The 72,089-nt window shown below is 40.7% G+C and overlaps 1 protein-coding gene and 1 long non-coding RNA gene across 3 annotated transcripts in view; both read left to right on the top strand.

Annotated features, from left to right (window-relative positions):
- The window catches only part of NUBPL (NUBP iron-sulfur cluster assembly factor, mitochondrial), a 235,721-nt gene extending 229,731 nt beyond the window's left edge, over positions 1 to 5,990 (top strand). For both annotated transcript variants that reach the window (XR_008549746.1, XR_008549748.1), the window contains 2 exons: positions 2,703 to 2,834; positions 4,741 to 5,990. The gene's annotated coding sequence lies outside the window, so the exon portion shown is untranslated. The remainder of the gene's footprint in view (positions 1 to 2,702; positions 2,835 to 4,740) is intronic.
- A 5,655-nt stretch (positions 5,991 to 11,645) lies between these two features.
- Positions 11,646 to 36,919, top strand: LOC129144924 (uncharacterized). The gene is made up of 3 exons (XR_008549749.1): positions 11,646 to 12,559; positions 14,695 to 14,867; positions 36,830 to 36,919. It is a non-coding gene; the product is annotated as an uncharacterized LOC129144924 (long non-coding RNA).
- The last annotated feature ends 35,170 nt before the right edge of the window (positions 36,920 to 72,089 follow it).

Genomic DNA, 72,089 nt, shown 5'->3' on the forward strand with positions numbered 1-72,089 from the left:
GGAGCAGAGCAGGCAGAAGGACCGAAGTACACTGCTGAGGGGAGCAGGGGGCGGCGGGAGGGGTCTGCGCGCCATGTGGGACCCTCCTCCAGTGGCCGGGGAGCAGCCGGGGATCGAACCAGCGCTGCAGAGGCTGCGGGCAGCTTCGCAACCCAGCGCTCAACTGCTGTGCCACGGGGGGAGGCCCTGGATTGAAATTTTATCTCCAAAGATATGCTGATAGTACTGAAAGTAAGAATGAACCATCAGATGTAAACGATCAGATATTGGTACCATGCCCATGAATTTTAAAAATAAATCTTGTTCCTATTGTGAATAGGATAATTACATTGCCTCTGTGTGTATGCTTTAAATTTTATACATGTCACACACCTTAATTTATTACATGCAAATGTCTAAAATATGACACTATCTTTAACCCCTATTTCTTTGTGTTAACATACTGGGAGCCCCAGAGAGTGGAAGCATCCCAGGCATCCCTTTACTTTGAGTGGCCCCAGTGGCCACTCTCCCCTTGGTGCACTGTGGGAAAACACTGCTTCTTTTCTGTGTTGTCATTTTGACTTCAGAAAATCTAAGGTGCAACTTCCTGTTTCATTACAGTGATTGACATAATGAAAGAGGCTTTCTAGGTTTAGGCATGCACAGTTCATCCCTTCTCCCTTCAATCACAGTACTGTTTTCTCTCCAGTCTGGCTCCTCACTGCCAGAGCTGCAGCCCGTTTAGTTTAGGGGAAAATTACTGGCTCATGTTCCCGAGCCTTAGACAGTGGGGCTGAGCGGTAGCTGCAGATTGGAATCAACTAGGGAGTTTTCAAAAACCTGATGCCTGGGTCCCACCCCCCAGAGAATCCAATTTACTCAACTTGGGATATGAGCTCAGCCTTGGGAGTTTAAAAGCTTCCAGATGATTTTAATATGTAGCAATGTTTTAAACAGTGCCCCAAGACCAGGGTTTGAAAATATCAACATCAACAGAATGATATGAGGGCTCGTTAAAAAATCAGATTGCCGATTTCCCTCCGAGAGCTAGAGTTTCTGGACAGTCTCTGACAGTTTGCATTTCTAAGTTCCCAGGGGATGCAGTGCTGCTGGGTCTTCTTGGTGCACATTTTGAGAACTTGTCCTAAAAGAAATAAAGCCAGGGCTGGGGAGAGGAATGTGAGTGAAAGCACTAAGAACCCGCTATTTCTTATTCTCAAACGCTATAGTTGGCTTCAGACGCAAGACAGCCCTAAGTTATAGAGTGTGAGTCGCAATGTAGGCTGCTGCTGTCCAGAAAACCCAAATGGAGTTGCGTCGGTGGGGGCAGCTGGAACCCTGGGTGGTTGAGTAAGGCATGGGCTCCAAACAGCGAATCCGAGGGTCTAGATCAGCTCTGTCTGGTGAAAAATAATGCAAGCCTTAAACGTGAGTCACATGTGTAAATTTGTATTTTATTGCTGAATAAAGTCTAGAAGCAGATTAATTTTAATGGTGTATATTTTAATGGAATTATCCAAAAATCGTAATATTTTAATATCATTAACTTGAAAAATCGTTTATGACATTTACATTTCATAATGTGCATTTTACACTTAAGGCACATCTCAGTTCAGACTGACCACATTTCAGCGTCTGCATGTGTATAGTTCAAGTCCGGATGCACAGCTTCTCTGCCCCTGAAGAAGGGTGATGGATGCACAGAGGTTCCTGCTTCTTTCAGATACAGCCAACCCCTCCTCCCCAACCCTCCTAGAGCCCCTGGCATCTGTTCTCAGTGTCTGAGAATCTTCCTTGTGTTCTTCACCATCAGAGCACAAAAGGTCGAGCGGGCCGAGTCAGGTCTGTGGGGTTTGTTTCCTCATGTCTGTCTGAGGTTGGGATCTGAGTGGGTTTCACAGCCACCCCTCCCCACTTTCTGACTTAACCTTCTACTGACATGAGCAGAGCTCCTGAGTGCTGGTGGGAGAGAATGAGGCCTTTGTTGGGAAGGAAAGGGTCTCTGACTTAGATTGAGGAAGAGAATGAAGGGAAAGCTATGGTTGAACTGAACAGTAAAATGAGGATGGAGTTTTCTTTCAAATTCTTCAAGCAGGAAAGAACTGGTATTACTAGTGCTTATGCTGGCCAAGGGTGCTGAGGCGCTGTGGTTCTTGACAGCACCAGGTCAAGAGTCATTGTGCTGTCCTGATGGCAAGCTGCCCTCTCTCCAAGTAAGGTCTTCAAACATGCAAGTATTGAATGCCTACTGTGTGCAAAAGTATATTGGCAAGGCAGTCAATTTTAGTTATTGGGATCACATGCTTTGGAATCCCTAAGTCCAAATCCCTACTTCTGCGGTACGATCTTAGGTATGTCATTTACTTTCTAAGCCAGGGATTCTTCACTTGCAAAGTTGTGGTAACACCTATGTCAGAGAGAGCATGTGAGGATAAAGTGAAGTAATACATATTTATTTATCTCACTTGTAAGCTCAGTGCCTGGCATGCAGGCTCTGCAAATGGTAGTGGTGGGAACTCAGTGAAGTGAATGAGGTTCCCGTGATGTAGAATTTATGGAGGGGCTGGAGGGAGGGAGGAATACACAGGGTTGTGCAAGTGGCTCTTTGTGAAGCTGTCACCACCATCACCACAGATGCTATTATGTTCTTACACAGCAGTAAGTGCCGTGGGAATTACCAAGCTGTGTCAGGCCTCGTCCTTTCTCTCCTTTCTCTCCAGGAATAGAGTCTGTGTGAGGGGACATGTATACTCATTCAAGCCAAAGGCGAGATGTGCTGATTGTCTTGAGAGAAGAAGAAGAAATCACTTCCACCCAAGAATTCAGAGACCATGTCCTTGAAGAATAGACAGGTATCTGCAGGTAGAGATTGATGGGGAAGGGACACGTTAAAGAGAGAATGACTTGATCAAAGCCACAGAGGTGAAGATCTTTGTTTAGGAAATAGTGAGTGGTTGTTACCCTGACTTCTACATTGCAGCCCAATTGTACAGGCTTTAAATACCGGGCTAAGGAGTTTAAACTGTATTTGGTAAAAAATAGTCATAGACACTGTCTCAGGATGAGATGACAAGAGTGATGATGATTATCTTTTTCCTTTTGACATGGGTTTTAAGAACCAGAATTTATTGACCTTACCCTGTCAGAACTGATCACAAACCTTCATGCCTTGAGACACATTGAACATGTAAATCATGTCATCCATAATTGTCACTTCCCAATCCAGCTACCCCCAAAGTAATCCCTGCTACCAGCATAGTGTGTTTCCTTCCAGAGTTTCCTCTCTATGTAGGCAAAATACATAGATTAAAAGAACTAAAATTCAATCATGCCATATTTATTGTTCTGCCATTTATTTTTTATTGTAGAAAATATGCAAAACATAAAATTTACAATTTTAGCTATTTTTCAGTGGCATTAAGTACATTCACATTACCGTGTATCCATCACCACCATCTATCCCTAGAATCCTTTTCACCTTCCCAAACTGAAACACTGCACCCATTAAACACTAACTCCCTGTTCTTTCCTTGCTCTAGCCTCTGGACACCATCACTCTAGTTTTTTTTTTTTTTATTAATTTGATTACTCTAGGTGACTCATATCAGTGGTATTTGTCTTTTGTGACTAATTTATTTCATTTAACATAATACTTCAAGGTTCATCAGTGTTACAGGTTATATCTTCATTTCCTTCCTTTTTAAAATTATCCCATTATATGTATAAGACAAGTTTTGTTTACCCGTTTGTCCACTGGTAGATTCTTAGGTTGCTTCCACTCTCTGACTATTGTCTGCTGTGTACTTTTATAAATAATATACTGTGGACATTTTCCTATGTGAAGTCCTATAGAACTACCTTTTTAATGGCTGCCTAATTGTTGTATAGAATTGAGTAGTCTAATTCAACAACCAACTAGTAGGGCAGTGGAGATTTGAACCTAGTTCTTTCTGGCTCCAAAGGCTGAGCACTTTTCATCACTCCAAGGCACATGAAGGGTGTGTACATTTGGAGCCTTCTCATGACCAGCACGATGTTATGCAATTATAAAATAATGTGCAATTTAAATGGGTTCGGAGAAGATTCTCATAAAGAAATCATAAGCGTGGGTGAGGTTTGGTTCTCCCTGGTGGTACAAGGGGAGGTTAAGCACAGCAAGGGGTTAAACACAGCACTGTGAAGCTATCTGCAGCCTCTGTAGCATGAGTTTCATCCAGGGCTGACCAGGGAGCTGCCCACATGGCGCAGCAGACCTCTCTTGTCTCGCTCGCTGCTCCCCTCAGCGGTGTATTTCAGTCAGTCTGTTCTGTCTCTGGTGAATCCTTTCACCCCTCACACCTCTGGCCTGTACCCCATGACTTAGTTACCTCCAGCTCTCAGTTTATGCTGACCTGGCCCCTTCTCAGAGTGGCCGGTATAATAATGAACAATAGATCTTTAGGCCAGAAAGGACATTAGGGTTCATCTGGCCCAGCCCTGGTTTAGAAGATGAGCCCTGAGGCCACATGTGAGTTCCCCTGCCTCCACCCTGAGGGTGTGGCTGCTGAGCTAAGCAATGTGGTAAGACTCTGCACTGTTTCCCATTCCCATTTTATTGCCTCATAGTCACTCTGTTGATACTGGAAATCCGTTTTCCCAAGTGCATTGTTTTTATTGTTTATTTCTCCCATACACTTATAATCTTCCAACAGCCTGCTTGGCTTTATTAAAAGATATTTATGTTTTCTGATCACTTCTACTTCCTTCTCTTCCTTCCAGGAATGGAAAATCAATCTGAGTGCCGTTAAGAGGATATTCCCTGAAGAAGATAGCTGGTGACAGTGGATTTGTCACCCAACTAACTTCTTTTACTGAGCAATTGGAATTTCTTTTGCAGGGCATGTGGCCCAGTGTTATTTCACAGTCTGAATTCAGGTCTCTTACTGATTTGCCAAGTTTTCATTCCATTGTCTCACTGTCATTGGCTGATCTGATTTCTTCACTGATTAATTAGTTTCAAACTCCTTCATACTGATTTAATAAGATTGGATTATTTAATTGTGTTGGAAAATTCTGAGAATATATCATTTAGACTCTGATAAGGGGCATTTTAAAAAAATCTTGTGTCAGAGACGTCTATTGGGAAAAAGAGGTCATCTTCCCTTCAGTCTCTTGAATGACAAGGAACAAATGCAGAAAGGATGTGGCAGGACTCCCCTGCTGCAAGGCCTGGAATCTTTCACAACAAACAGTTCTATCTGTGAATGGGGCTGTTTTTTATGTCCTCTCACCAAAGGTACATTTAGCTACTGTCTTTCTGCCTCTAGAGGTTGTCTGAGCTGGTCCTAGGCATGAAACCCTAGTCTGTCTGGGTAAGGCCCACTTGTCACCTGTCTTCCAGGGTCAAGACAGAGCCATGGCCACTCATCAGCCCAGGTCTCTTCTGCTTGATTTAGAAATGCCTTCCCTTTTTCTGTATCCTGTAGTCTTTTCAGCAGAGGTTGGAGTAAAAGTCCCAAAATTGAATGTTTCCTGTTCTTGTCACAAAGAGAAATGGATGAGCAGATATATCCTTCTCCTTGATGGGGAGAAGGTAATTCAGTCAAGAGCCAAACCCCATCATGAACACAGGGTGGATTCAGGGCCCTCAGGAAGGTGTCTTCTGGCATATGTGGTTACTACTTGGCCAAAATTATAATTTTAATAGCTACTTTCCCAATGAGCCATCACTAGGATGCAGAGAGCTTATTTATTTAACACAGACCATTATATTCAGCTAATCTCTATTAATGTATATCCACTAAGGTAGCCTTAATAAAAATGTCTAAACATGCTCTTAGATCTCCTTAGAATTCCCTTAAAGTTCTCTGTAACTGCCTACCCCTGAGCTTAGGCTGTCCAGGCAGTAACTTGCAGTGCCCCGCGGTGGGAGGGTTCTTGAATATCTCTATAGCTGCAAGAAATGAGCTACACCCACAAAACAATCTCTCTGCAAGGCAGGGCTCTGGGAGCTGCTGTGCAAGCTACAGCGTTTGGCTGATTCATTTGTCTTCATTAATGTTGCTTATAGTTGAGGCCTTTGTCACATATATTATTATGTGAGATTCAATTCTCTTGAATGTGTAAACACAGAGCTCTAGTGCGAGGCCCAAGCAGGCAGCAGCCCAGAGAGAATCTTTTCTGCTATTGGGGGATTGGCATTTGCTTCCAGCCCTTGAAGATAGGGCCCCATGGGGTGGGGTTGGGGGGCAGCAACTGATTCTTGGAATGATAAGGGTTAGGAATGTTGTTGCCTCAATCTGGGTACTGCCTACCCATTTAGCTCATTGAGTACATCCCTATCGATTTCTCCTTCCCTTCAACCCCACATTCAACAAGTCTACCCAGTGTTACCATTTTACTGTCTTGTAACTCGATAACTTCCTCTCATCTCCAAGGCCCTGTCTTCATCTAAGGCCACCATCATCTCATGGCTAGATTCGTGCAACACCCTCTTAATTGTACTCCCTACCTCCAGTCCTGCACCCTCTAATCCACTCTGCATCCTGCTGCTAACTTGATCTTTCTGAAATGCATATCATTTTGGGTCTCTCTCCTCTGGGAAAATGTCAAGCTGCTTTGATGGTCTACAGCGCCCTTCAACACTGGGCATCTTATACTTCTTCCAGACTTTGGCACCATCAATATACTCATTCCCTTATTAAACTCCCTTCTTTCCCCTTTAAGGGTTATACTTTTCCACAGGACTTCAAAAGAATTCCACCTGGTGCCTAATATCTTAAAACTTTTAGACAAAGCAGGTTTTTTAGTTTTTAACTCATTCTGCTACTTTTCAGATTAAGAAGATGGGAACTGGATCAAGTAAAATGTTCAAGGCACTCCTTTCCCAAACATTCTCCAAAGACAGAAATTTCCTTTCTGAGATGTCATACTCAGATCACTCTAGGTGGAGAAAAGAGAGCAATCAAGACAGCAAAAGGGGAGAAGGGGAATTTTTTAAAAGCATTTGTATGTGGGAGCCCAGAGAACTCTGACTTCAGGAAGGGCAGTCACAAGGCAGCATCTTGGCCCAGCTCTTTGTGTTCCCCTTGCTTTCTCTTTGTCCAGCCTGCTCTGCTTACTCCTCTGGTCACACTGAAAATGGCAGTTACATGCTAAGTCTACCTGGCCTTCCAACTTAGCACCTGCTGTACGTTACACCTTCCTATTGTCTGAGAGAGAATGTGATGGCTCCACGTCATTTCTTTTTCTGGGTCCTGGGAAGCCTGTGAGGGGCTGATTGTCCTAGGCTCAGAATTCTTTTTTCTTTTGATAGTTAATTTTTCTTTGAACAAGTGGGGAAGGGTATAAGGAAGTTCAGCCTTCTCAGAACCACAGTTGGGAGTGGAGGCGGCTTATCAACAGGAAGCTGTATTAATTTATAATATTAACTGCATTGATCACAAGGTACCAATTAACAAAATAATAAAGGAGGCTTTATTAGTAGCAGAGAGCAACTGGGTAGCTTAAACAATTTATGGTATTACTGTTCTGGAGGTTAGAAGTCAGAAAATAGGGTGTTTATTAGGTCAGTTCCTTCTGAGGACTGTGAAGGAAGAATTTGTTCCATGCCTTTCTTCTAACTTCTGGTAAGGCCAAGCATTCCTTGGCTTGTAGATGACATTCTCCCTAGTCTTTACCTTGTCTTCCTTCTGTACATGTCTCTCTGTGTCTAAATTTCTCATTTTTATAAGGTCCCCATCATACTGGATTAGGGCCCCACCTTCAAGTTCTGAAGGTTAGGACTTCACCATCTTTTCTGGAGAAACATAATCCAGCCCATAACAGGGCAGGGCCAACAGATGTCTCTCCTCCCAGGGCTCCCAAGGATTTCCTGGTGACCCCACTTTGCTGGTCCTCCCAACATACTAGATACTAGAGAGAAATGTTAGCTTCAAATCGAGGTTCCCTCTGTAGTTAGAAAGATACTTGTGATCTCCATGTAAACATGTTCTATGGGTAAACAATGCCCCACTGGACACTAGCCAGGAATACAGCCTTTCTATTTTGTAAATCTTCCTGTTTGTTTTTTCCTACAGGAAAAAATTATTTATAACAAGGATAGGACCATAGCTCTCATAGCAACTGTAATACGGTGATAATAGTTACAACAGCAATAGTATATTAGAATTTTCAAAGCCTTTTCTCATGACAGTTGATCCTCACAATTATGTGAAGTAAGAAAAAGAGATTTTCTCAGTTCTTTGTGCCTCAGTTTCCTTGTCTGTGAAACTGTGGCAATAGCTACTTAAAGGATTGTTGCCTGGGTTAAATGTTACTAAACTTGAAAGCACTGGTACCCCCTAAGCGTGCTGTAATGAATGCTGCTTTCCATGTTGTCATTTATTTTGCAGAGGGCAAAAGGAGATGCAGAGGTTAAGAGGCAAGACTTCCAAAGCAACTACAGAGCTGAGACTGGTCCTTACAGATCAGGGGCAAGAGGATCAAATGGATACCTCTGGGAACCCAAAAGGAAATGCCTTTCCCTCCCCGCCCCCTCTTCCTATCTTCTAGCCTAGAGTTACTTTGCTAGAGGTTCATAGAATGCCCTTTCTTTAAACTGTTTTCATTTATTTTATTTCCTGTTAAAGCTATTTTGCTTTTAACAGAATTAGGAAAGTATAAAGAAAATGCATTTTAGGATAAAATAACATGCAAATCCTATAATATCCAAAGGGCATGCAGAAAGGGAAAAGGAAAAGGAAAATCTTTCTCTCTCTCTTTCTCTCTCTCTCTCTCTCTCTCTCTCTCTCTCTGTCACACACACACACACACACACACACACACACACACACATTAAAAGTCATGGAAATATTTTCTGGCAAACAGTACAAAATGCTTCCTTACAGTCTCTGTTAGTCTCCTTTCAGTGTATGTGTCAAGCCCTTCTCTCTTACTTTCCTCCCACGTCTCCTTGCCTTCCCACCTATTGGAGACTTGTTTTCTCTCTCTCCCCTCCTTGCTCCATTTTAAGATACCTTGGGTTGGGATCCCAAGGGCCTCCTTCTAAGATGAATCAGGTGACAACGACTGCCAGGAAAAATTGGTGGGGGAATAACAGTGGGGTCAGGGAGGGAGGTACTGGGAGGTAGCAAGCAGAGTGCTCTGGGAGACGTAGAGGCCATACTTCAGTGTTGTCCTCATCAGGAAGGCATGGACAGCAGCTGGAGTCGTTTTCGCCCCTGCAATCAACAATCATGTGTTGCTAAGGCCTCCTCCTACTTTCCTCCCTATGAAGAAAATTCCCAGTGGTTCCAGCTCTCTCTGTGCAGGACTGAGGGTGGGCCTTTACAAGAAAACAGGTGCTGGCTGTTAGGGATGAAGGCACAGCTGAAGCTGGTACGTGGGAAGGTGGTGGAGAGATCTGAGGGGAAAGAGGCCCACTCCATAGGGTATGTGATGAATTTCAGGGCTCTGGTTCTTGAAGAACTGCATGAAGCCCTCCCCAATGGGGCTAAGGGTGGGAGGCTTTATGTTCTTCTGAGAGGAGAGTCTATAAAACAAACACACGTATCTGTTGCTTACATGCATTGTCTTTTGACAAAGCTTTGATGTTTTATGCCACCCAGAGTTTTTTTAATTTGTTTTACTGAACTCAGGAAAGAGGGGGCAGACAGTTGATAAGAGTGAAGGTAAGAGAAAATTCCACCAATCCACAAACATATTTTGTTCCATATTAATTGATTTTTCTTTTTCTTTTTTAAGATTTATTTATTTGTTTATTTATGCATATAAGAACTGGGGTGCAGGCCAGAGGTGCAGGGGGTGAGAGGATTCACCAGAAACAGAGTGGGGAGCAGAACAGGCAGACTGACTGAAATACACTGCCGAGGGGAGCAGCAGGCCAGACAGGAGAGGTCTGCTGCTCCATGTGGGTAGCTCCCTGGACGGGAATCGAACTCGTGCTGCAGTGGCTGGCGATAGCTTGATAGCACTGAGACTTTAACCCCTGTGCCACCAGGGAGGCCTATTAGTTGATTTTTCAATGAAATTAGGGATTGCTGAGACTAAATTTTCATGCCGGTTAAACCAGGTCTGTGGCCCTATGGTCTCTGTTCTCCTAGAAAGAATTCTTGGTTCAATGTCATAAGCCCCCTCGCCCAACCTGCAATTCTCACACATCTTTCACTCTTGCCTTTCTCGTTCCTTCCTCTTCTGTCCAAAATTATCCTTAATTTCTGTATTCTTTCTCTGTTTTGCTTCTTTAAAAGTCATGGACTCAATAGCGAGGAGAGATAATGAGAGAGATGGTGAGATACTGTGATTTATAAGAAATAAATATTTGGTCTTCCTGCAGAACTCCAAGATCACATCTCCCAAAAGCCTTAGAATTTCCCAAGCATTGAGAGTGTTAAAGGTGTCTCTTGTTATGTTAATAAGGTAACTTTTGTAAAACACCTGTAAATGGCGGTTGGCTAGTTGCCAAGGGAACCAACAGTGTGATTAGAGGGTTGGCACTTCCAGTCTCACCCCCTGACCTTTGGGGAAGAGAGACAGGCTGCGGGATTGGGTTCAACTGCTAATGGCCAGTGATTTAATCAATCAGGCCTTTGTAATGAAGCTTCCATGGAAATTCAAAAGGAGAACTTTGGGGAACTTCCAGGTTGTGGAGATCCGGGGAGAATGGTATGCCTGGAGAAGGCACAGAAGCTTGAAAGCTCTTTTCCTTTATTCCTAACTTGCCCTATGTATCTATTCCATCTGACTCTAAATTATATCCTTCTAATAAATCAGTGATCTAGTGAGTAAACTGATTTCCTGAGTTCTGCACACAGTTCTCGCAAATTAATTGAGCCTGAGGAGGAGGTCCTGGGAAACTTTGATTCATAGCAGGCTAATCAGAAGCACAGGTAATAGCCTGGGTTTGTGGCTGGTGCCTAAAGTGGAGGCAGTCTTGTAAGACTGAACCCTTTACCTATGAAATGTGATGCTACACCTAGGTAAATGGTGTCAGAATTGAGCTGAATTGAGTTTAATTCTTGGAAATCCCACTGGTGAGTGAGAATTGCTTGGTGTGGGGGCAGTGTAGGGTAAAGAAAATATCAGGCTTTTCTGCCCTTCCGCCATCAGGATAGATGATGGATCCTTGTCCTGAATGCATGCCTGATGGCGGGCACCTGGAATAGGGTGTGGGCATAGGTAGGTGGGATTCAACTGAGTTAAGACTGTGCTTTTAAGGGCGGCGTCACGGGGACGTCAGCAGCAGCAGCAGTGGCTGAAGCCGAAGCCGAAAGAGAAGCCGAGAAGCAGCAGAACGAACGCCAGAGAGCCCAGATAGAGTAAAGACTTGCTGGGGGCTGGGAGGCCTGCCAGCCTCCCAGCCCCCCAGCCAGCACCCCTGCCTGCCATATGCCTGGTGAACCCCAATAAAAGACCTGCAAAAACCCACTAAGGACTCTGACTCCTCCTTTACCCAGTCAGCATGGGATCAGAAAACCTGCACTGTGGTCCAGTTCTGCCTTTACAGCAGTCTTTACTTCTACTAGAATTGGGTCTAGAAACACCTTATACAGAAGGATTGAACACCCATCTGGATCCTTTTGGGGAAGAGGGATTTGTGGTGAGGAGAGACTTGGTAAATTAACCTTCAGTGGTAGGATTGAAAAATCACATCAGAGGCAGCATGGATAAAAGGCAACAGGGACATATAAAAGGAGCATGCTGTCAGGGCTCTGTGTGTCAAAAGGTGATTTCAGGAAAGATATATTATCCCTAATGAGGGAAGATGCATTTCTGGCCTTCAGAAGACAGAACAATGGAAAGGAAATGCCTGGCCAGGAAGAGTCTCCTGGCACTTGGCACCTGTGTCAGAGAACTGGGCCACTTACCTTCAGTGCCTCTTGGCAGAAAGCAAGGTATTTCCTAATGGAGACTGATGATGCCGGAACTCAGAGAGATAATGAACTGAAACAGGATTCCTCTCTGAATTGAAAGTCAGGGCTGGTGATAATGAATGCAGTTGTCTCTATTGAGCCTGGAAGCTCCACTCTGCATGGAACGTTGTGAAATGAGCCCTTGCGTGTAGAACAACAGATTGTGAAGAGAGAAATCTATGTTTAAATCTATGTTTAAATTGCTGTTAAACTGAGCTAAGCAAAGTTGAGCCATACCCTTCCAGCTCAAAAGATTAATCCTACAAGTTAGGTGCTCAGCAATCTCTAAGAGGCTTGAAAACTTCTCTCAAGTCTTCCAGGCATCAGAAAGAAAACAGGCACAAAATTCCTGTGGAGGAGCTTAAGCATCTCAAGGGCAACTCACAACTCTTTCTCTGAATGGAGGGACATCAAGTCAGAAGCTTGTGATATTGTGAGGTGAACAAAAGACAGAACCCTCAGGTGCAAGTACTTCAAAAATCTAGAGAGATGTTTTCCGGGGCTGAAGAGTATTAGTAAAATATCCTAGACTTGGGGCATGTTACAGAAGGAATGTTTATCTTTTAATAAGATCAGATAACAAGTCTACGGATCCTGGACTCCCACTGTAACTCCCGACATCGCTAGCAATTCTTCTGTGCTGAATAGAAAAAGTTGGATCTGGACTGGAGAGATTTGCTCTTGAGGTAGGATATTTTATGGATCTTTAAATGGATGTTTATCTGCATAGTGTGATATTTGCATTTGCCATTTACTGTTTTTTAAACTCATGCCCCATATGACTGCCAATAGTGTATACATTCTGTGCTTCAGAATGGTTGAATTTTTATCAATCAATCAATTGTAGTTTTGATGATTTGAGGCAATCACACCATACATTAACAAATCACTTCTACAGTTTACAAAGCATTTTAGTATATATGCTATCAGTTTTCACAACATCTTTGTGAGAAAGTGTTCTCTCCATTTTCTAGATGAGGGAATTAGAGTCACAGGGATCAAGTACATACCCAACCTTCTGCAGCTTCCTGGCTTGTGCTGAGAAGTCAGTTCTCCTCCTGCAAATCTAATATTCTTTTCTTCATTCAATACTCATTAGTGAAATTAATTCCCTCGTAGAATAAAAGCTCACCCTACCAGGCTAGTTTTTCTCTTTTACAGGTACAATGTTAACAAATATTTAATTATGTATATCAAATTATGAATTTGGTGGAGTATATCTATAATGGGTCAGCATTAAATGAGTGTCAACTAGGACTGAAATAGGATTGTTATCCCCATCTAATGGGTAAGAAAATGAAAGACTGTATGTAGTGAATTTCCTAAAGTCTTGTTGAAATGCTATTATTAGCACTATTTCAAGCCTCCTGGTTAGCCTATCAAATACCTCTATATTTTCATTTCTTGCTTTGATGGACTGGTTATTTGCAATACCCACAAGAACACTTCCAACAGAGGTGTAATATGTGAGCTTACACAAGACCACAGGGAAGATATATATGTCTGTGCTTTGAAGGTTATGCAACTTGACAGAACAATTTTAAGAAAAAGAATACAAAATTAGTGAAGAACTCTTAAGATTAAGCTTCATTGAACTTCATGGTAAATCTTCCTCTGCCAATAGCTGGCAGGAGTGCTCCAGCAGGTCTCCCCATACTCCACATCCCAGAGTTACACTATTCCAGTGGGAAGGAATAAATTAATTTTTTCTCTCCCTTATGTACACCCTGGAGAGGTGGAGTGAAGCCTCAGTTGGAGACAAGTATATAGAGAGTAGCTGACCATTTGAAATCGAGTCTCTAAGACCAGATATAATACTTTCTAAGAAACCAAAATAATTTATTTTTTTTTTATTCTAGACAATAGACATATTTTATTTCTTACTGGGATGTAGTGTTTGTTTTTTTTTTTTAATTTAATATTATATTTAGCTTTTATTTTTTTTTAATATTAAATTTTATTTTTATATTCCCCCATACAATTGCAAACGCCCCATTCTGACCCCAATCCTTCCCCTCCCGCCCCCCACCCCCCAAAAAGTGTCTCTGGTTCATAGTTTTTTGTTGATTTTGATTTTCACTTTCTTATATTCATTTTCCTGGTCCCTTATTTAAGTTTTCTAGATTCCTGCTATGAGTGAGACCATCCGGTATTTTTCTTTTTCTTTTTGGCTTATTTCGCTGAGCATGATCTCTTCCAGTGCCATCCATGTTGCTGCAAATTGCATGTGTTTATCTTTTTTGAATGCTGAGTAATATTCCATGGTATATATGTACCACATCTTCTTGATCCAGTCATCTATTTTTGGGCATTTGGGTTGAGAAACCAAAATAATTTAAAGTTGTGATTGAGGAACAGTTTTTAAAAATCTTTTAACAAGTTTCCAAGGAAGGAATAGCCACAGTTCAGAGGAGAAAATTGTCACCCCCGCAAATTTCAGAGAAACTACAGACTCTGATAATCTTTACATGATTCATCAGCAAGTTTCTGGGATGGGTTATCTAAAAAGCAGTTGATTAAAATGTACAAAGGCGGGGGGGACGTGATTACCAGTTTCTAACATGGGTTCACAAAAAAGAAATCATAACAAATCAAGTTCATTTCCATTTTTAAATTGAAATACTAAACCCCAAGATCATATAAATATACTTGGGTTTTAGAAAGCTATTTGATAGGATCTTCCATGATTTCTTTTCAGACAAATTAGAGAACTTTGGATTGACCTATAGACTAGGTAAAAGAGATTGGTTTGGCTGACTGATGGACTGAGATGAATTGGTGCTGAAGTACAAAGTTAGAAGAATTGCCTGTTTCTCTTTAGCTTTTGTCTGGGACAATGGAGAGCAAAGATGAATAAGACAGACTCCTGCCTTCAGGTGTTGAGCAGAGGAAAAGAAGATCCATAAAGCACTAGCGATGATCATTATGGAGAGGGCTGTACCAGGGATAGTGCAGGAAAATGGTAAGGCTGGAGCAGAACCACTGGCCTGGAAGGTAGGAGGTCTTTTAGTGATATCTAAATTAGTGATATCTAATTAGTGATTAGTGATATTAGTGATTATTAGTAATATTAGTGATATCAGTAATTAGTGATTAGTGGCAATTAGTGATATCTAACTGTTCAGTAGATTGTCTTATAAAGTACTGAGGATTTCAACTGGAGATAAGATCATGCTCGGCAAAGAATGTTGAACCAAATGATTTTCAGATTCCCTTCCAATGCGAAGGTCCTGAGTTTGCTCATGGTTAAAAATAACAACAGTTGGTCTTAGCCAGATTAATCTGCCCAAAGTTCTAAGCATTTGTCTCCACAAACCTGACTGAAGAGCAGGGGTGGGGCGGGGGCCACTGGACAGAACTGCTGAGGTGGGTAACAGCCAACTTGGAAACCACAGATACACTGGGAGTAAACGAAGGGGTGGGGGTGGGAAAAGCGTGTTTGCTTATTTAGATTATTGGCATCCTTGTGAAAGGGAATGTATTTGGCTGCTTAAAACATTACAAGTTAAAGGGTCCAGGAATTAAAGAGACCTTGGGGTCTAGCAAATGAAAGCTGGCAGTATGGGTGGGAGACTCTCCACTCAGATTGTATTTATGTCTAAAGAATGCTAAATACCTCCATATTCTCCTTTCAAAGCTTTTCCAAGCCATTGAAAAGACTGATTTTGCTTTTCTACAGAACAATGTGGGTTATTTATTAATGTTTATAAGAAATATTTCAGTACTGCTACCTCAGGGTTTGAAACCAACGGGGCTAGATAAAGCACATCTGAAATCTGAAGAATCCTAATAATGTCAGCCTTGTATCCTGTGCAGAGCCTGGTTTAAAATGAAATATTAAGTTGTTGAGTCATTTAAGTACCTGGAAACAATTCACACCAGACTGGGAGGAATTTATTAGAAAAACACATCTCAGTCTCCCAACATGGGAACCCACAGAGCTCACTGTGCACAATTATCAACTGCAGAGTTCTATTACATTCTATAACTGGCAAGTTCCCCGGCCTAAATCTAAATTCTGACTGGGAATCTCCTCCTTACCATAAAGTCACAGTAACAAGATAGCCACAGAGCCTCAAAATTCTTTATACATGTATCTCCCTAGGGGCTCACCCTTTCTCAGATTGACACTGTCCTCTGAGGACAAAAACTGGGCATGTGGTGTGAGCAAGGCCCCTTTCACTAAGCCAGTTCCTAATTACGCAGTCTTCCTCCAGCGTGCTCAGCGGCAAAGCAGGGCAAGCACAATGAACTCATGTTGCACGGCTCCGGATAATGCTGGTCATTTAATGTGGTTGAATATCGCAGCCAGGGCCTTCCTGTTTCCAAACCAGCCAATTGAGTTGTGGGGCGAGTGTGTTTCATAGTCTTTTGCCATCCCATGTAACACAAAGAAGAGTTTGATGTCTGTGCCCTAAATACTTAGCATACTACACTGAGGACCAGCCGTTACTCTGCACAGCAGTGGAGGCCGTGCTACTTGGACAAATTAGGGTAGAACTCAGTTTGCTAGGCAGCACCATGCCTCTGACCTCATAGTTAGGGTGGACTCAGTGTGACTGGAAGAATCTTTAACAAGAAAATATTTTCTTTCTTTTCTCCATCTTAAACACACAGACATGTTAGTTCTTTTAGAAACCTAAAACCAGTTGAGTTTAACCATCCATTTTCACACAAGACATTTCTTTCCTTTATTTATTTATTTGTTTGTTTGTTTATTTATTTGTAAAATCACTTGTGATCTTTAAAATTTAATGAAACAGCATCTTAAGCACAATTCAAGAGCTGCATAATAAAACAGCTATACATCCAGGCAATGATTCTGTTCTAAGAAATGGATGATATGTAAATATTGCCTTCTTTCTATGCAAGGAAATGCTCTGATAATCTGAACATGTGAAAATCCAGCTGGGGTGGGCCTCAGCTCTTTGCCTTTCAGTAGTAAAAGGGAATCCAGATTTGTACACAAGCAGTCTGTTCATTTTACCCATAATAGCTTGGCAGTCAGATTATTCCCACGTTTCAGCTGAAAAAGAAATGCTGTGAATAGCAATAGAGCATGTGAACCAATGGACTGAAGTGTTCTTTAAGTTAGAGTCCAATCCATTCCTTTCTTCTTCCTTCTTCCCTGTCCTCCACTTATAAGCAACACTATCTTAAATATCCTAGGCAGCTAGGAATAAAAGATCTACAGAGATCATATAAAAAACACACTCTTATTTTTCCTTTCCTAGCCAGACCTTGTCTGGCAAGAACACCAGACTTGTGTGTACTTGGCTCATTCACCTCACTCTGTCTTGCTTTCACACTCTTACCTTTATTGTCCCATTTGATTCATCCGCCCTACTTAGGCAATGGGCATCTTCAAGTCACCTTATATCCCTTTTGGAAAAAAGTAGAGAACACATAGATGGATAGACTAGTAGATCAAATGATATAGGAAAATAATTACAATATCGTTCGATAACTATCTATGGCATGGCATTCCTTTAATAGAGAAAACCCAAGGTGCCATCCTAGAAATAAGCTGATTCCTTGGAATGTGTAAGTGTTGCCCCTGGGAACTAGTGGTCAGGGATCAGGATGACTGATGAAGAGGAAGGAGATGACTTTGGAGACCTGCACACTTGTGTAGGTTTCAGGCCAATCTTCTCTTCCCTTTGACTGTGCTCCTGCATGTCTTTTGCTCATGCTCCAAGTACAACACAGGAGAGATTTGTCTCATTGCCATGGTTCTATATTCCACCCAAGGGTTTAAAGGTAGTTGTCTTCTTGCTGCCTTAAAGAGTTTTGGGTCCCTCCAGGACAAAGCAGCCAGACTGTGGAGGGCAGAACTTCACTGGTGGCTGCTAGGAAAGAATTATTCTTAAAAATATGCCAGCCTTGACTGTTTTCCCTAAGGTTTCATGGTCTTGCCTCCACACTTTCCTCCAATGGCATTTTGGCATAGCCTTAATGTATTACTCTAATATCAGTGTATTACTTTAAAAGAAAAAGCACACCGGGGAGGAGTAGCCAGTTTTCTTGCACTCTCACTCCCAGTTAAGCGCCTGGTCTGGAAAACGTAGGGCCTCATTGCCATGATTTATCATTCTGGTGTCATTCCCGGACAGCCTGCCTGCTCCCCCAGCTCAGCTTTTCATCATCATTTCGGGACTGTTTGCTTAGCTTTCACATTGCTGTTGCAATTGTGTTTTGGACCTGACCTCCTGGCAAGCTGTAGGCTTGGCTGAGGAAGCTGGCAGAGGCTGAGCCCGGTGGAGGAAAGTGGCCCAAGCTCCTGAGGAAAGGAGGAGATTGGGAAGGGACTCTGAGATATGCTTTCTGAGTCCGGAAGAGGATTCATCAAACAACCAGCGTGATATTATTTTGTAGCATTCCCCAGTGACAGGGTCACCATTGTGGAATAGCCCCATTTTTTCTCTCCTTATTCCAACTCCCTTCTCAGACCTATATGTTGTTACTGCTCAACAAAATGATTGTAATTCTCTCCAAATTATGCATCATGAAATAGATCCAAAAGCAGCCCCAAGGGTAGGACACATCTGCCTCCATTTAGGAAGCAGGATCCTGGGAGCCAAAGGATCTCCTGGGTCTGCTAACAGCCACCCCATTACACTCCAGACTGAGCCTGCAGGTTAGTGAGACAGCAGAGATGGAGAAGAGGAAAGAGCTATGGCCTGGACATCTGGAAATCCAGGTGTCTAGAATCACCTCCAACACTAACTTCTGTTGTGTTGATTTCTGTCAACTTTATAACAAACTGCCAGCCTCCATCATTGCCTAGCAGGGATGGGTTTAGCATTATTGATCACATGATGTGGTAAGCTATTTACATAGCTTACCTCAGGACAACTCTTAAGGAGTAAATAGTTGTATCCCAAATTTATAGTTGCTCAGAAAGGGAAAGCAATGACCTAAAGCTGCACAGCTAGTAAGTGCTAGAAGATTGAGGTGTTCCTAACTTCTCTTCTGAGAAAGAAGAAGGCCAGCCAGCCCAAGCACATATTCTGATTCTTAGTCAAACATGCACATTAGAAGGATGTTATTGCCATCAAAACCAAAAAATTACTGAGTCCCTTCAGTGTAAGGGAAGAAAATATTTCTAGTTTCATATGGAGGAAATGCCATCAAAAACTCAGCTTGGGCACATAGTGCCTGCCCACTTTTCTTCAGGATTATTTGGATCACCTTATGATATGAACTTTTGGGTATGATGCTTTCTGCTGTCAGTCCAGATGAGCAGGGCTGTTCAGCGGGAAAAGCAGTTTTGAGCAAGAAAAGCCTCAAGGCTGATTCTGGCTGTCTCACTGCCAGAGAACTCATCATGTAGTTTGTCAGGGTTTCAGTTCCTCCACCTCAAAAGAGAAACTGAAACCCCAGGCTCACAGAGCTATACAATGAAGGTAAGTACAAACATTTTTTAGGGTTTACAAGGAAGCTACCACCAAACAAAAGGTTACACTTGAGGTAATGTTTGATTGTTTCCTGTCCCCACCCAGGAAGACAGGAGAGGAGAGAATTTTCCATTAACCTGCTTCCCTGCAGAGGGGTAGGGAGAGGTCCCCTTCTCTTTGGAAATAGTCTTTCCTTCCTTGTTACCTGCTATCCCCAACACAGGGACAGAAGCAATTTGTTTTATCAAATTGTGTAACATCAGTATTTTCCTCATGGACAGGGGATTTGGGGCTACCGGTAGCTGAGGAAAGTCTCCTGGTTAGTCGCACTTAATCTTAGAGCCTGGTGCCGAATGAATGTTATTTTGCTCCCCTAGTAACATGATTGCTCTGTAGACTTAGGCGTTGGGGTAACAGACTGCAGGTCACCTGACTTCTTAGCTTAGTTGCTTGGGTCTCTGGGGAAAGGACCTGGGTCTCAGTCCAACCCTAGGGCTCTTTCCTGATATAGCTGCATACACCCAACAACCTACATAAAAGGTCAGAGCTAGACTGCAGATCTCAGCTGTCCATCCGGGCTCCTCCTAGGTCCTCTCCTCATATTCCTTAAATGACCTCACAGTCTTTTATGGCCCTGTCCTTCCTACGCTCTAGCTAAGCCATGACTAATGGCTTATATTATGTCAATCAACACCACCATCCATTAATGACCACATGAAATACAGGGTTGCCAAGATTCTGAAGTTAAGCCTCAGTTTGATAGGGAAAAAATAGCCTAGACTAGATCAACAGTGTGTGCACAGACAGGGGAGGGAGAGGGTCAGCAAGCCTGTGGGTGTTTGACATCTCCACACCAGCATCAATAGCTTGTTTCCTGGCTTTGCATCAAGTGTCTTTTTTTTTTTTTTTAATCTTTATGCAGCTCACATATTTTCCCCTTGGATATGCAATACCAAAATTTTCCCCATATAAGGTAGCATGCTTAAAAAGTGTATATTTATGTTTTATCATAATTCCGCTCTCAATAGAATATTTTTTGGAAGAAGGGTACTCTTTTTGCCACTGAGTCCTGTAAAAAAAAATCTTACTACTATTGTTTCCTTTCTACTTGAAGACTTGGGGGGAAATGAGAAGATAGCATTTTTTGGAAATAGGCATTAGAAATCTATTCACTAAATAAATAAGACTTTATCGAGTGGGTATGATATGCCAGACACTTGTAGGCACTGGAGATACAAAAATGAAAATGACATGGACTGTCCTTGCAAGAAGCTCACATTCTAGCCAGCAAATACCAATTGTTAACAATTGACTGTTGATACAACTCAAAGCCTCACCATTTCCTCTAAGGGAAGCTGTCATGATGTTTATGGAACTCCAATGTCAAAGATCCCGTGGTGCCTTTAAAATTCTCCCAGGCAAAAACAGGATAATAAAAGCTGGGATAATAAATCTGACTGAAGTAGCAACAAGCTATTTGGCAAAAGTCCTTAAAACCATCCTGTTCATCCTATTCATCCTCCACAGATTCCTGTGTTCAGTCTTTGGCTACCTACCTGGTTCCTGAACCAACTCTCCTAGGCTTGGGATGTTCAAGCTATGCCTCCTCTTTCCACTGCAATCTGATACCCCTGGGCTTTGGATTTGGGGGTTTATCCTAAAACAGCATTTGGTGCTTTCTCTTGTGAATATCTACCACTAGCACCACTGCCTATTCTCAATGCTGCCCTTCAGACTGAGTCTGACCTCCATCACTGACCTGGCATGGCAATCCCATTTCTGCTAAGAGTCATTGCACCAGGATGGGTCACCTGTGTAGCTGCTAAATGGTGCAGAGCATAGGGAAATGCCTAAATGCCTTTGGCGATGTCCAGGTATTTCACATTTGCTTCCATTGTGATTCTGGGCTGAATTTCAGTGCTCATCAACATGTTTGGCAATACAGAGACACAGCCTTGGCGTGGAGAAGGCTGAAGCCATCTGTTCTTTAAGTGATAGAAAGGATGAGGCTGTATTAGCTAGAACCAGGATAAAACAAGAATGCTTCCTGAAGAGCATGACCCAGGTGGAAATTTTGCTTTGTGTATGTATATATATATCCTTAAAATGGTTGAATGCAATGGTCAGAAATCTATGGTCAGAGATAAAATAAATTAGTGGTTGCCAGGAGCTGGGGTGGGGGAGGGGGTGAAAGAGAGAGAGTGATGGCTGATGGGTACAGTGTTTTGGGGGGAGGTGATAAAAATGTTCTAAAATTAGATATGGTGAATTTCACAGCATTGTATATGAATTGTATACTTTAAAATAGTAAATTTCATGGTGTATGATGTGTATCTCAATAAAGTTGCTATTTAAAAAAAAAACTATAATCTATAGGGAAAAATCACCATCTTGTCTACATTTAACAAACACTTGTTTACTAACTAAACAAGTGTATCAGGCTGTGTATTGGGCTCTGACTGAAGCATGAGATGGATTCAGGAAAAGAAAAATAAGGAGTTTGTAGTTCTAAGTAATCCAAAGATTCAATGGAAACTCCTTCTTACCCACCTCTAGGGCTCACCTGGAATATTTGTCAGCCTAGAGGCAGGTGTAGACATCTGCCCAGCCACATTGCTCACCTTTGGACTTCCTAGCAGGAAAAGACTGCCTGTCTTGGCAACTGAATTCCTTTCATCTCCAGGGAGTGTTTCACTGATGAGCTGGCTTATCTCACTCATTAGTAATCACAGGAACAGAATAAGCTGCAATGAATCTTTCTCTTTCCCTATGCCTGTGGGAGTCATCCAGGCCTTTCTCTGAAGCGCCACATGGTAGAAATGTAGTCATGAGAGCTTGATACAAGGCGTCCTCCCCAGTGGTCAGCGCTCCTGTAGCTGGACTCACCTGTCATTTTTCTTAGCAGGTCATTGGACCCATCTTTTATCCTCACCTTGAGAGGCAAAGCCCGCTGGAATAGAATTTTCCTTGACACAAATGGGGCCTCTATCTACACTTTTTTTCTCTGGAAAACTGTACCTGATTTTGCAGGCGCAGTAATATTATGTATGCAAAATTGTCCTCCGCCATAGTACCCAACCTACTCCTCCATCTATGACCAAAATTAAAAGCTCTTAGAAGAAATCTGCCTATTACTCACAGGTTAATTTTCTAACTTCCAGAAGTGTTCAACATGTGGCCTTTAACCTTCCCTCCAAACCAGAGCAAGGCCAGGCCCTGACTAACTCTACTAAATAAAACCCACTTGTTCAACACCCACCTCTTCTATGGAACAAAACTAATCATAACCAGATGATAATTTCCATATGTGCCAAATGAACTCCCAGGCAGGAAAGATGTCATCCAGTGTTGGAAAGAGACAGGAGAGTTCACATCCTGGGAGCCCAATGGCTGTAAACTGAGCATAGATTTTTGCCCTGGGATCCACGTGTGCATCCCTCAGGAAAGGGAAGCTGTGCAGGCAAGCACAGCCCTGGTGGTGCATTTGGAAACTCCAGGAGCAGTGAGGAGGGGGCCTGTGGGAGAACAGAGGATTCAGGCATTGAGAAACCAGACACTTCCAATTGGAGGCTGTCTGGGGAGGGTCTTGTGATGCCTGTAAAGATGTGGGTTAAGTGGGGAAGCTTGCTTGGCAGAGGTAATAGAAACAAAACAGTTCATTTTTATTTCTGTGGAAGTGAAACCAGCTCAAAAAATTTTTTTCTGTTGTAACTGGAACCCATCTCACAGTTAAATACAAAAAAGCGCTGTTGGCTATTGCCATCTACTTCAGGAACTGTGCCTTCGAAATTACAGTAAGTGGCAATTTAAAGGTCATGAACGGGTCCTGTCCAGTTGTGTCGCAGGAGGGGGAAACAGGCAAGCAGAAGGGGAAGAGTTTAAAATAACAAGGGGCTCTTTAAATAGAGCTAAAAAGCTGGGTGGCAAACCTAGTCCAAGGGTTAAAAACAAGCTTTTCCTCCAAAGTTTCTATGGCAACTAGATAAAATCTACAGCAAGAGTGTAGTTAATGAAATATTTCTTCTAGACCAACATGTAGCAGTTAGTAATGAAGGCTAACTTTGTGCAAGAATCCAGCACAAGTTACATTTTTAGATACTTCTTTTTCTTCCTGGCAAGAACCGGGCATAGCATTTGGCGAAACTTCATTTACTATATGCCTGATTTCTCTTTCTCATGGTATAGAGTCTAGAAAGTTGGGCAGAAATGATGGTGTTGATCCAAAACACTTGGAATGGGTTGGAGAGAGATCTCCATCCCTCATCCTTGCCCCTCCCTCCCACCCCCCACCCCCACCCCCGGCCTTCCAACAGTTTGGATTCATTTGACACACACTTACAGTGTTAATTTGGACATTTAAAATAAATGCTCATGACTAACTAATTTTATCTGTACACAAAGAATAAACACAATCTGGTGAGGTTAGTTGGGAGCTATTTGTGTTGTGCATGACTAAGAAGCAATGAAAATGCTTGGACTTGGAGGCCTTGAAATATTTTAACTCTTCAGTTTTCAGCACTGGGGCTCTAAGAAAATTATTTAATCTTTCTGTGTCTTAGCTTTTCGTGAAATGGACCTGAGGGTAGTGCCTACCCCAAAGTTGATTTAAAGATTGAAGAAGATTAAAAGTATACAAATGTGATGGATACAGAGTAGGTATTTGATAACTGCTTATTGTATCTTACTGAAGTTCTTTGACTATCAATCACGTTAGGGTTCCAGAGAAGCTTCGCTCTGTTTCTCACCAAGAAGACTGAATCCCAAATCATTTCTATTGTGGTGGTTTCTATAAGTACAACTTAAAAATATGAGATGATTATAAGTGTGGCATATATAATGATTTAATAAAAGTGACACTTATCAACACTTTTGTTGTATCAGGCATTGTTCATATCACTTTACATGCAATCCTTACAGGCAATATTACCACCACTGTTTAACAGATGAGAAAAATGAGGCATAGAGAAGTGAAAACTCCAGATAAAGTCCTACATTGCTTAGTTACTACCGCTACCACCATCGTTATCAACACTAACATCTCATGAGCCTCATGTGTTGTTCAGTGCTTCACATGTATCATTTCAAGTTGGTATCACCATCTTACAGATGAGGACAGTAAGATTTGTTACACTAAGCAAGTAGCCCAAGACCGTAAATTAGTAGCATTAGAGTTACTGTTCAACATAAGCAATCAGGCTAGTCTAAATAAAGATGGTTTTACTTTCTCTTTCAGATCTTTTACACTTTTTATTTCCTTTTCTTGCTTTATTACACTGGTTATGACCTCTATGTTCATGATGATTAGAGATGGTGAAAGTAGACAGTTGGGCTTTTTCTCTATTCTTAAGGGAACAGTAACTGATATTTTACTACTCAGTCTATTTGCTATAGGCTTTTATAGATGCTCTTTATCATATTCTGGAAAGTTCCCTCATAGTTCTCATATACTGAGAATTTTTACCATGAATGTGGAATGTCAAATATTTTTGCTGCTATATTAAGATGGTGGTATGACTTTTTTATTGTGTAAAAGTGATGACTTTTAGCAATTGCTTTTCAGATATTTGCCAGTGTTTATTCTGTTCATGATGTATTATCTTTTTTGTATTGCTCCATTTGATTTGTTAGTATTTTGTTAAGAATTCTTATGTCTATATTCATGACTCGATAATTTTCTTTTCCTGTATGTTACTGTCAAATATTGGCATAGATATTATTCTGGTCTCTTATATGTATCCATTAGTGTTCCACCAGAATAACATCATAGCATAAGTATATATGTCTGTGTGTGGATGGGTGGATGGATGGATGGATGGATAGATAGATAGATAGATATACAGATGGATGGATGGATGGATGGATGGACAGATAGGTAGACAGACAGATAGGTAGATGGCTATATTGCAAGGTATTGGTTTACACAATTCTGAGTGCTGGCTAGTCAAATCCAAATTGTATAGGATAGGACATCAAGATGGGCAGGTTGGAAACATTTGTGTATGAACCAAAGCTCCTACAGGCAGAAAATGTTCTTCTTCAGGGAAACCTTAGTTCTGTTCTTAAGGTCTTTCAATTAATTGGGTCAGCCCACCCAGATTATTGAGAATCATTTCTATTACTGAAAGTCAGTTGGCTGTAGATGTTAATCACCTCTACAAAATATCTTCAGAGCAATCCCTGGATTAGTATTTGATTCAATAACTGGGAACTATTGCCCCCATAGAAATGAGGTAAAACTGGACATGATGGTCTATTCCTTGTCAGCCTGACAGCTATAAACCTCTCCATAAACTTTATTTAATCTCTAAATACAGACATCAACAAAGCCTCTGCCTAACATGATGTAATTATCTGAGTATAACCAAAAATGCACTGACCTATTCTCCAGAAGAGGAAGCGAAGGTCTTAGATGACATTCACTCTTCTGCTTGATACCCTATAACTTAAATATTCTGATATGAAGTTAACTATTATTAATATATCTTTATGTTACATGATATGGGGCTGAGAGAGGGAAAAAACCAAAAATATCAAAATATCAAAATATATATATGCTTAAATATGTTTATAACAAGATAAACATACAACAATTACAGTCCTCATTTCTGCAACTGCTCACATGATCATAGCTGGCATTTGTAACTATCTTCTTCCATTACAAGTCCCGTGTTCCTTTTGCCTGCAGTGAACACCTCAATTGATTGCAATTCTTTGTCTTGTGGGGTGACCCAAACCTTAATTCCTGAAGGTCCTGACTGGCCATTATCAGTCCTGCTTAAATTGGGTTGTTACAGTTCTACACTGACTTTAATAACAGTTTATGGTAATATTAAGACACACCTTAAGGGAGTCCATTATTCCAGACATACTCTTCCTATGTCATTGTATAGTAATAGCCTAGTTTCCCTTGGCAACCGGAATCAATAACCCTCACTAGTATATTAACCATCATCTTAGCCTTTGACTTAGAGGCATAATGAGCCGAAAGGGGGTGGGGGTCAGTCCTAACTTCCGGTTCAGTGGAATCTTGTATCTTCTGGTGGATGCATTCCTTTTCTTGGAACTAAGATTACTAGATCAGCAAAGCATGAGGTCACAGAGATGGAAAGCAAAAAATTTACTGTGGATCACTAGAGGATGCTGTTGCTATTTTCACCCCTTGATTCTTGGACTCTTGAATTCTGACTACAGGAGAAGCAGTAGGTTATATTATATACTGATTTAGAGCACATATAGCCTCTTGGAAGGCATTGCCACAGTCCAGCAAGGTATTGCCAACTAGCTGGTGATGAGACTAAATTTCAAAAGGCCAGGCGGCCACTTCGGTATGATGAGGTGCACAGTGAAATCCATGAACAAGGGACAAGCCCATTGCCTCATAGTTCATTTTTCATTGCAGTAAAATGAGTTCTTGATCAGAAGCAATGCTGTGTAGAATACCGTTATGATGTGTAATGTATTCTGATAATCCATGAATGGTAATTTAGTCAGCAGCGTTGCACACAGGGAAAGAAAATCCATGTCCAAAATATTTATTCCAGCAAGAACAAAGCACTACCCCTTCGATGGTGAAAGTAATTTAATATAATCAACTTGCCACCGGATGGCTACTGATCAACCCCATAGTTGGCCTCTGTTGCTGGCGGATTGCGTACTCAACAGAAGTTTTATCCACATTGACCACAGTAAATAGAATTTCCTATTGCTGATCCCACACATAATCTTCTTCACTATCACCATAGCCACTTGACTCATGAGATCTTTGGGGAATGGCAGGAGTAGACTGGAAAAATAAGTTGACATATATCTACAGAAAGGTTTATCCTATCCAGTTAATTATTAAAATCCTCTGCTAAGACCATCCCTTGGTAAGCAGTCACATGGGGCACAAATATCTTCATTTTCTTTTTCCACTCAGAGAAACCTATTCACATACCTTTTCCTCAGACTTCCTTATCAACAATTTTCCATTTATGTTACTTTCACATCTGTGCCTATCTAATCAACCCTTTGGCCACAGTGCATGAATCAGTATAGACCCATAGCACTCACCATTTTCCTTCCAAGCACAATGAACAGTAAAGTGTACTGATTGAAGTTCTGCCCTCTGAGAGGATTTCCCTTCACCACTGTCCTTTAGAAATAGCCTGGAAAGGGATTTCAGCATAGCAACTGTCTACTTTATGGTCTACAGATGGTATTGACCCATGTGTAAACTAGGCATACGCCTTCTCTTCCTCAGTCAACATATTTTTTTTAATATTAAATTTTATTTTTATATTCCTCCATACAATTGCAGACGCCCCATTCTGACCCCAATCCTTCCCCTCCCGCCCCCCACCCCCCAAAAGTGTCTCTGGTTCATAGTTTTTTGTTGATTTTGATTTTCACTTTCTTATATTCATTTTCCTGGTCCCTTATTTAAGTTTTCTAGATTCCTGCTATGAGTGAGACCATCCGGTATTTTTCTTTTTCTTTTTGGCTTATTTCACTGAGCATGATCCCTTCCAGCGCCATCCATGTTGCTGCAAATTGCATGTGTTTATCTTTTTTGAATGCCCTCAGTCAACATATTTTAAGGAATTCCCCATGAGGCCATATGTATGGACTGGGAGAGAGAAGGCAGTGGGTACCATGGGCATTTGGGCCTCTTCTTCATATAACTTACTTGTGCCTTCAAGCCCTAGTGAAGCCCAGTCTTCCATTTGATAATGGAGTGCTTCTATGCATGCCCTGTTTTATGGCTTGGTGAGTCAGACAACACCCAGTTCATGATGGGTCCTCAGATTACATAGTATTTTGGTAGCCTGTAGTAAGACAAGTGTGATGTCTTTTGCAAGGGAAAGGTGATCAAGGTTTCTGTGAACTAAATTATGGCATAGGGCTAGAGTTGATATATTCTCGAGACAGGACAGTGAAAGTATTGCTGGTTTTGTCAGCTGAAAGCAAACTGCTTCTGGTGGTTTTTCACTAACAGATTTTGAGGAAAAGGCATTTCCTAAATCAATAGTTGCATATCAGGTACTAGGGGACGTGTTAATTTTCTCAAACAAGGAAACTACACTGTTTTATGGAAAAGCAGCTGTAATTGGAGTTGGCACTTTGTTAAGTTTACAGTAATCAACTGTCATTCTCTAAGATCCACTTGATTTCTGCACAAGCCAAATAAGCAAGTTGAACGGGAATGTGGTGGGGATTGGGTCACTGACCTTGAAAATTTCATGTCCTTGATGATGATAATATTTTATCCTTAAATGTCTAAGAGAATTCACTGTAAAAAATATCTGAATCTGGACTTTTCTTTGTGGGGAAATTTTTAATTACATATTCAATTTCTTGAATAGACCTAGAGTAATCAAATGTTCTCTTCCTTCTTGTTTTTTTTTTTATTTGAATTTTTCAGAGGATTTTTTCCAGTACTTTTAAATTGTAAATATTTTACAATATTGCCTGATTATTATTTCAATGAATGTAGGATGTATATAGTGACATCATCTTTCATTCTTGTGAGAAATTTATATTTTCTCCCTTTTTTCTTGATCAATCATGCTAGAGTCTTATAAATTTTATTAATCTTTTCTAAGAACCAAATTTGGCTTTATTATTTTTCTCTTTTGTTTCTTTGTTTTCTATTTCTTTGATTCCTGCTATCTTTTTTGGGTTTTTTTTTTCAACTTTAGATTTAATTTTAATTTCTTTTTCTAGCTTAATAAGGTGAAACTTGAGGTCTTTGTATTTAAACCATTCTTTTCTAGTATAAACATTTGAAGCTGTAAATATAAGTACTGTTATCAACTGCATCACACAAATGTTGATATGTTGTATATCATTATCATTCAGTTCAGAGTGTATTCTGATTTTTCTTTGAGATTTCTTCTTTAACCTATGGGTTATTTTAAAATGTATTCAAAACATTTAAGCATTTTCACATATTCTTTTGTAAGTTTCTAATTTAATTCCATTTTAGTTGTAATGCTCTGTAAAATTTCAATCTCTTGAATTTATTGAACTTGTAACTCACTATATGATCTTTTTTGGTGAACATTCTGTTTGCTTTCAGAGAAAATGTATATTCTGTTGTTAATGTGGTATTTTCTAAATGGAAATTCTATCAAGTTAGTCAATAGTTTTATTCAAATCTTTCTTACACACTCTGATTTTTTCAGTCTACGTGTCCCATCAATTACTGAGAGGATGATGTTAAAATCTCCAACTGTAATGGTCTGTTTCTCCCCTTAGTTCTTCCAGTTGTTGATTAATGTATTTTGAGACTCTGTAATTAAGTATGTACACATTTAGAATATTTTATGTCTTCTGGAATGAATCTTCATTTTTTTCTCTTTAGGAAATATTCTTTCTTATCTGTAGTAAATCTCTTTGTCTTACATTATTAAATCATAGCCGTTTTCTTATGCTTGCTGTTTACCTGGTAAATCTTTTTCCATCTTTTCATTAAAAGCCTATCTTTGCCTTTCTAATTGAAATTAATCTCCTATGGACAATATTTAGTTGGATGTCACTTTTTAATCTTGCTCTTTCAGTTGCGGATTTAACCTCTTACAGAGAATGTCATTATTAGTTCTAAGACTATGATCACAATTTTCTCCTAGTTGCATCATGTTTTTTCTCCTCCTTTCCTGACCTTTTTTTTGGGGGGAGGGGCAGTTAACGGAATACTGTTTAGTATGTTAGGACACATGATTGTCCCATACATTGTTGGTGTTTGTTCATTTTTTATAAACTATCTCTCATCTCCAGTTTGGATAATTTCTATTTTTCTTCAAGTTTACTAGTCATTTAATCTGCTGTTTCTAATCTGTTACCCTGTCCATCTGTAAAATTTTCATTTCATATAACTTTTTAGCCTTAAATTTGTCATTTTAGATTGGTTATTTTCTATATTTTGCATTTCTTTGCTGATATTTTTCACCTGGGCACTCATTTCAGCCATATTTTACCTTAAGTCCTTTGACATATTTATAATAGCTCCTTTAAGGTACTTGTCTGATAATTCCAACATCTGGATCATCCTGGGTTCTTTTTCTTTTCTTCATTTCTTTAGTTTGGGTTATATTTTTCTGTTTCTTTGCTTGCCGTGTAAGTTTTTATTATCATATGAATATTATGGAGGATATGTTATAGGGATTCTAGATTATGTGTCAGGTGTTGAGTTTAAAGAAAGATGAATTTTGTTCTTGTAGGCAGTTAAATTTCTGGTAGATCCTTAGTGGTTCAGTCAGGCTCAGTTTTATTCTTTGATAGGGCAAATCTACTTGAGTTTTGAATTTAGTCCTAAGTGTAGCTCTTACACTGTGATGTGGTCCTTACTCATGAGGTTCTTACTTTTAAAAGTAGGGTCTATAATCCTATGGCACACTCTTTCTTCGGTCTCAACTGAATTCTGCCAATTCCAGTATCTGCCAGTACTGCACAATCTCTGATATTACCATTGGCATTACCCTTCAGCTCCTAGCCCTGTAGTGAGCAATCTCTGCTGGGCCTCATGGAGTCTTGCCCTGTGCAAGGATAGCTCCACCTTTGCCGAGGACCCATAGTGAAGCCACACAGACTTTTGGAATATCCCTTCTGCACAAGTTCTTCTCTGGCACCTGATCTCACAAATTGCAGCTGTTTTTAGCAGAATGGAACTGTAATCTCTGCTGAATCTGCTCATTATGCTTTGGGTCTATCTGTATTATGGCAAGAATGTGCCCAAGACAGAAAACTGGGGTAACTTGGGGGCATATACTTTCCTTCTTGCAAGTAGTACAGCCCTATTCCATCTGTTTTTCTTTGCCTGAAAAAAAGTTGTCTCATATATTTTGTCTATTGTTATAGTTTATTTCAGTAAAGACAAGCCAGTATCAGTTACTCTGTCATTGCGGGGCACTGAAATCTTTGAACACATCATCTTAAGACCATTTTGAAGTATAGTAAGTATCAAATGCTTATATGTGACACTTGCTAATGAGAAGACCAAGTTGCTATAAAGAAAAATATGGCTATTTGCTATATTTGTTAATGAATCTTTAAAAGATATTGCAATTTAAAATGTAGCACCATTATTTCACTCATCAAATAGCTAAGAGGTGTTCCCATTTTCTACTTGGTGTGTGCCACAGAAGGATAAAGTCAGTTCAGCCAACATTTTTAGTAAGCCATGTACAAGACCCTGAAAAAGGCAGAAAGAAAATAAAGCAGAGACTTAATGTCAAGTAGCTTTTACAGTACTAAGGAAAAAAAATCACACATATAGAACAAGTTAAGTATGAAGGCAAGGAAGAATATGATTACATGCTAACACCGCTTGGAACAAACAGGTGGGACAAGCCCTACTAAACTTCCCCTTCCATCTGTAGAGGCACCTCTGCATCACATGTGGTCCCTCCCCCACACTCAAGTCACAGGACCTGGACCAGGATTGGACACTTGATCCAAAGAGTACCACAATTTCCCCCTAAGAATTTAAAGTAAGAGACTCAAAGATTGCAGTAAAATGGTTTTGCATATTTATCAAGTGAAGTCATGTAGATTTGGCAATGCAGTGAACACAAGGGCAAGTCAAAGTCGTGACCAAGTTGTGGGCTGGAGGAACAAGAACCATGATTGAACAGTCTGCAGAGATACTACAGTAGATGTAAGAGAGAGTAATAGACATATCCTGGAGGCTACGAAGAAATTTGATTCCTAGCTGACAATTTCCAGCTAAGTGCTCTTTGTGTTTCTAATGTTTAATTTCTCTGATAGTCCACTGTGTATTTTCAGTAACTCCCTTTTTGCTTGAGATGGTTTTACTGGTTGTATCCCCCACATTATAACGTCACATACTTTAACTCAAAGTGTGATTTAGATAAAAAGTTTTTTGAGTACAGCCAAAATAGATATTATTCTGGGCTAAAGCAGTCTAAGAGGCTTTATGGAGGAGATGAAACTTAAAGTTGATCTCAAAGGGAAATATATATCTGAGTGGAGTCGGTCCTTCACATACCTCAAAATTCCCCTTTGTAGTTCATACTTTGCAATCTTTAAAAATAAGTCACTAGTTTATTCTTTGCACTCTTTTGCCATTGGTTGCTAATAGTTTCTTCTTTATTTGCTTCCTCTGTTCAAGGGTGACCTGTCTAGTACTTTGTGAAGTCTCAAGTTTCAATATCTTCTGTCTTAGTCTTATTTGGTTTTATATGCTCTATTCCAGGCAAAGAGCTACAGCTAAAACTTACAGAAATGCTATTGAAACTCTACAGAATTATTTCTATTTTCACTGCAAACTGGCTGATCCTTAGATGTTTATTTTGTTCCCCTAAAGACATAGGATCACTTTGGGTAGCATTAGCCCTAAATGAGGATCAGAACATTAGGTTTCCATTTCAACTTAGTGCACCCCTTTGTGGCTCTCCAGGACCTTGTCTCACACTCCTTGTCTGGAAAGAGAATGAGCCCCCAAGATCTTGGTTCCTTGTATGTCTCAGTGTATCATTATAGGAATAAATGAGGTCATGTTCATAAGACGACTTAATATCTTCATTGTGGTGAAATACCAGAGATTGCAAATCCACCCAGCAATTGTTGCCATAATAATGAGAGTGAGCAATAGAGAATCTAAAAAGAGAAGTGGTTTTCTTCTTTTTCTGCAATTGAGAAGTGAGAAGGAGGGGAGGGTAGAGAAATAAAATCCAGTCTCACTTTGACTTAGATGGCATCTGACTTTCCCCTGGAGGTAGATGAAGATAAGAAAAGACTCAAAAGCAGTGATTTCCTAGTCATTTACTCTGCATCAACACAGCCTTGCCACTGTCCCCTTTGAGAGAGCCCTGGTGAACACAGCTCTGTCCTTTACTAACGCTTTCCTACTTGTTGGGATAAATGGTGACATTTGGTATAATGGCAGTGCAGGTCAGATTGAATAATTACTTTGCTGTAAAGGGATCCTGGAGTAGAAGGCAGAGTTGTAAGCAACGCAAGACAGGAGGAGTATTAAGTTTGCAATGGTTAATGAAATAAGGGCCTCATTCTGCATGTTTTGGATGGCTGATATTAACGTGCAAGCAGCAAGCATTCTGGCATGCATTGGCAAAAATGTCAGGCAAGACTGCATGAGTGATAATGTTCCCTGTGAAGAGAAAAACTAGGGGCCAGAAGGCAACCAACTAACTATCATAAAAGTAATTAATTGTTTTACTTTTTAATGGTCTGGCAAAATTGCCTTTCAAAAAAAATGAATCATACAAATGGGACTATGATGTCAGACAGACTGTCCATTGAAGCTTAAGAGACTAGTTCCTGCTGTAAATTATGATAATGAGTTAGTTTTAGAAATGTTTTATGAGGTTAAGAAGTGCAATGTCAAATTACTTTTCTTCAATCTCATTGCTTTGAATGCTTTTCAGAATACACAGGCTCACACTTCCTTTTGAAAATTCCTTCCAAGTTTACTGGTTGCTGTTTTACCAGTCAGGTCTTTCTCTGAGGATGGTATTAGTGCATAATTTTCATGACTCAGCTTAAAAAGAACAAGACCCCATTGTTGGCTTTCTTGTTTTTGCACCGGCATTATTGACAAGATCTGTATAGCTCTTGCAAAAAGGTCTGTTGTCTAACCAAGCTACTATGGAAACTTGATCCAGGCCATTTAGCAACCTAACGCCTTTTACTCTTGAATTTGGGAAGAATTTTAAAGCCAGTCAAACTTCACTCAGAAAATATTCATCAGGGCAGGGTCACGGCTTGTTCACTGCACATTGCTTTCCATCTTAGATCAGCTTTGTAAATAGACTGGCTGGCTCAGGCTGAGAGGTGACACTGCCCAAGTGGTCATTGCAAAGCATGCAGATTCCACCTGTTTTATTCCTTCTGTTCTGGCTAAGCAAGAACAGGGAGAAACAAGAGTATCACTTCTTTTTTTAAAAAAGATTTATTTTATTTATGCATGCATGCAAGAGCTGGGGTATAGGCCAGAGGTGTAGGGGGTGGTGAGAGGATTCACCAGAGACAGAGTAGAGAGCAGAACAGGCAGATCTACTGAAATACACTGCTGAGGGGAGCAGCAGGCCAGACAGGAGAGGTCTGAGGTACCATGTGGGTAGCTCCCTGGCTGGGGATCAAACTCATGCTGCGGTGGTGAAAGCTTCATAGTGCTGAGACTTAACTACTTGCACCACCAGGGCGGCCCTCACTTCTTTTTTAAAAAAAAAATTCACACCCACAAAATTGATAGGAAAAAAGTGTAAATGCCCGTTTTACATTTGCATTTCTATATATAAGAGTTATAGAGCATTTTATATTTCAAAGTTGAAACTTTACCTCAAACCTCCAGGTTCTAAAGAGAAATGTGGTCTATACTCTTGCTGTCCCATGAGAATCTTCCTTTCCTCACCCCTTTCCTTAAGATACCAACTTGGAAATGCAAAGAAAGAAGCCATGCATCACGCTGAGAGCCAAAACCAGGAGTGCCCCTGGCGGTGGCTGGTCAAGGACTTTCCTCAATAAATTCTTCAGGCCATTTCCTTTCCTTGTTTATTGCTAAGTATCCTGAGGTCTTACAAGGGTAGAGAGAAGCTTCACTGCCAGTCTCTTTGGGTATAAATCTCATCTCTGTGAAACAAGTCTTGCAACATTTACTATGTGGTTATTCATCATTATCTATGATTCATATGTACTTAAACTTTATGATGCCTTTGACCACAGGCATCTCTCCTGAAACATGGGCCAGAGGGATAGCGCCATGGGGACGTTTCTTGTGAATACTGAAAAGGTTCCTAATGATATGGCAACCAGGGAATGGGTATCTGTGAATAACGGCTTCCTTCTTGGGACTTGATAGACCACAGGATGTGCCTGGGGTGTGTGGGCAGGATTGCAATCTGAGGATTGCAGCCTTTTCATGTTCTCCTTTCATTCTCTCCAGAGGTGTTGATATAATTTTGTCATTATCTGAGGTAATTGAGATAACTCAATACACATACTCTACCTTAATTCTTGTCAATATTTCAAACTCTTTCCTGTCAGATCTTTTTTGCAAGGTAGGAAACCAGTACCACTCAGGTTTGTCTCTCCCCTCCTCCATCCCTTTGTTCAAATTATGTCAATAATGAAGTTGTAAAAACTAAGGCAGAGAAAGCGAAAAAAAGCAAAATATTTTCAATAGTCTAATGCTGGATGATCCTCCCTCAGTGAGGTCATTCCTAGCGCAGAGGGTTCAACTGAAGTTCGGATGTGGCTTGACCAACTCTGCTAGATTCCTCTGGGAAGGGGGCAGTTTCCTTTATAGATTCCAAGGTACAGACAAAGAGATCTCAAGAACTGATCAGGTTCTTGGGAGATTTAATGAGAGATTGTGAGACTGGTGGAAGTGCTATTGAATTGTAAAATACTAGATTAGTCATTGGTTCAATCAACCCATTTTATTGAGTAGACACTATGGGTCACGCACTGTTCTAGATGCTTAGAATATGTCACTGAACAAAAACAAAACAGAAAGCCCCCACAAAAAATGCTAGCCTTCACGGAACTTACATTTCAGTAGAAATAAAACCACTAAATATATAATGAGTAAGTTATGATAAAGGTCAGGGGATGTTCTGATGATAAGAAGTATTCATTCACTTGGGAAACCTGAAAAGACCTCACTGAAAAGTGAAATTTGAGGAAAGAGTTTTGAAGGGGGTGAGGGAATTTTCTCCAAGGTTATCTGGACAAAGGCCCTGAAGTGGGAGCCTGCTCATGCATTTAAAGACATTAAAGAGGCCTGAGTAATGGGGAGAGTAATAGGAGAGGAGGTCAAAGGTAATATAGGGTGGGACAGAGCAAATATAACTCTCTGTTTGCTCTGTCTCTGCCGTTGTAAGGACTTTGGCTTTTACTCTGCAAGAGATGGACAGTTTGAGCAGAGGAGTAACATGATGTGACCTTTTGAAGGGATTATTCTGGCTGCTATACTAAGAACAAAGTGTAGGTGGATAAAGGAGGCAGAGAGACCAGTTAGGAGGCTGTTAAAATAATCAAGGTGAGAGATGACAGTAACTCAGACCAGAACAGTAGGAATAGAGGAGAAAAGCGGAGGATACTAGATATAGTTTAAAGGTAAAACCAAAACGATTCCCTTTGCGTGGGTGGGTGAGTGAGTGACCTCTAGTTCTAGGAGTAAGCACTCTGATATACCTGAATAGGAGCAGAAGTGCCCAGTGAGAGCATCCCTTGTAATCCTTAGCCCAGTGAGAACAGAGACAGCAGTAGTGAGAACAGCAGCAATTTGAGGCTGGTCTGGCTCTGCTTGGTCCAAGATTTCCAGCTTGTCTTCCCTGTTTCTCTCCTTGCTTGCTTGGCTGAGATACCTTCAGGGTGATATACCAAAAATAATATTAAATTTATTCTCTGCAATTCATTCATATATTTATCCCACAAAAACATATTTAGCACCTGTTTTGTGTGGGTCACTGTGCTGGATGCTGAGGGCAGGAGACTTGCCATTATGCATTGGTTTGGCCAGCCAGGCTGCCATCTCTGCATCTCACCTCACAATGATCTCATTCAATTTATTCAGTTCCTCCCTCTCTTTTACAGATGAAGAAAGTGGAGCTCAGAATGATTAAATAAATTTCCAAGGTCACAACTAGTTATGGGTAAGCTATGATTTGAACCTAGGTGTGTCTGACCCACTGGTTACTTTTATCTTCCATAGATACTCTAAAACTGGTCCTTTTCTGTAAAGGACCAGAAAGTAAAAAGTTTAGGTTTTGTGGACCATGCAGTCTCTGTTGCAACGACTCTGCCATTAGAATGGGAACTCTGCCATACACATACTTAAACTCCAAGCATGGCCGTGTTCCAATGAAACTTTATTTATGGACACTGAAATCTAAATTTTATATCATTTTCATGTCATGAATTATTATTTGACTTTTGATATTTTTTTTTTCTTTTTGGCAACCATTAAAAAATGTAAACCCCAGTCTTAACTCATGGGTCATTAGAAAGGAGGCAGCAAGCATCTTGGACAATAGCGGTCAACCCCTGCTATAAAAAAAAATATAGGCTCTTACCTGATAAGTTTAAACCTAGGAATTGTCCACATATGATATGTCAGTTATATTTCAATCTTGATAAATGGGATTTAGAGATGAAGAATCTAAGGCCCATGGGGCCATTACTTGCTGAGGGCCACAGAGCAGATGTGACAGGCCTGGGCCTGCTGAACTAATTCATGGGCTTTTACATGGCTCATTTCCACATCATTCCTGGTGTCTGCTTGCAGTGGAATGATGAGGGCAACCATTTCCCAGGAACATCATCAGGGGCCATGCTGTATCAAGGTGTACTAAGCTTGCAGTTCTCAATACTAAAATCTTGAGACCAGAAGGAAAACAAATCCTGGGCTTGAGGAGACTTTAAGAGGACACATAGGGGTTAATGACAGACTTTCGAGAACCTTAGCTTCCAACCCCTGAGCTGAACAAAACAGTTGTCTCTCATCAGTCTCTTTGCTCTGAATTTAGCTATCTCAGTATATTCTCTCTCCCAAACAGTAAGGCCAAAACGGGTTAGAGATATAGCATTTCTGGTCCATTGTGTCTCTGAGTGCCCAGGAATGGTACAGGACCTGCCATACCGGCTGCAACTTGTCAGATTCCTCCTAGAATCTTGATGCCCAAGACAAAAAGAGTGCTATGGTTTGATTCCACATTAATTGTAAGTCTTCAAATTAGCACATGTCATAATTTTAAGACATTTGGAGAGAAACAAATTGATGAAAAATATCAGTCAAGCACAGAAAAAAGGTGCCATGAACCACCATTGCCTTCAAGGGGTTATGTAGAAAATAAAGGAGATTCTTGGAGAAGGAGGAGGAACAGTATTTGGGAAATCAGTAGCTTTATCTTTTTAGAAGTTGCCCCTCAAAGGATTTCTCCTGAATGGGGTCCAGAACTGCCTATGTCACATCATCAGTGAGGGGACCCTGGGAGGACACTGGCTCTTCAATTCAGAAGTTAGGGGCTGAATTACCCTCACTTGAAAAGATGATCTGAGGTAACGAGATTCCACTGGTTAAAATGAGACTGAGAGAGCTGATAGAGGTGAAGTGGTAAACCAAGAGCTGGAGCTGTGGCATGGTGTGTTTCAAGTTGAACTTAAGAAGAAATTGAGAATCAAGAGGAGGTAAAATGTGGTCATGATGGAAAGCTAGAGTCAAAACTTCTTGGCTGTGTCATCAAGAACTAGCAGTTCCCTCCAGTTCTTGCCTCCAGGATGCCTGACCTTACCAAGGATCCTACCTATTTTTGAATTTTTATAAGATTCCTTTCTACTAAGGTAAATCCCTTTTACTTGAGAGTGCTTGAGTGAATGTCTGTTCCTATCAACCAGAGGAGAGGTAACCAAAACATATTCATTCATTTGCTCAATCAATATTTATTTTTAACCCTAAAGATCTAGCAATGAACATGATAAAATCACTGCTCCTATGGGGTTCACATTCTAGGGGGCCATAAAGAAACTGAACAATAAATGAGTATATACTATACCAAATGCTGGTAAGTGCGGTGAAAGAATGTGGGAAATAGGATGCAGATAGAGAAAATGACAGAAGTCCTTACTGACAGGTGACATATGAGTAGACACCTTTGGAGGAGGGGGAGCTAATTCTACAAATATTGGGGAAGCAGTCCAGGCCAAGTGTATAGCGAATGCAAAGAAAAGTCTGTACATGATGTGCAAGGTTGATGTACAAGCCTGTACAAATATCAGTCAGGAATTCTGTGTGCCTGGACCGAGTGGGTGAGCATAAAAGTGGTAGAAGACATAGCAGACAGGCTACAAGAGGTTGCAGACTACTCTTTTTCACACCAGGTCTTCTGGAAGTCCTGGAATCAGGAATTAGAATACAAAGTTCTTCTTTCTTGAAAGATTCCAAATTTCACTTCAGCCCCCTGACACTAAAATAGTCTGTGGCTGGTATTTTCCATACTCAGAAAATGAAACAAATATATTAGGAAAGATAAAGTGATTGAGAAATTCTCTTCCTTCTTAGACCCAGTATATCACACAGAAAAAATATACAGTATTGCAGGATTGAAACAAGACTAAAGTTTTACTGATCTACTTCAGCTCTTGCCTTCATGAGAGAGTGCCCCCAAGTTGTCCCAGAAATGCAGGCCTCTCTCCTTGCTTAGAAGAGCTCCAAATGAGGAATTTCCACAGCTTTCTTTGGAAACACCATCTGCAAACCTGACACTGAACTTGTGCAATTGTGCATGAAAACATAAAGGCTTTCCCTCTGATGTACTGCTACTACCAAAAATGTCACCAGGTGACCCAATTCCTTCATTCAAATGTTATTTTTAGTAGATGTCAGATAAAGGAAAAATAACATTATGAAACTGAGAACAAATCCCTGCTAAGCCTCCTCTTTTCATCCACGCCACCCACAGAGGACAGGGTGACACTTGACCATTCTCTCTCAAGAAGATATCTGACTAGATCCCAAAATAGTCATGTTTCAGCCAAAAGATGAGTTTGCCTTTTCTCTTCCAGAGAAAATTGAAACTGTCCCCAAATTAAGTTCCTAAATGTATAATAACTCTGCTAAGTAATGGACTTGAATAGAATACCACTCCTCCAGAGACAGAAATAACATTAATAACTATAATTTGCATACAACTGCTCCTCAGATTTACAATCAATCTGAGAGACTGTATTTGCCTCTGTGTCTTCTATGAAAAGTCTAAATGTTGACCCATGATCCCTAAAGAAAATGCATGAAAATGAAGTATCACCAAATCTCCCACTCAGCTCTCATTAGAGACACATCAACGGTCATTTTTGTGTCTGCCTTTCTGCTGGTGGTGGCTCTGTGTGTGTGTGCACATGGGTGTGCACACGTGTGTGTGAAAGTGGATCTGCACAGGATTTGGGGAATCGACATTAGGAATCTGCCTTCTGCTCGCCCCAGTGAATTTCCACTTTCTTTTCTTTATTGTTGTATTTTTTTCTTACATCATTTTTAATTTTTGGACAGTATTTTCTATTTCTTTTAACTTGGAAGCCAAGAATGGCAAAAAGAACCTTTTTTGCTCAATTGTCAGAAACAGACTCTTACCATCTGTTTGCCAGGGTGCAAAAAATGAAATTGCTCAAGATAACACTTAGGATTTGATGGCGAATGCTTTCTTTCCACAAAATATAGTGCTATTGTGACCATGGCACAGGTTTGATTCCTTATGGGTCACGTAGAGCAACACAGTGATAAAACTCGGCTTTGCAGTCAGTGTTTCTACCTCCTGAATCCTGATCAGTTGGTCTTTGACTGTTTGCTATTGACTAGATATAGGCAGCGACATGAGTTGAGTATGATTCCATAAAAGTCAGCATGAAGGACGTGACTCAAAGGGCTGACCTGCCAATGGGAAATGCCATCTGTATGAAATAATGGTAAAGTGACAGCATATTGCCAACACTCAGTGCTTATATAAATATAAGGAGCTCAACATCTGTATGCAGATGTCAATGTTACCAGTATTATTTATATACCCAATAGAGCCTAGTGGTTAAGCTATTGCGCTCCTGAGTCAAAAAAAAATTTAATTTCAAAATCTTCCTTACTAGCTGTGTCATCAAGGATGAATTAATGAACTTTGTTAAGCCTCACCTTCCTGTCTGTTAAGTAGAGATTTAACAGTACCCAGCTCTTTATTATGAGGATAATGAGATGATACATGTAAAGCACTTTGCATAATATCCCCATGATAAGCATTCAATAGCATTGAGATGTTATTGTGCAGCGATGTCTGCTGTATCAGGATGTGTTAAGCATTCAGTGAGATAATCCAGGTAAAGAGATTAACAAAGTGCCTAACTCACAGTAAGGGCTCAATAAATGCCAGCTACGCTAATCGTGATAATGATGGCAATGACCAGAGTGGTAAGTAACTCACAGATTTGTACTGCTGGCTAGTGAGAGAGTGGGGAATAGAATCTGAAGATACTGTTACTTCTATACTATCTTTATATGTCAAAGTATGAGCTAAGAACTGGTAATGAAAATTCTTCTTCCTGAATCAATTTATTTTACTTGGCATCAGCACACCACTTCTAAATATTTGAAAGCATTACTTCTCCTTACTTTGGGGGAATTCAGGTTCTTCTAGAACCACACTTATAACAAAAGTCACATCCTTCACATCATGAGGTAATCACCTTTTCATTTTCAATAAAATTCATTGGTCATTTTTCATATAGTAAGAGTTCATCAGTTCTGGAATCCACTGAGTATCACAGAGAATGACAAACCCCTACTAAGGTGAGGTTCAAAATGATAAATTCCTGCCTGTCATAGAACCCCAGGATCACTCACAAATAGCAATAATTGTAGATTGTAAAAATGCCAGAGTGAAATCTGCAAATGCTAAGCATCTGCCCTCCCCATTTATTTCTCAGAATATTGTCCTAGAAAAAATATTTGGAGAATTTGGAGAAAAGCCTGAAAGAATTTCAAAAGAACATTAACCTTACATTGTCTCTTGGTATTCAAGTTTCCTACAAATTCAAATTTAATCAAATTCATTTTTAAAAGTTTAAATAAAGAGCCATGATAATAGACCTGACCTGGTGGAGAGAAAATTATTGTTTTAATCCAGTAATCCATCATGGTTGTTGAGATGTTTGTAGATAGAGGTGGTTCAGTGACATGAAAGATTTTTTCTTCAACAAATCTCAAGTGGAGTTTTAGATTTTGTCACAGTTTCTTACATGTATTTACACCAGTTAGTTATTACTTTGGATTCAAGATAATAATCATTTTTCAGAAACTATGCTACCTATACTAAATTAGGTCTTACAAAGAGCAATACTAGATTTTAGAGATGATAATCCCTGACAAACGTGTCTCCAAGGTAGGGGAATAATTAAACGAATTTCTCATTTTGTTGCTGCTTATGTTTTTCTCTGCAGAACCTGTCTCTCATTTTTCATGATCATGAGAATTATTCAAGGAATTAATTTTAAAGAGTGGGAAAGGTGGTTTAGTTGGAAGGGTTGAAAGATAAAACAAGATTGGGGTAATATCAGATAGCTATGAAGAAGGTAGCCCTAGGGTAATTTGTTATAATTAAAATAAAACTCATCCCTCTTATTTTGGGGTACATTCCACACTATCCAAATTGTCCTGGACTTTGGGTTGAGGGAAAAAGGGGAGCTAGCATCTGTGGTTTTTGATTCCCATTTCCAGTGAAATAGTTTATGTATCATCTGACCATCCACAGGTACAGTCCTTTCTCATTTAAAAATTATCCACCCATGAGACTCAGCACTTTTCATTGCTTGCCACAAAATAAGTAAAACAACAAAAAGCCCTTGCTTGTGCACATAATAGACTTTAAGTATGAGGAGATGGAGGGACTTTACACTCCTGAAACACAGCTTAAAATTGAATGTACCCCTGAGCTTAGATGTCTTTGCCCCTGCCTCCTAAAATGTTGCTCAGCCCTCTCGCTCTTCCCTTTCTGTCCTCAGTTACAGGAAAATTTCTTCCATTTTCTTAAGTATAACCATTCAGCTTTTCTATGTCCTGCCTTCTAAATATGTTTAGACTAGTGACATGTGCCTTCAGTATATTTTTATACACTCATTTTTTCCCAACAAGTATTTATTGACCACCTATTCTGTGCCCTCACTGAGTTAGATGCTGGTGTTGAAAGAAGAGTAAAAGAGATACAGAGGGGGCCTCCCCTGGTGGCACAGGCGGTTGACTGTCGCGCTGTGAAGCTGTCCACAGCCTTTGCTGCGTTTGTTTGATTCCGGCCGGCCGGCCAGTAAGGGTCCCACATGGCATGGCAGACCTCTCCTGTCTCGCGTGCCGCTCCCCTCAGCAGTGTATTTCGTCAGTCTGCCTGTTCTGTTCCCCACTCTGTCTCTGGTGAATCCTCTCACCCTCCCACACATCTGGTCTCTACCCCGGTTCTTATAAAAAAAAATAAATAAATCTTTAAAAAAAAAAAAAGAGAGAGAGATACAGAGGGTCCTTTTCCTTGTGAAAGTTAGCAGTCAATTCTCTTCACAGAAGGAATTCTGGTAGCAACAGTTATGATAGTAATTCTTTTAAAACCTCACTACATTATAAATAGGCCTGTGTACTTCCTAATTCATCATGGCATCCAATATTCTGTCATCATGATAATAATTTTCAAATATGTTAAACCTTAATGGGAATCTGGCAATAGGCTGTTGGTGCCCCAAGTGAGTTTCTGTACTTTGAAATCAATAAAAGCAGAACCAAATCCAAAGAGAGACTTAAGGTGCTAAATCCAGAGGAGATTATAAACCCTTCCTGAAGGCTTAGACATAGCTGACTTCAGAGAAGCAGCAATAGAAAGAGCCCTGGCATCATTGCCTTGCCTTCTTCTTTGGAAAAAAGTACGAGGGAAGTGCCCAGCATGTTCCTAGGGTAGGGGTCAAAATAAACAGTGCATTGTGGACACATGAAAACAGCATTCTTGAAACATGTTTAGACCTCAAATGAGAGATCCCTGCGATACACAAGAGTGGAACAAGTGTGAGGGCTCGGAGTTTGAATTAGCTCAAAGGGAGCCCTTTCTCTCCTCCTGTAAGTGCCATGCAGGTGCGAGTGAAAAGCAGTCAATTGGGGACAGCTCGAGACATGAAAACTAAGCGCGTAAGCCAGAAGACTGGTATTTGGGACGGGAAAGAAGGCCAGCAGTCAATGGGCAGATTGTGCTGCCTTCTTATCAGGCCTCACACGCTAAATAGTGCCGGGCTTGTCCAATATGCAGATGGGGAAAGAGCAGATTCTTGTTTTCTACTAATGGCCTCATAACAACTGTCAAGTGAGAAGCAATAGCTACAGGCAGACAGTGGGGATTTATTTAGAGCAAGAGGGTGAAATGGTTCATTTTAGCCCAGGCGTCATGCAAACAGCTCGTACAGAGGCGTGCCCGGGGCAGCCCTGACCACAGAACCCCAGCTGCTGGGCAGCCCGGGAACAACAATATGGTTGGTAGTGAGACGCAGCAGAATGTGCTTCCCAGGTGTTTCTGCTCAGGTGCCTACCTGTAGGAGCAAAGAAATGCCATTTTCTGGAAGTCTGACACTTAGCAGATAACTCATGGAAGCTGGAAAACCAGGTTGTACACTCCCCCTTTATATTAAAACTATATTAGAATATTTTGCTCTATTACACAATATATTTATTTATAATATAAAATTGCTCCAATGACTAATTAAATGGCTTTATATATCCCAATCCATAAATCTTTGAAGAAAAATTTATATTTCAGGAAAGTGAACTTGTTTATACCTCTGAAGTCAGTGCCTAGCACCTGGTTACATATTTCCTGGGGAGGGGAGATGGGCTTAAGAAGTAAGCATGATGGAAACAAGGAGCAGTATCATCAGAAACACTGTCTTGAGGGCCTCACCGGTGGTGAAGCGGTTGAGCGCTGGGTTGTGAAGCTGCCCGCAGCCTCTACTGTGCCGGTTCTATCCCCGGCTGCTCCCCGGCCCCCGGAGGAGGGTCCCACATGGCGCGCAGACCTCTCCTGCCGCCCGCTGCTCCCCTCAGCAGTGTACTTCGGTCCTTCTGCCTGCTCTGCTCCCCGCTCTGGCTCTGGTGAATTCTCTCACCCTCCCGCGCTTCTGACTGTACCCAGTGCATGTATAAATAAATAAATCTTAAAAAAATAAAATAAAATTGGTTCTGGCCTCATTTAAAAAAAAAAACAACAACACTGTCTTGCATAGGTTGGGAGCGGGATGCAGTTGTTTAGTGAGTCATCATTTCAGCCCTGTCACCACCACCTTGCTCCTCCTCCTCTCCATCCTGTGCCCTCATGGTGGTGTCATTTCAATGTCAGTTCCCTTCAATTCACACTCATTTAAGTATGATAAACAACCGCATAGCTCCTTCCATAATAGATTGAAAAGCTATGCATTATTTAAATCCATTTGTTTCAATCTTTTACAGACAGAATCAACACAGCCTCTCTCTGTATAGACCTATGAGGACTGTTCTGGGATAAAGAAGAGCAAAAATGTTTGGTCATTAACTTCTTCCTTTTTCATTTTGGAGAAGTAATGGGCATAAAAGAAGATGTATAACTTTCATCTTTCCTAAAGTAAGATAAAAACTGAGAGGAAAGTAAGAAAACCAAAAATCTAATCCCTTCTCAAGTTCAAAATATGTCTACTTTTGGACAGTTAATTTATGTGAGAAAGACTTATGAGACTCCAGCTATATCTAAAAAGACAGGGTTCTAAAGTATGGAGACATGTAAAATTCCCACCTGTTCCTAAATTAGCCTGGATGATTCTGACGCAAGTGAGATTTTACACAAATGGCCCAGATAACCACCCAACATCCCATGGCCATTGAGATGATAAGAGGTGGCCCCAAATGAAGACTATGAATACAACTGTTTGAGACGTGCCATGGCCAGAGGAAGAATTGGTAGAGTCTTTGAAAAATTTGGTTGTAGAAGAAAAGATTCATGAATGTGTTTCTCATTCCATTACTTTTCTCCTCTCTAGTTGGAAATGTCACTTGAGCCATCTAGCAAATTCTGGGAGGTATTCCACCAAAAGATTAAGAATACATTTTCACGTGGGAGATGTCCTGAGAAAAATCACAAAAGCTGCCAACATTGAGGAAAAATGATTATCTTTTAACCTAGAATTTTCTTGCCTGCTGAGTATTAGGAAACTTGCTTTTTTAAATGAAGCAAGAGAGCTCATGGTTCAGGATGGGGTTACTTGAAAAGTGCACCAGCAAGGGTGGGGGCTAGCAGATGAAAGTGCTGTCATGGACAGCTGCCTTGCCAGAATCCATGGAAAACGGGAAGTAGGCAATCAAACTTGGAATTTCATAAATGATGAAATTTCACATGAGCAAGAAGAGAGAGTTCACATCCTGTGTGTTCAAAGTTGCCAATGGGACGCTCTCTCTTATTAGGAATTGGGAGTATAAGGGAGGTTGCCAATCCTTGAGGCTTATTCAGTGCAGAGTAGATCGGGCCCTCCAAATGCTCATGGTAAATAAAAGCAGCTTTACCAGCATTTAGGTAGCTGGGCAGGTATCATCTTTCTTTTTTTCCTGCTTTAAAACCAAACCTTAACCCTCGGAGAGAATTGTCAAGCTTCCCAAACTGAGATTCTATTGACTTAATTTGACATTATTTCCAGGAAAATCCTATGTTGAAGTCCTAGAGTGGCAGATGAACAGTGTGAAAGGGCCATTCTGAGAGCAGTGGGCTAGTGAGTAGAAACTAGTCATGAAGTCTCACAAACCACTGCTTGTTCTTGCTCCTTACATGACTCGAATTTATATCTTCTTTTTTTAAAAAAAAATATTTATGCATACAAGAACTGGGGTATAGGTCACAGGTGTTGGGGGTAAAAGGATTCACCAGAGACAGAGCGGGGAACAGAACAGGCAGACTGACTGAAATACACTGCTGAGGGGAGCAGGGAGTCAGGAGAGGTCTGCTGTGCCATGTGAGTCAGCTCCCTGACTGGGGGTCGACCTCATGCTGCAGTGGCTGCGGATAGCTTCATAGTGCCGTGTCTTAACCCTTGTGTCACCAGGGAGGTCCCCAGTTTGCATCTTCTTAGGCAGAGCTTGGACAACAATCCTAATGGAAGGGTCTGCTTGCACTCCTAGCAGCTCCTGCTGCCTCCAGTCCCCTTTCCAGAGGGAATAACCTGCTGAACAAATTCCCATTGGCCTGTTGATGATTTAGAATGTGGTTTGTTGTCTTCTCCCAGGAGACAAAGGCAGGAATCTCTACTGATGGAATTTCACAGATGCCATCCTGTCTCCCCTTCCTCATCTTTTCTGACCTTGAGAAGGTCTGTCTATATGATCAGCTCCATACCTTCTATTCTGACATGTTGTTGGCGATCTGTTTCCCTGATCCCATAGGAAGCCAGTCTGGCCTGGTGGATTTCTGTCCAGTACAAGGGAAAGGAAACATAGTGCCTCTTCCATAGTCACCTGCTTCTCCTAGGTGATTAAGGAATCTGTGCAAGATAGTTACATAAGGAGAAAGCTAGGCTTACTTTAGTCCTGGGTCTTCTTTTGTGGAGCCTGTAGTACCACGTGGGGTATTAAAAAATAATGTAGGGATTAATGCCTTCTTTTCCCTGTTTGTTCTTCTGAGTCACGTTTCAGTTTAAACAGCAAGAAAGATGATGACCTTTCTCTTCACTTTAACTTAAACAGCAGCTGATACCGAGTGGAAATTTTTGAGAAAGTCATCATTAGAAACCAATTCAATGGCCATAGCACTTCTTGCAAGGCTCTTTTCTGGAAAAAACAGAATTTCAGGGCGAGAAACCTGGCGTGGTGGGAGGAAGAATCAGGAGATGAAGCTAATTTGAATGGCAGGGAAACCAAGAACAAGCTCTTCTTTGTGGCTGTGAATCTCAGGTTTTCCTTGAGATTTTTTTTAAACTTTTAACAAATACATTCTTGTTTTGAAGAGAATATACTTTCTTAAGGCTACTTTGGGCTATAGGCAGGGCAAGAAAGTTCAAGTCCTGATACTAGAAGTTTTTCCTGGCTGAGCTGATAACTTCCTGGACACATATTGCTTCCTTCATATGGATTTAATCACTCCTGCTCATGAATCTTAGGAAAATGTTTGGAAGATTATGTGGCTAATCATTGGGTGATAATCTGTGCTAAATGCTAAAGAAATGTGTAGTTAATTCCCAGTCAGAAATTTTCTACTGTGGTCCTCTTCCCCATGGCAGGTGCATGATGCTGTGTACTAGGATGGTTTAGGAAAAGGCAGCAGGACTGGGTTTCATTATCAATGGAGTTCTTTTTCAAAGCTTTCCTTAGAGGGAAATGGTTAATGAATGACCTAAGAGTAAAGAGTATGAAGAAATGTACTGTACAGAAGACAGCACTGATTAATCTCCTCTGTAGAGGCTGGAAAGAGGGCAAAGAAGAAACTGTATAAAGCAGGAGAAATGTAGGTTAGATATAATGAAGAACTTGCTGATAATAAGCATTGTTAGTTGCTGAGTAGGGCAAGTAGAACCATAATCTTGGCCAGTATAGAAAGCAATGGAGTGAGCCAAATTTCCCACAAGGAAAGTGTCTGTGTTATCTGCATAGTTAGATCTGTTCTCTGGCACAAGTAAGCTTCATTTCCCCACAACCAACCATCTAACTTGTGGCTTGGCAGTTTAGGGTGTCTCCCTAGAAAAGTCCCTTTTGAAAACGAAAATCTTTCTCATCAATGTGAAAGTAAACATACTGACAGTTCTAGGAAGACTGAAAAATTTTATAGGGTTTTCTTCTTTTCTTTACCTTTCTTTTTTTTTTAAACTATTTTTTTTTTAATAGAGGCATGTTTTATTTATTTATTTATTCATTTGTTTGTTTTTGTTTATACATGCACTGGGTACAGTCAGAAGCGCGGGAGGGTGAGAGAATTCACCAGAGCCAGAGCGGGGAGCAGAGCAGGCAGAAGGACCGAAGTACACTGCTGAGGGGAGCAGCGGGCGGCAGGAGAGGTCTGCGCGCCATGTGGGACCCTCCTCCGGTGGCCGGGGAGCAGCCGGGGATCGAACCGGCGCTGCAGAGGCTGCTGGCAGCTTCGCAACCCAGCGCTCAACCGCTGCGCCACCGGGGAGGCCCCTCTTTACCTTTCTTTTCCTCTCCTCCGGATCCGTCCCAACTCCCACGCCCCTTCCCTCTTCTTTTCATTCGGTCTGCTAAACCACCAGAGATACAGATTCTTCCCAGAAGGCTATTTCTGCCTCCCATTTATTGAGACTATCGGGTCATATGACTTGTTTTCGATTAACCCAGAGCTATTTAAAGCTGCTATTAGGCCATTAACTGCTTTATTAGATAGATGCCTAGCTCCCTGCTCTTCCCTCCAGTCTGGCTATCCACTACCCCCTCTTCCTCCTATATTCCCCTCTGCCTCTCTTGTTTTCCTGGACCCTCCTTTCATTCCTCTTTCCTTCATAGTCTCATGATAATTCCTCCTCCTTTCCTTCCTTTCTTCTTCCTCTCTTTCTCCCCTCATTCCCCTTCTTCATTTCTTCCCTTCTTTTTTCCCTTCTAAGCCATACTCATCATATCTCCCAAAGCCATGTTTAGAAAATTTAGATTTCTTCTTGGGATCTACAATGGAAAGCTTAACTGAAAATCACTCCTGGGAACACAGGAAAGCCAGAACAGGTATATAGATTTGTTTATTCATTCAACAAGTATCTATTGAGCAGCTACTATGTGCCATGCCTCTGAATTGAAACTATTGGCAATCTTTACACTGAGAGATAGTCTTGCCCATGATTAATTGAAGACTAGAGAATGGACAAAAAGACCTTGTGTTACTCCCCAGCCCTGTGTTCATAGTCAGCGATTATTGCTACAAAAAAAGTGCAGCCAGAGACCTTTACAAATGTTGCAAAGGTCGTGATTGGCATACTGGAATGTCACTAGAATTGTGTGTAGCAGTTTCCTTTATTCTAGCCAATGATGGCATTGTAGTATCTGGCCCTTTCAAATTCTGAGCAACCTGTTTCTAGATCATTGTAATCAATCGTTTCCTATGGGCAAACCCTTCTCGATAATGAGCGCCTCATTCAATCAGGTGGAAATACAGCAACACAATTAATATTTGGGGACAAAAATAAATTACTGGTTTCTGAATAATGAACCCTGAGTCCTGTTTTAGAGCGGAATATGCAGTACAAGACCAAAATGTAATTCTTTTCATGAGAACTGACAGACTTTGCTTCAAACCAACTACACTTCATTAAAACTCTGATAAGAGTCTGCAAAGCAGCACAGAAATATTGCAGCTGTGAGAGAAGGCGCTTCTGAGAGAAGGAAAGAATCCTTACATTGTTCCAGTATGACACAATGCATTTGTAATGGAGTCACCCCATCCCAGATATATTCGGATTCAATGCATTAATTCTCCTTGCCTGCCATCGGGTTCACTTAATGGTGAAAGGGAGACAGCAACCAATTCTCTTATTTGCTTTAGACTGTGTGGGAATTGAGTTGGGGAAACGGGGGTGGGGAGGTGCAGAAGACTAAGAAGGATAAATGCCCTCTGAATAAGAGTCTGGTACCAGAACCAACAATACTTTGAGGAGATCATGTCTAGCCAAGATAGAGAGAAGGGAAAGTGGGTAGAGGCTCAACAGGCCTCCACAGAAGTGAAAGTAGTGGCCAAGCTTTTGACTTAGTCACCCGGCCTCTGCACTAGGGATGGGATGTCTGTGGTTGCTCAGAAAATAGCTCCTTTGGAAACCTCCTGTAATTTATCAGACTAAGTTAAACTGTCTAGTACACATTCCTTTAAAGTTCTTTCCATCTTCTACTGAAATTGTCTACTTTTTCACAGTGGTTGCACCATGGACTTTGAAGAAAGGCTGTTTGATTATCAGTAATTAGCTGTGTGACCAAAGACAAGTCACTTTACCTCTCTGAGTCTTGGCTTCCTCATGAATAAAGATTAGAGATCATAATTCTTAGGATTGATTTAGCGATTGAATTAGTAAAGTACCTGTTTTACACTAATCATTGTTGCCATCAACATCAAAAATATCATCTTTCTCACTTGATCATAAATCTCTCCTGTGTAGGATTTATAACTAAGAGCTCAGCACATAAGACACTGTTAATAAAAGTCTGTTGAACAGATTTCATAGCAATAGCTTCCAGCATCTAGTAAGCGGCTAGATGTATTTCTCTGTGATGATTTAGCCTGGAGAAAACTAAATTTCAAAAGTATTACATCTGTTCTTCTACATCTTTGCAGTCGTTGATAAGTGATAGGAATGGCCTTTGCTGTGAGGGGTTAAGATAGGAATGTTTTCTTGCTAAGAAGATTGTGTGATGAATCCAGAGAATATTGCACGAGATGCAAACTTCCTGCCACACTCAGATGTGTCCTTTCAGAAGGAGATGACGATTGGGGCATATCTCCCAGGAAAAGCACCTGACAAAGGGCCCTACATAATGAGTATAGAAAATGGAGCTGTGGGTAACATACTCTTCTCCAGCTGCACTGCCTTTTGTGGGCCTCCAAGGGAAGTGGGGGTTCTCTGGTTCCCTCAGCTCCTCAATAGTGCCTTGTGCAGTGTGTACTCATATGGAGTTCATTCCTGGTAAGAATTATTAGAAACAAAAGGACACTTCTGAGGGAGGATCCTGTATGCAGACACAAATGCTTGCTTCTGAGTTTATAGGTGTGGTTATGGCTTAGGGAAAGAAGCTGAATAACTTCTTATGCTCTTTTTCAGCCCTTTGAATGCAGGAAATAATGATTGTGTGTGTGTGTGTGTGTGTGTGTGTATGCATGTGCATGCAAGTGAGTGAGAGAGAAATAAGAGGAAGAGAAAATCATCGTATTTCTAACCAACTGTTTCCACAATATTGCCTTTCTTGAAATTATCGTAGCAGTATCATAGCTAGTGAAATGAGGAAGTAGTTGCTGATTTGGAAATATTTCATGCAGTAATGTTTCCACGAATTTTTCAGCAAGGTCATTAAAAAGGAGAATGACTAAAAGCTGCTAGTATAAGGAATGCTTTCAGTAACTGATCTCAAGGGGCGAGACTGGGTCACCTCTGGCGCAGTGGACTTCAAAATTAAAGGAGAATTTTTGCTACTGACATAGTAGAAAAACATAGCTAAGAAGAAAGCGTCATTGCTGAGCAGGGAATAGAAAAGGAAATGCTCAGTGGGAGTTGGGACATCTTGGACATCCCATGAACTAAAACATGACCTTGGACAAGTCATTTCATTTCCTCAGGACTCAGTTTTTATATCTAATGGATCTCCTCCAATTTAATATTTTAACTCAATAAAGTACAGGAGTATGTACAAATGAAGTAACAAATAAGACATTTATACTGGCTACCTAGTCTTGCATATTGGCATTGTTAGTCATTGTCTAGACAAATATTCAAGTGGGTTATACATCAATTCTCTTTCAAAACCGTTTCCTACAAAGAAAATTGCTCTATTATTTAAAAAGAAATAAAGTACAGATCCCCAGCTCATGGCATTTAATTCAAATAATGATTTCTGCACTTCATTCTTTATCCAGTTATGTAATAAGCATTTTTAACACCAACTGTGTGCCCGATGTTTAAAGGAAGATGGCAACAAGCTGCTATAGTAATGAGCCACCCCCAAATGATAGCCCCATAAAACAACATTAGCAGACTCTTGAAATTTGTCTCAGGATCTGACATGAATATACATTTTGAAGTGAGCATTTGCCTGAATGCATGTAGTTCAGGGTGTGCCTACTTGCAGCATGGTATAAAATGGTTTCTTCAATAGATACTGTCAGCCAGGTTTGTATTGACTAACTTGAATGGTGACTGGCATAAAATTCCACTTCCTTTGTTCAAGGAACAATGGAAACATAAAGGATAAGTTGCCACCCAAAGTCTGAAAAGACAGAGTCTGGGATTATGGTAACTTTACAGAGGATGATTTTGAGTTGGCATTATCCACTGGGCTCGATGTCCTGAGAGGAGGTGACAGAGGGTGATAACTGGAACCCCAGGCAAGAGGACATCCATTGCAAGTTTTTCTATAAACACTTCCCTGCTTCCCTAAAGCTATTATCAGGCCTTCTTGCCTCTGCGTATTGAATTAGCCTTGGTTTAACTTGCGAGGTACCAGAAATGAAGAAGGAAGTGATCACCAAACTGAGCACAATGAAAGGGTACTGTGCAGGTATAAGCTTTGTAAACATTTAACAGGAGTTTTTAAAAGTGATCTCCAACTTAAACCTTTTAAATCACGAGCCTGCAAGTGAGTATGCATGTAAGAAATGTTTTCTGTTCTCCTTTTCTAAGGATCAGGGAACCCTTAGAGTTGGGACAAAGTTGAGAGTCTTGGGACCTCCCTGGTGGCGCAGGGGTTAAGTCTCGTGCTATCAAGCTGTCACCAGCCACTGCAGCATGAGTTTGATCCCCAGCCAGGGAGATACCCTCTTGACGCAGCAGATCTTTCCTGTCTCGCTTGCTGCTCCCCTCAGCAGTGTATTTCAGTAGATTCGCCTGTTCTGCTCAAGTAGTCTGGCTTACAATAAATAGTACTCTTTGTCCTTCCTGGACAAAGAATTTGAACTGCATTCTCCAGCAAACTGGAGGAATGGGATTTGAGGGGGGGGAGATGTATCAAATACTAAATTGTGAGAGCTGTTCGGTCCCTGAGAGAAAATTTTTCCTTAGAGGAAGAACAATTCTGGCACAAGCCAGACTTAGCAATCGCACTTAAGGATCAAAAGGAGTAATGACTCTTGGGTCAGTGTGAAGGCTGTTACTTGAAGACACCCTGGCCCAATTATCTTGGTGTTGTATGCTAGCCCTAGAGAGGAGAATACAAAAAATGGGAAAAACAGTGTCACTATATTCTGTAACATCGGGGTGTCCAAACAGCTCTTCTGCAGGATGAGGCTCTCCCTAAGATAGCCTAACATGAGGGACAACATTATTTCCTTTATTTGTGACAGTTTGCTAGGTGGCCTAGGCACTAGGCTCTGCCTCCAGAGCAGAGCGTCAGCAGTAGCCGGGCTGTGAGCCTGCAGGGGCTGAGGCTGGCAGTATTAGAGGGTGTCACAGAGGCACTGTCACAGTGAACATGGGCCCAGAGGTGTCCCAAACACATTTGGGATATGCCCCAAGAAGACCTACAGGGTGTGGGACTAAGGAGAAGACATGAAGAAGGAGCCCTACAAGTCAGTAAAGCTCTATTTTAAGGGCATATTTGCTTCATTTTTTCTATTGCCTGCAAATAGTTGGGTCACACTTTGGAAATATACTTTTGAGGGGTATACCGAACACTTAGTTCTGCTTCAGTTACTTCCAACCTCACCTGTCTTGTCCCAGCTGCTGCAGGAGCCGCCATTTCTCCAGTGGACTTCATGCAGGGGCACCTGACACTGTCTCACTTCATAATTGCACTGCAAGCCCTTTTTCTTCTTCATGGGGCTTCCATGTGGGCACAAACACATGAGACCCTACTAGCTGCCCATGCATGAATAACCAAATAGAAATGCAAGAAAGTAAAAAGTCCCATGGTTTAACCTTTGGCCAGTGAGAAATAGAAGTTGGTGAGGAAATTTTACTCCCACCCCAATGTAACATAATCCTCAAGATGCAATCTATGTTTAGATTCTTGGAGGATGGTCCCATCGGATGGAGCAAGAGGGTGTGGAGAAGAGACAGGTAGCTTGAATTACCAAAGGTAGCTGCCATAGAGGAGACTTTCAACATCTAGGGGGACAGATGACTCATCCTGCAGAGAAGAACTAGTTTCTCTTCTTAGCCACCCCAGTGTTTGAGCAGTAATCCTATAAGCACAGTGATCAAGGTAAGAGCATATGGATGGGTTCAAAAGAATGGGTTTCCCTTTCCCAAAGCTGTTGTAACGACTGGCACTTCTAGAAGCAGAGCTGGAGTTGATTCCTTGATGTGACACCATTCTTCAAGGAGACCAGCTAGCCACTCGATGTCAGGGCAGTCATATCGTTTCCTTCTACCTGAACAGACAACAACTCATCGTTACTGGGACTGATACCCTCTCTGCTTATGGGTTTGTTTTCTCTTCCTCTACTGCCTGCACTAGCATAACCACACAAAGCCTATCAATATGCCCAATGTACTGCTTGTGTTAGCCTTCATACCATTACATAGCATTACACATCTCTTACACAGCAAAGATGTGACAATAGGCACGTGACAGGATCCACCATGTATCCCATCATTCAGAAGCAGCCAGTTTAATAAAATGGTAGACTATTAAAGACTCAGTAGACTATTAAAGACTCATGACTTTGGGGAAAATACCCTATAGTTTTGGCACACTCGCCTCTGGGCATGGAATAGATGTGTTCAGGTAACGACCAGTGTGTGGAAATGTGTCTCCAACAGTTAGGACACATGAGTTTGGGAAGTACGCATGGCCTTTCTCATTATCATTCCTAGCAATTTTCTTATGAAATTTGTGTTTTCCATCCTTAAACTTTCCATTTTAGTGGCCCTGGTTTCCAGAGGTCACAATAGGTTTCCACTAAATTTGAAACTGCAAATACCACTGGGTCACTTTGGGCTTCTCAGGCTGCTGGATCAGCAGGCAAAGAAAGAGTTACTGTACTGAACACCATGAGAGGCTATCTTTGTTCCGCATAATGTGAGCAGAGAAAAGTACGTCTAAAATTCACAGGATTCAAGAGGATGTATTTTGGTGCATCCATAGAAAATGGGTAATTATGGCAATCACAACCCAAGGACAAAGCAATAAAGACCTCGGAATCCTTGGGGATGTAAATCTTGATTATACTACTAGGCAAGCAATGCAGATTAGTGGCAAAATGCTGGCTAAGGTGATAGAGATCTAAAATGGGAGGTGGAAGAGGGGGCTGGTGAATGTCCTTGGGAACAGCTACAACTGTGGCACTGCACTTATTTCACTACCCCTCTTGCCTTGGATCGTTTTGGAAACTGCCACCACCTTGAAGGAGATTCTGTAACTGATTCGACTCAGACCTATTTCTTTCAGGGAAAAAGTGAAGATAGCTTGTTCTCAGAAAAATAGCTCCAGAATACACTCAGGGAGGCAGGGAGGGCTCATGTACTGCTGTTTTGTGAGAGAGGGTACACCAAGGATAGGGAATGCAGGACAAGGGACGTGAGTTTGGAAAGGAGAGAGAACAATCCAGGGAGGGCACAAACAGGCTGCTTGGTTCAAAGGGTGAACTCTATCAGACAGTTCTTATCCACAACTTTAGAGCCATGAGTTTCACCTGTCTTTTGTTCCCACTGTTACTGCAGCAAGCAGCTTTACAAAGCCACAATCTGACAGCACTTTGCTTCATGCCCATGGTACACACTGCTCACCTGTTGACTCGGGGCCTTCTCTGATACCAACATAGTAATTCACCACAGCCCTTGCACATGTACACACTGGGTGTACGGGAACACTAACTCTGTAGAGTGAACCAATGGGGTATGGGAGCAGGGGATAAATTCTTTACCTTTTCTCCCCTGGAGGGAAATTCCTGAGAAGTTGTTTGGTTGGCTTCATGGAAGGTGGTCCTGGGATAGCAATCAGTTGTGCTTGGTGGTGGTCAGCTCAGTGCCCTCCCTTGGCTTGGTTTTATCTCCTTTCCTATCTCACTTTCCTTTTCCTTCCTTCCCTGTCCTAGGGGAACCCTCCCTCATAAAATAGTAATACATGAAACTTGGTCTCCAATTTTGATTTCTGAAGCAACCAGGCTAAGAAAAGACATGCCTCTCACAATAGAAAAATAGATGAATGCACAAAAATGAAAATATTCCATCCTCTTTGTCAAATTTTAATCTTAACCACAGATGAACAACCCATGGTATCGAGAGAAGATTTGGGCTTATATCCTTCATATCAAATAACTAGACCTGTAGAAGGATAGTCTGTATAACCTTAAACATTTCCACAGGACACCTCCACTGGAATTTTAGGAAAAAAATTATAGAATTTAAGAGTAGCAAACACTAATATGAGGAGTTGGGTTGGTCCAGGGCAACCTTGTAAAAAGGTGAAGTTGAACTTCAATGCCCCTGCAGTTATTCTTTCAGCATCTTGCCTCATCCCTAAAACATTCAGTGCTCTCTTTTCTGTCTCTTTTCTGTCTCCCTTGTCTCAACCTTTTATGCTCCATATTATCTGAAGTGGTCACTTAAGGTTTGCAGCTGAGTGTTGATGACTAATAGAGTTTAATCATACAGTCCTTCAAGAATCCCTAAAGGTTTTAACAGATTAACCCCTTAACTAGAAAAAAAAAAAAAAAACAACTTTCCAGTTGTGAAATTTCTAGTACCAACAGTTGACTGGTAGAAATAGATTTGAGGGTTCCTTAAAAAAAAAAAAACTACATACATAATTCTTTTCAATTACGTGTAGGTCTCAGAATAAGCTATTTGCTTTCTGTGTTCTTTCAGATAGTGATCTTTAACATTAAGAGAAAGGATAAGAAAAAAAATTCTTGGTTTTCCCCACCATATTACTATAAGAATTATAATAACAAACTTGAGTGTTAAAATAATTTTACATGAACATGCTTATATCTACCACTTAGATTTTTTACATTAATATTTTACTATACTTGCCTTATCACTTAGTGACATATTTATCCATCCAATAATCCATCACATTTTTTGATGCATTTCAAAGTAAATTGCAGGTGTCAATGCTCTTCCCCCTAAGTACTTCCTTGGCTTGATTTTCCTCTTAAATAGTCTGCATGTCAGGACAAAGCAAAGGAGAATTTAGCAACAGCTGCTTTAAAACATATTCATTACTTTGGGAATCAAGGCAAAGTGAAATACATGGATGGAATGAATTCAGTTCCTCCTCCTATTGTTGCTCTAGCAAGGAGGTGAGTAAAGCTATGATTGTTTGTATCCTGGAAACTAAAGTCCTGACTTGTCACCATGGTAAGAAAGAATCATCAGACTTAGTTCTTATTAGCCACACACTACAGCAAAATCAGCTCTCAGTTGTTTATTTTAAATACTCAAATCACTCTCCCAGTTTCTTTGTGCTTATAGGTTAAAGTATTTGAAGCTATAAATCATAGCTTGAACTAAGTACAAAGTTTGCGTCAGACCAGTGTAAGTTGTCTGATTACATTCCTGACCCACACAGGTACCCTTTGTGGATAAAAACAAGTTGCCCCATCGTGATCCTTTCTAAATGTGTGAGCTCCTGACAGGGCATCAGCCACTGGGCTTGTGGGTTCTCCACCAAGTGTCCTTAACAATTTTAGCCCCAGTGCTCCCTCCTTCTTACCTGCCACAGAACTACTTATTACGACACCATTGTGCACTTAATTGTCTAATTATTTTGCATAGAATGGTTCTGTCTCTCTTCCAGTATGATGTTGTTAGAAGATTAAGCAGGCTGACTTCTGAATTGTCTACATTCAGGGGTAGGGGGCTTGGCACAGTGCATGACTTTGTATTTATATACATCTGAGACTTTGTATTTAAAGACTTTACATTTAAACTTAATATATAGTAGACAGCTCAGCCAAGTTGCTACCAAAAAATTGGCACTGGATGCTTTTAAAGTGGTTCTCTGAGGATACGTGATCATGCAGTTAATACCAGCCAGAATACTTTCCAGCAAGTCTGCAGGCAGTCATCATGAGGCAGGACTTAGACACAGGGCTTTTCTGTGTCAGAGCCAGAATTCAGAAATGCTCTGCTTTTCTTGAGAAAAAGAGACTCAGGGTTTTTCTTTCCAATACCCATTTGTACTGACCTCTTTTTCTGGCTTCTCAGTAAAAGGATTAAGATCTCAGGAAGCATGGGGTGGGGGTGGCTTCTTTAGCTGTAGAGGGAGCTTAAGCAAGTCTGACACTGGGATGGAAAAGCCATAGAGGAGCTTCCATTGATCTGTTTCTGGCAGTTCTGTAAGGATCGTCCAATCCTGGGTCCTCCCATAGTGGTGTGTATGGCTGCATGTCTATTAAGTTCATTGAATCAAACTATTCCTTAAAGTAAGCACATCCTGGGGGCCTCCCGGCGGCGCGGGGGTTAAAGTCTCAGCCCTATCAAGCTATCACCAGCCACTGCAGCACGAGTTTGATACCTGGCCAGAGAGCTAACCCACAGGCACAGCAGACATCTCCTGTCTCTCCTGCTGCTCCCCTCAGCAAGTATATCTTAGTAATCTGCCAGTTATTTTCCCCACTCTCTCTCTCTGGTGAATCCTCTCACCCCCCGCACCTCTGGCCTATACCTCAGCTCTTGTATGCATAAATAAATACATCTTAAAAAAATAAAGTAAGCACCTCCTTGGAGTTAGCAGAGCATAGGGTGCAGAAGCATTAAAGCAATTCATTAACCAACACTCTAGCGACCTCAGTCATTTATGTCAGCTTGCAGAGGATCCATTCTCTTCTGATCATATAGCCCATGGCAGTGTGTTTAGCCTTACATGTGATACCTCGTGGCTGTTTAGCTAAATAATAAATACGCTGATATACTTAAATAATGAAAACAGATTCAGGCAATAAGATGAATGTGTCTTTCTGTCTTCTAAATTTCCCTAGAGACACTACCTTCTCATTCTGAATTTTATATGATAGAAAAATCATCTACAAGTGCAATGGAAATACTGAAAGTAATTTTATCAAGGACTGATAATAGGAGGCAGCAACTGGATCTCACAGCTTGTTCTTAACCTGAGCTGGGTTTAAAATCTGAACCCAGATAACTGTGAAATGATCCTCTATTCATTATCCTGTTTTTACTGTAAAAATACTGGGTTTTTGGTGCAGAACAAACTGAAAGAAATCCTATGGGGCTTATCTTCAAAGTTGTATACAGAAACATATAAGACACCAGGCAGAAGCCAAATGTCTCGAGAAGACTGAGTCCCAGAACTTCTACTTTTGTTTTTCTCCCTTCCTCTGTCATTCCACAAGATGATTATCTTCAGTATTTTTCAGAATAGTCTTCCCAGAAGTGGTCTGGAAACAAAGCATCAAGAATCAATTTCGGAAAAAAAAAAAAAAAAAAAAAAAAAAAAGCCCTGAGGGAACAGAGGTGGGCAGCTTTACAGTAATCTTGGCAAAAAGCAGCATGTGATCCTGAGAGGGGGGCACTCCGTTTTCTCCACTGCACCCACACACGGTGGCCTTGGATGCCCAACAAAACCTAAGTGCTATGAAGATTCCTTCCTGGAGACTGAATTTCCTTCCTGGATATTGAAAAGACCATCACAAGCACCTCAGGCACAATCTGTGAATTGCCGGATTGTGACCTCTTGAAGCCCAGAAAGATAGTTCAGGCAATGGCCAACCAATAGAAGCCAGTAGTATCCGCCTATTTTACAGCTAGATCCAGCACAGTTGAAGGAGGATGAGGGATAAATAATGCCCCATCTCCCCCACTAAACACTGGTTCCCACACAGGAGGCTGTTGTCAGACCCACACTCTATTTGAAAGAGGTCCCAGAGCAGATTAAAGAAAATCAGCCTCAGAATATTAGAAGCAGCAGCAACATGTGGTAAGCAAAGCCAACAGAACAGCTGGAGGCAGAGATGGCAGGGCTTCACTCTGCTTTAACAGTGACACTATTAGATGGGATTGTTCAGCAGATAGTATCAGAAAATCCACTATGAGAACATCTGTTGTTTACTTAAGTTTCAGGGTTGGGTTAGCGTCTTCACAATACAAGGACACTGTCAGCATCTTTGCCTATTCTTGATTGTCTCCTCATAGTCACAAGATGGTTGCCATAACTCTAGATATGGTGACCTCACAAAGCTATTTCCAAAGACAGGAAGTAGGAATGTTCATCACATACTTTTTTTCTTAATTGTAATCATAGCTAACATTAAAAAAATGTTTCTATATGTCAGGCACTATCCTAAGCAGTCCCTGTGTGTAAGCTCATTTAATCCTATAGCAGATAGGAAAAACTGAAGCACAGAGAATATGAATAACTTTACTGGGGTCATACAGACAAGAAGTGGTAGAGTTAGGACTCAAATTCTGGCAGTTTGGTGCCAGAATCCTTACAGTGTCAAATAACTCTTCAATTAGCAGAAGAGATTTCCCAGAGGCAGATTGACTTTTCCTGATGCTTTAGTGTTTAGACCTGGGTCACATGACAACTGTGGCTGCTTGGGAGACTGGCAATAGAAGTATATGCTTAATTCTACTCTAAGTAAGATGGAGCCTGTGAAGCTCAGCTGCATAGTCAGCCAACAGTGTCTGCTTCTGTTACAAAAGAAACAATGGGCTTTGTCACAGGGGAAAGGTCCTGGAACACTAAGGGCTTAGGTGAAAGTCTGAGATCACGGGACTATCTGACTTACTACCATTGGGGGAATAAACTAAGCCAGAAATATAAAAAATGTTGGCAGCCTGACAGTCTTATCTTTCAACCACTCACTGGAGTGTCTGTGTGTAAGCGGTTCAGATTAAATTATTCATCCTGATTTAATGAGGAGGAAATCAGATGCAACAGGTGTGGTTCTTTCTGCTTATTGAATGGCTTTAAAACAAGCTTTTGGATACTAGTCATCTGGGGAAAGTAGCAAGAGGACAAACAGCCGTATTTTATGCTTATTACCAAAAATGCCACATACCTGTCAAATGGGGACATTTTGTTGCAGTGTCAGGGTTCATGGATTAGAAATCTGGAAAGAAAAGGAGAGTATTACAAAGGCACTTTGCTTTACATACACTCCCCAAAAAGAGCCTCCTGGATATAAGACACAGTCACATTCCAAGTGTTATTGTACCTGCTTGTAAACCTGAGTAGAATCTCATTTTATTAAGCTTGAAGACACTTCCAAATTGCTACATTAGATCCAAATCTCATTAAATTTGAAACCTATTGCTGTAATATACTAAAATATACTGTATCATTTCCTCAGTTTAAAATTCACTTGCACAAAGCAAATGTGAGGTGTGTGATTCATTGCAAATGATACATGGGGGGCATCAGAGAGAGCCAGGCCCCAAAGGATATACTTGCCTTGCGACAACACATTAGAGCCAGACAAGGTAAATGATGCTGCACTTCTGTAATGATTGTTTTTTAATGCAACACAATATCCTCATGAAATATGACATGTTTTCAAATGTTAGTTGGTTCTATTTTGCAGTTTGAAAAATTGTGCGGTTGTTTGGTTTTGCCTCGATGTTTTTTTCTCCTCTTTGGTCAGGAGTTCATTGAATTACTAATGGATAAAAAAATGCTCTAAAATGAGTAGAATTTGCATTAGGATTATCTATCCAGAAAAAGTTAAAGACACACTAAAGACAGTCAGCAACTGAAAGAAGCTGAGAATTCACAAAGCAAACCTGCCTACATCTGCTTTTTTCTCTCCCAGGCTCTGGGGAGAGCCACTGCGTCCTCTATCCCTAATCTCCCTGTGCCTCTATTTTCTCATCTGCAAAACAGGAAACTGGACCCCATGGTCTCTAGGACTTTTGTTTTATGATTCTATACACCTTGGATCAAGGTTTAACAAAACCCCCAAATTACATAAATATCACTAAGTCTCAAACTGAAATGTTTTTCTATATGCTACTAAGGGTGTTTAACAAAGCAGACAAAATGATGAAAAGGAAATATACTCATTCAAAAGATAGATCATTAAAAGAACACTTATTTCTAAATGCTTTGTCTGCTGGGATTTTTTCTTCTGCACCATTTCCTGTATCCACACAGACCGATAATGTTAATATGTAAGGCTCTCATAAGGCATGGAAACAACCTTGTTCAGTTAGACGTCCAAAGGCATTCTCCCTACATTATGCTTTAGGAATAGAAGGTTAATGAAATTGCACATGTTTCAGTTTTCACTCTGCAGGTTATTTTGTGATGGGAATGAGACTATCCTGCCTTTAATTTGGTATTTTATTAAATTTAATGCATTTCAAAGGAAGGGTCATTTTATTCTGCTATTCTGTCTTATATTTACAAGCAAGAGGGCATGCTAAATGCTTCCTTCTGTTGATTCTTTCAGGGTCTCATGTTTCCAGTGAATGTGATACAAGCCTATATTTTGTACACAGAAAAAAACAATGAAATTCTTTAAATTGAAGGTCTCTAAACTGAGGCAGGAGCTTCCTTTTAGATTCCTGTGATTTACACTCATCTTATTGGGAAAAAAAATACTTTAAGCAGATAGATTATTAATTCAGTGATCCTCAACTGAGGAGTTTAACCTATCCCTTAACTCACTGGCTCTCAACTAGGGGCTTGTTGGCCTTGAATGGGACTCTATGCAATTTGCATGACTGGCGCAAGCATTTCTAGGTATTTGGCACTCCTGACTTCCACCCACTAAATGCCAGAAGCAACCTCTGATCATTGTGGCACCATACATTTTCTAAATGCCTGTTTTCCTACTTCTCTAAAAGATCCCCAAGTGGACGTGTCCATCTGCAGAAAGGAGGCCCGGTAATAAGAAAGTAATTTTCAAAAGCCTAGATAGGGGTTGTGTCCACATGTGAAGAAATGTGACTTTATTCTCAGTGATACACACCTTACATTATGTAACAATGCAACGCCACTTCAATTGAAAGAAAAGAAATATGACTTTACCCATTCCAGCCCGTGTCTCCAGTTAACATAGATTGACTACGTCACTACTCCCTGAATGATGACACTTAAATTAAAAGAAAAAAAAATTCTCAAAGGACTTTGAGAATTGTATGACATAAAAATCACACACTTTTCCTACGCTAAAAAAATAGATGGTTTTATCATGTAACCTTATAGAAAGCAGAAACCTTTCTACAGGAAATGTAGTCAACCATAAAATAGCCCTTTAGAAATAAAGATTTTGCAAATAGGAAACACACACGGGAGAAGGAGTAGATATTGTTCCCCTGTTCTATATTCCTCTGTGGTGTTAGGGATTTGAATTGCAATGCAGTTCAAACAAGTGTTGGGAGCTAAATGAGGCAGATGTTTTCTTGGGCCCAGGAATGTCAAAGATGAATGAGACATGTTCTCTACCTTGGAGGCTCACAGCTGTCCCAGGGAGACTGACTATTGGGACAGAGTAACCAGGATGTAAAATAATAAACACCATTAGAGAGGTGCGTTTCCATCCTATAGGAAGCAGGTTAAAGGGATGGTGGATGTCACCCAGACAAAAGGCATGGTGGTGCGACAGGCAGACTGGCAGATCCAGGGAAAGCGTCACAGAGAAAGTATCAAGTAAAATTGGCCTTGAAAGATAAATGGGGGGATGGGGCCTCCCCGGTGGCGCAGCGGTTGAGCGCTGGGTTGCGAAGCTGCCCGTGGCCTCTGCGGCGCCGGTTCGATCCCCGGCTGCTCCCCGGCCACCGGAGGAGGGTCCCACATGGCGCGCAGACCTCTCCTGCCGCCCGCTGCTCCCCTCAGCGGTGTACCTCGGTCCCTCTGCCTGCTCTGCTCCCCGCTCTGGCTCTGGTGAATTCTCTCGCCCTCCCGCGCCTCTGACTGTACCCAGTGCATATATAAACAAACAAACAAATAAATAAATAAAATAAAATAAAAAACATGCCTCTATAAAAAAAAAAAAATAATAAAAAAAAAATAATAATAATAATAAAATAAAAAAAAAAAAAAAGAAAGATAAATGGGGGTTTGCATGGTGATGGTGTAGAGAACCAAATGCCTAGCAAACAATGGCATATACATGGTCCCAAAAGTGAGAAAGAGAATTGGTGAAAAGATGGTGGGAGCGAGGGGAGAAGATGAATCAAGTGTGCAGCTGTCAGTGTATGAAGGGCCTGATATGCCAGGCTGAGTGCTTAACGTGAAGGTAGAAAGGAAGCAATTTAGATTTTGAAGCAGGAAAGTAAAATAATCAGATTTATATGGGACAGATTTATATTCTGACTCTTGAATTCTGATGACAGCATGGAAGATGGAGACAAATTTTAACCAGAGATACCAGTTAAGTGACTTGACCTTGAGGCTTCACCTTTAAATATTCATTCATTAGATCTGGGAAACCAAGTCAACCCATAACACTTTGAAGGCAAATAATAAATTCGAAGATTTTCACCAGTGAAATTTTAATAATTTGCCCTGTTGCCAATATTCTGCATTCTGGCTCTAGTTGTTGTTCCTTTCTAAACAAGGAAACATAAAGCATCTTCTTACACCAGTTCACCATGTCTGTGTGTTGTATTCCCACTGCCATAGTCACAGTTGATTGAATTAGACATTCACTATAGGTGCTAAAACAGACATCATTAGCTGGCTAGACTGGTTCTGGGCTCTGGACAAAGGTGGGTGCCCTTTATTGGATAAGGGCTTAAGAGTCACATCCTCTAGGGTATCTGAGCACAAGACATAGGCAGAGACTCACAGAAAACACGATGGCAAAGAAGCCAAGATTCTTAAAGAAAAGCTCACAGGAGAAACCAGGTGGTGCTAAGAACCAGAGAGATTAGTGTAACTCAGGAGGAAAAGTGATGTTGAGCCATTCAGGAGCTGAGTCCTATGGGTGGGGCCACCACTGTCCCTCCTGACAGGTTCTTCTGAGCTTGCAGGAATATTGTCCCACAATTAGAGCCCTTCTAGTCACCCAACCCATGTGATATTCTAGTGCCAAGAAGCTGGCTTACTGTTCTTCTTACTTTGTTCTTCTTACTTTGCTCAAACTTACTGTTCTTCTTACTTTGTTCTTATATCTCTTGAACAATAAGTTCAAATTAAATGAGACAACTTACATATGTTTATGTTTCTTGTAAACAGAAGGAAATGTACACATCTCACAGAGAGGCAGCATTTCTTCATAGTTAATAATAAAAACACCATTTACTGAGTGTTCACCATGTTCCATGTGCCAAGAGCTGTGTGTGCATGATCTTGCTGAAATCTAACAACCCTATGAGACAGATTCTTCCTGTATCTCCAAGTCATAGATAAGGAAATGGATTCAAAGAGGTGAAATAATGTGCCCAAGTTTGCATAATCAGTGAATGGCAGACCCAGGGTCTGGATCCAGGTCTGTGTGGCTCTAGAACTGGCATTCTAGCAACTGTAATTTTGTGCAGAGACGGCAAGCTGCTGCCGCAATTTATGCCCCACCTCCACAGGACATAGTGGTTGCTAGGAATTCTCTACCACACCAGTCAGTCACTACATTTCTCAGTCTTGTTTCTAGGGGAAGCCACATGACTGGTGTTTGCCAGTGATCTATGAGTTTTGGCTTCCAGTGTTACCTTTGGGTAGGATGCCTTCTCCTCTTCTGCCAGTTAAATGCAGATGACAAGGATGTGGCTCCACGAAACGTATGTTATGAGTCTTGATATGGAAGAAAACTGCTGCAGAGGAACACCTGTGTGGTATTATTACAGGAGTAAGAAATAAATTGAGGTTTGGGGTCTGTTTCCACTGTCTAGTACAGACATGCTGCCTCCTTTTTTTTGCCTTGGGGGCCAAAGGCACAATAAGCTTAAAGCTGGAACCTCTAGTACCGGGTATGTTACCCAACGTTGCTAAAGAAGTGCAACTGTCTCAGATTGTACTGTTTTCCCACACAAAAGTAGCTCCTCTTTTTAGTCAGTGTAACAGAAAAACCAGGAGGTGTTATAAACACAGAGTAAGTTTGTAAACATATTGTTCTCAGGCCTTCTCAAAATCCTTGAAAATTCGGGACAGAAAAAAAACAACAGAGCTTTGAGCCTAGTAGCACCTCTCATCTGTTAGAGGCCTCCATTCTAGTCCAACTTATATTTAGTTGCCACTTCCTATATGACACCTCCGCCTGCTGAATGGCAGCCACCCTGGTGTGAAACCTGGCACCTGCTTAATGGGCACACAGGAGATGACACAGCTGTTTTCCACAGTAAGCAGCAGAGTAGCACACCTGGGAAAAGGCAATGTGACTGGAAAAGAGAAAAGCTAGGAATCTGGAGAGTTTGCTGAAACTGTTACCCAGTGTAGGCTGTGTTGCTGATGTGGGCAACTGGTCCCCAGGAGACCCTTAAGGGAGACATACAGAATGTGCCTTAGAATTATCTGCCTGAGGCATAAAAGAGGAAAGTTTTACTCATGAGTGTCCAATCCCCTACTGGCCACGGGTTGCCCTGTGGGGTCAGAGTCCGCACTTGCAGGCTGCTCATGTGTGAGGGGCAGTTGCAGCAGCTCTAACATGTCCAGGCACCAGACACCCAGTGAGGGAGGAGCAGCTATGAGGTGAGGCACCAGGAGTGACTGAAACAGTGCTATTGGTAGTAATGCAGGTGGGATTTGGAACCAGGAGGACCTTCTACTACTGAAGTGCAATGTCACATACACCCCATCCTGCCTGGCCTGGGAGAAAAACAGCCATGGGAGTTGGTCCATTTGCCTCTAGTACTAGAATTGCTGCTGCTGACTACTTGACTTAGGCAATCTAAGTTGAAAACCTATAGTATCTGAACCTTGTTTTTTTTTTACTTCTCATATAGGGGCATTGAACTAGGGAATCATTTCCTAAAGTGCATTCAAAGACATTGTTGCAGAATATCAATTAACAAGGAATAATGGGTTTTGTGGTCAAATGGGTTGATAAATGGAGCTAAACAAATTTCTTCACTGAAGGATATTTCAGAGTCTTTAAAATCTGTATCACAAAAGATCATTTGTTTGAGAAACAGCTCACAGAGCCAGGTTATTTTTATGCCAATATTTATTGAGCACATACTATTTGTCAGGCAGCATGTCAAGAACTCATATAAATTTTTTCAGTCATTCATTTTTTTTTCAAATATGCAGCTCTTGCTGTATAAACCACATTGTTCTTGGCACTGGGGCTATCGCTACAAACAAGACAAAATCCCTAATTTTTACTTGGGAGTAAGGTAGAGAGAAGGCAGACAATAAACAGGTAGACAAATACATGAACAAAAAAGCTGATGTGCATCATCTCATCTTATTCTCATGACAAGTGAGACAAGAACTTTTATCATGCCCATTTTACAAAGAATGAGAATGAGGATTAAAGAGGGTAACTATTTAAAACATAGAGGGGGAAATGACAGAGCTAGGACTATATCTGCATTGAAGTCTAAATAAGGTCTGCTTTTAAAATGTTGACATTTGAAAATATCACAGAATCAGATTAACCACTATCCTGGGTCCATTACATAATGTGTCACTGGTCCATGTACAGCTCATGACCATAACTACTGGGGTTTAAACCACTCTGACAACACAACAGTCATTCTAAAGGAAAATCTTCCAGACCTAATGAGACAAGAAGCAGCAAAGATTTTGTCCATATACACAGTAGAGTCAGAATTCAAATGATTGAGAGGTGATGATAATGAAAGAATTGCATAATGTTTTATAAATATGCCCTTCAACAACTCTGACAAGACTTACATTATTTCTCTTCTTACCATAATAATTAAATGTTTTCTCTATGAAAAGTAAATGATGTTTGCAAAAGTTCTTGCAACTTTAATAACATAAGGAATGACTCGTTAGTCATAAACTCAGCATATACTTTATCTTGACACCATCCTTTGAAGAAAATTAAAAATTTAGAACCCAATTTTGACAATCCTTTGGTCTATGATATCAGTATCAGAAATAATAAAGTGGGAGAAGGTGGATTATATTTCTGCATATGACCATCGAAATGGCCAGGATTGTTGAATGTTAGAACAATACATCCTTTGAAGATATGAACTATTTGTACATAGATAACGCTTTCTTAAATTCTTTGCTATTTTTACTATTTTTACTTTAAGACTCCTCTTATAACTCAATCTAGATCTAATCTGACTTTACAATGTCCCAGCTAAAAGGTTCTTGGGAGAGTTGTAGCCTATATAAATTTTATATCCCCCATGGTAGATAGAAACCCCTCCTTCTCTCTTTCTAGTTCTCTCTCTCACACACACACACCACTACATATACACCATTACATTTAAATAAAAAGCAACCAATTTTTTTCAATGTAAAAAGGAAACAGATTGCTCTTTCTGGAGATTGTCACAGCAAAAGGTCACAATAAAAATAACACAGGATAATCTTAAAAAGATTTCAACCCAATCATCTGAGACTTTTAGGACCATATCTGACAGATATTGGGATCTACGAAACAATATCAGGAAATTGTAGCAGAATAGTTCCTTCCACTTCCACTGATTGACATTCAGGTGGGCCATGTTCTTTATGGAATTGAATAAAAAAGGAGCAAGACAGTCAACGTATTGACCATTCATCATAGACCCTATATATTTTTAATATGTCATTTAATGGGACTGAAGCAGGAATCTGATCTTTTATTTCTGACTGACACACAAGTAAAGATAACTGAAAATAGGTTCGAGGCTGTACTGGGAGAAGGTTGAAAGACCCAATACCTTTCTAATTAACCCCTAAAGCAAGCCTCAAAACTAGTTCTCTCCTTCCTCCCAAAACTACAGTCATCTATACCCATTTTTTTTAATAACCAAGGTTTCATCAAGTGTAGAATGAATATACAATATTCAAGTAGATGACTAAGAGGAATGGAGCTCCTGTTCTAAACAGGTCACAATGGAAAACTATTGTAGATGATTGCAAAAATAAAAGGGTGAGATCTATGGAGTAAAATAGAAAAACACATTATAAAGTAAAGGTCATCTCATTGAGTCTTTGAAATTATTGATTCAGGATTCTGATTCAGAATTAAGCTTTAATTCTCATTTTGCACAAGAAGGAAACTATTTGTTACTTCTAAAAGAATTATTTGGCTATTCACACAAAATAAAAAAGAAGAGGACAAACCTTTGCAAAGGTAATATTTTCCTAGCCAACTAGAATAAAATCAGAATGAGAAATGCTTACTAGAAATGATTAGGCAAGTATAGATGTGGTGTTCTCCATTTTAGAGGGAGAACTAGCCCTTTTTGATTTGAGCTTTTCTATCTCATTGTCACCAAGCTTTGACTTCCTCAGGGTCAAAAACTAGTTCTCATCTGGAACAACTTGCTTTTTCATCAGGATGACATAAACAGAACACCCCCCACCCTAAAAGTCCCCTTTGGTCATTAAAAGGAACTATTTGTGATAGGTAACGGTGGTTAATTTTTCCCTTCAGTAATTCTTCAACATATATTGAGTAACATCCATGACTCTAGTAAGCATCAGAACACCAAAAAAAGTTACACCTTGTCTTGCAGAGTTTTTAGCTCAATGTGAGTGATAAATTTGTGGGAAACCACAGTATGGTAGTAAATGGGGGAGAAACAGGGTCTGGGAACACAGAAAATACATGCTTAAGAAGACCTGGGGACATCAATGAAAGCTTCCACTACTTGCCAAGCAACAATGACTAAGAAAAGGGAATTCAGAATTGAAGAAAAATTTCCTCTTATGCATGTTGTTCTCTTGGTGTTCAAGTGCAAAGAAATCCCTGTTAGAGGTCTACCATAGTTTTTCCCACTGAATACTACCACCCTGTGCTATGGTTTGTTGGATGACTCTGGTCCTGAGGACTTGTTGATAGCCTTTTATGTTATGAAAGTTTGGGTCCTGCCCCCCGACCCTCAAAATCACATGTTGAAGCCACAGCTCCTCCCCCCTCTTATGAAGACAGTAGGAGAAGAATTAGGTGAGGTCCTAGGTGGAGGCATCATGAAAAGGATTTGTGACCTCTTAAGAGTCATGAAAGAGCTTGCTTCCTCTATATCTGCTCTCCCCAAGTGAGGACACAGCAAGAAGGTGGCCATCTGCAACCCAGAAGAGAGTTCTCAGTGCAACCTGAACATGCTGGCACCCTGATCTCAGACTTTCAGCCTCCAGAACTATCAGAAATAAATTTCTGTCGTTTACAAGTCACCCAGTCTATAGTATTTTGTTATCACAGCCTTTGCTAAGACATGGCCTCTTGCTTACCTTCATTTGGTCTTAAAGGTCACATTGGTCACAAGTTGTCTGAATCCTTTTCCAGACTTGGTACAAAAGCAGTACTGGGCACAGGTCCAGTTGAAGAGTTTGGCGTCATCATTGTCTTTTAACCAAGCACAATGTCAACTTTGTCTCTTATTATGCTGATAGCCTGTACTAATCAAATTTAACATTTTTGTCCTTCTGTTCATTTTCTATAGCTATCGTACCGTTGATACTTCATTACTTTTTCAGATGAAGTAGTTTTTAATCCAAGGTGGCAGGGTGATGGTGGGGAAGGTGATTATAAAAGATTTATCTAACCAGAGATTCATATAAAATCAGTTAATATTAGTTCAACAACAAAAATAAATGTTTATTATGTACCAATCTTAGGCCATTTAAATTGGGGTATATAACTTGACTTATGTACAAATAGATGAGTGGGTGGTGGATATAGATGAAAGAACAAATAACAAGGCCTATGCCTCCGCCCTTTAGAATCTTACCATATTAAACAGAGTTCATACCCCTTGTGAGATATATGCCATAACTACAGTTGCCACATTGTCTAAACTAAGGCTGCCAAGTACTGGCATGTTACTGTGGTTTAGCTGACAGAATATTTGAAACTGAGATTGCCAGAGAGCTACAACTTAGTTCATTCTACCTCTAATGCAAGATGAAATGAAATCTTAAAAAAAAAAAACAAAAACAAAAAACTAATTCTGATTAGGAGAAGGGGGATAACTACACAAAGGATTGGTGTGGGGGTGGGCTCTAAAGGGGTAGAGAAGGATATTCCATCAAGTGACTAAGAAGGGCAGGCCGCTAGGGAAGAAAGAACACTGAGCAAGGACACGGAGCCGGATAAGCCTGTGATCCCACGGGGCTGGATTGTCGGGGGAATGCCCCGACATGCTGGTGAATGAAGCTCAAGAGAGGCATTAAAAATAATGGTGAAGGAGTTTTTGCTCTATCAAAAATGAGAAGTCATAGATAAAGTGACATTTTAAACCTGAAACAGGAAGGCAGAAAAGGCAGTTCGACAGCATATCTTGAGCTCCAAAAGGCCACAGTCCATGTCTTCTAGTTGAATTCAATTCCACAAATAAATAATAGAACTGGAAAGAAGATTGGAAGTAATTTAGTATCTAGTCCAACAGCACTCATGTCCAAATGAGAAAAGTTAAGGACTTAAAAGACTCGCTTAAGTACTCAAATGACTCACATACTCCTTATTGATAAAATCAAATTCCTGCTTTGCCACTTACTAACTGTACCTTTAGGCACTTATGCTTTCCAAGTCTTAGTTTGCTCATCCATAAGATGGATAGTTGTGGTGATAATTCAGGGATAATATATGTGAAGTGCTTAAACTGTCTGATACATATGAAAAACTCATTAACAACAAAATTATTACTGTCAACACAAATAATAACCACA

Source organism: Talpa occidentalis, unplaced genomic scaffold (genome assembly GCF_014898055.3).
Source record: "Talpa occidentalis isolate TD23 unplaced genomic scaffold, MPIMG_talOcc4v2.1 talOcc4.11, whole genome shotgun sequence".
Lineage (NCBI taxonomy): Eukaryota > Metazoa > Chordata > Mammalia > Eulipotyphla > Talpidae > Talpa > Talpa occidentalis.